General features: G+C 45.9%; 1 protein-coding gene across 1 annotated transcript; it reads right to left on the bottom strand.

The window, feature by feature from the left end:
• Positions 1-22,621: 22,621 nt before the first annotated feature.
• Positions 22,622-35,539, bottom strand: AQP3 (aquaporin 3 (Gill blood group)). The gene is made up of 6 exons (XM_027656101.1): positions 35,344-35,539; positions 26,804-26,930; positions 26,500-26,637; positions 25,874-25,992; positions 24,953-25,170; positions 22,622-24,239 (listed from the first exon to the last, which is right to left on the bottom strand). Exons 1-6 carry the CDS (start codon positions 35,449-35,451, stop codon positions 24,071-24,073), a joined length of 879 nt encoding a protein of 292 aa, XP_027511902.1. The 5' UTR covers positions 35,452-35,539; the 3' UTR covers positions 22,622-24,070.
• Positions 35,540-72,089: the final 36,550 nt, after the last annotated feature.

Genomic DNA, 72,089 nt, shown 5'->3' with positions numbered 1-72,089 from the left:
TGCCAAGGAACAGATATTTCCTGCCATACTGGCCTGTCAGGGCAGAATTGTTCTTGAAGATGGAGCTGGGGAAGCAGAAAGGCAATGTCCTCTCCATATGCACCCAAGGGTCTCCTAGTGCCAGAAAAAGAAGCTGCAGCCATGTGAAGCAAAGCTGTGGTGCAACATAAGTTGACACTGCTGACAGAAATGTATTCCAGGGATTAGCTCTGACCTGGCAGGCTTTGTTCTCGATCAGACCCAGCACAGACTGTACTATGCTGTCTCTAGGTCAAATCAGGTGTCATCTGACTGCACTAAGCCCATATGTTGTCTCACCATGGCAGTTAACCACTTCCTTCTCCCGTATTGTCTTCTCTGTGTGTCCTCCTCCTTTTCCTTCTACTTCCTCCTCCTCCTTCTCCCTTGCACTACCACCAGTGCTCCCTGGAAAGGCAGCTTAGGAAGTGGATCCACCTAACACTCACCCAGCAATGAAGTGGGTGATGTGGTAAGGCCATGTGGCCATGCTAGCAGGAACAGAGAGGACAAGGTGGCAGCAGTCCACATTTGGTTTTGCTGGCACTGGCAGGGAACCCCACACCAACTCCATCTTCAGGATAGTGCATATGCTGGGTCAAGCATGTATAAAAACATATTTGCTGCCTAAAGTCTGTGTTAAGAATCTTGGCCAACTGAGTTTAAATTTATTCAGGACTCAAACCTGTTTTGGTTCAAATCCATGTTGTAACATGAACCAGCAACAGACAGACCTCCATCAGTCATGCAGCCACTGCCTTTTTTTGCTGGGACCCCTTGCAGGATCTCAGGTTCATCCTTCGAGATGTGGACACACCTTCATCACAGACAAAGCAACTCTGTGGACGTTAAAGTTAAAGGGAAGTTAAAAAATTAATTCTTCATCATATGGGACTGAGCTGAAGTCACTCAATACTTGGAAACTCAAACTCTTATGACATCCCCATTCCAGGAATAATCTGGTAATTCCCATTTTCTAGGCATTCCTTTGCCCCAGGCTGTACAGAATTTGGCTTTGTATACATTCAAAGCTAAAAACACGACACTTGAGGTTGTCACCAATAACACCACGTGCCTACAACACGGGATCCCTTCCTGTGCTGGGCTGGCTGGGCTGACATTCACACCAAGAGGAAAAAGGCTCTTCCTTCTCCTTTTGCTCTACTCTATGGACCCATTGTGTCATGGCCAAAGAAAACTGCTTCTTCCTCTTACAGTCTGCAGACAGAGGTTCCACAGGAAGGATAAAGAAAAACTACATAAACCAAAGCCAGGATTAAAACACAGTATTTCTGGACAATAGGCCAGTGCATGCTGATCCAAAATGCCTTTGGCCCCAAAGAAAATGTCTAATTAATACCAGCAGGAGGAAGGTTTGTGCGTGCTTTGTATGTGGTCTCTGCCAAGGTTACAGTTGGCAAGAGCAGACTTTGCCAATAGCAGCCTGCTGGCAAAGCCCCGTGTTTTCCACTGCCTAGAAGCACACATCTTTCCTCATTTCAGAGATATCTTCCACCACCTGTGGGCTGTTCCTGCCAGTTCAAAAGACCCCATCCTGGCACACTAACCCCTTCGGAGTTAGCCCCCCCATCCACTAGAAAAGGGAGCTGAGTCCCTTATGCAATATTTAACAAGTAGTCAAAACCAGAGATGTTTTTGTCCCCTTTCAGCCTAGAGCACAGATGCAAGACACAACTAGCCCAGAACTTTAACAAGACATCACCAAGATGAATCATTACTAGTAAGTTATGTGATTACTTAACATTCTGTATGCATAACTGGATGATGTGAGCTCTCTCCCCTCTTCTCTTTCTCCTTTGTCCAATCTCCACAATTATCTTCATCTACTGAAGCCAAGATCCTTTCAATACCTCCAGCTTGCCAGGAAGAGCTGCCCCAGCTTGCTATTTGAATTATAACACACCCTCTAAAAAAGTTTCTGGCTCATAATTCAGTTATGTGAGAATATCCCTTAAGTGCACAACAAGGAAAGCACAGTTGGATGAGTAACTGATTCAGTTCACATTGAAATGGAAAAATCTAGTCGGTCCCAGTCTTAGTTTTCTCCTCCTGTACTTGCACAGGTCTGTTCCCAGGGCTCAAAGATGAATTGAAGGCTCTGGGCTAACTTCCCTGTCAAGGTTGCCTGCCTCAGAGACACCATCTGGGATTCACAAGCAACTGTTCTCTTATTGCTAACAGAGAGCTGGGAGAGGGAATCCCAGGGCTGCGCAGATGGAAAGGACGTTGGGGGTTAGAACTAGGTAATCTTTGAAGTCCCTTTCAACCTGAAAAATTCTCTGATTCTGTGATGGGAGACAGACTATTTACAAGATCATACAGTGACAGGACAAGGGGAGATGGCTTCAAACTGGAAGAGGGCAGATTTAGATCAGCTATTAAGAGAAAATTCTTTACTGTGAGGGTGGTGATACACTGGCATGGGTTCCCCAGAGAAGTTGTGGATGTCCCATCCCTAGAAGTGTTTAAGGCCAGGTTGGATGGAACTCTGAGGAATCTGATCTAGTAAAAGGTGTCCCTGACCATGGTAGGGGAATTGGACTTTAGTCATCTTTAAGGACCCTTCAATCCAAGCCTCTTCTTTGATTCTATGATTATTCTTCTTGGGGTCTTATCTGAAAGGCTCTTGTGCAGTGGGATGATGCTCAGACACTCAGAACTTGACAGCAAGCTGTAAGATTGGGATTAGCCCCAAGACACAGCCTAAACAGGATTTTTGAAAAGGAGATTCCTGTCAACTGGGGAAATAGGTGACCAACTGTGAGCCAGGTGCCTCCCAGAGGATGAAACTGGAGTATATCAGCACAGCAAGGAAGTTGAGACCTCCAAATTTTTACTCAGGAAAGGAATTGTAGGGGTGTGATTTCTCAAAACAAAGGTAAGTGCGGGTAAGCTGCATCCCTCTGTGCCTCCTTGTAGCACCCAGAGTAGTGAAAAGCAAAATGGATACCCAGTATAAAGCACCTGTCACTGCCCTCTTGTCCTGCCTTGTCCTGTCTGGGGCTGTAGGACCTCTGACAAATCTTTCACTAAGTGCACATACAGCACCTGCCACAAAGGAACCTGGGGCCAGCAAGGCTGTCAGAGTTCTACCGAGTAAACTAATAAACTTCACAGATATAATCTCGAAGAACACAGACCAGAGAAAAAAAGCCTCGGTCAGGGCAGGGACCTTGTCTTCAGCACTTCAAGGGAGATCCTCAGCAAAACCAACCCATTTCACTTTGCTTCATATGTGTGGAGGAAAGACTGTACAAGAACATGCAATAGAGTAACAAGAGTCAGCTTAGCCATGTCTAAGACCAAACAGATCTCCTTGTCCCACTGACATGCCTGTCTCCAGCTATCCTAGCAGTATTTCTGTTTTAACTCTGCAGATAACATGTTTAAATACTGGACACAGATGGACACAAGGTGTAAATGGTGTCAGCTCTGAATGCACAGCATACACCAATAGCCACATTGCAAAAGTCATATGCTCACAGTACTGCTGCCCTCTCACAAGTGGTGGCAAGTAGGATCCCTTCCTTTTTCCACAGGAGGGACAGCAAGGACACAGAAACAAAATCCATGATCCATGTAACACCTACTAACAAGGTCTGGGGAGAACATGAGGTTTATAAAGAGTTTTGCAGAAAAAATTGTGGCATCCCTCATGGCAGCATCCACAATGTAATCCTTCATGACATCACCCTTCTAGAAGAAGCACAACCCAAGGTGTCTTTTCATATGTTCAGGCAGGCATAGTTGAAACTGAGAAATTGGCTCAGGACTTCCTGGGGCAGGGGAAGAGAGCTTTTCCCAAAACATTGATTCTCAATGCATTTCCATCTCTGTTTCTTAAAGTTCTTTCTTTGCACACTTGATTCCCAGCAGTAGTCTACCCTGGGGCACTCATTTGAGTGTTGCCACTCTATTAAATATGAATTGAATTAGGCAGGAGGCAATTATCTGTGTTGGAAATTTCCCAGGGTATCAGAGCTGAGATCCTCAGCAATATCTGATGTGATATTTACAGACCACAAGCAATACAGGTATTATTTAAAATGATGGTGCTTCCCACACTGATCCTTAATATGTTTTTAGGACACTGGGCTTTAGAATAAGTCAGAGGGAGGAGCTAAATCACACTCCTCTTCAGAAAGCAATAGGGTTTTCCTCTGAGATCTGCTTGAGTGCAGGTCTGCTGCTACAGCTTTTGTTATTCACAGGTGGCTGAAGAACAGTCCCTTGGCATAAGCCATGCTTTGTGTGCAAACTGAGCACTGATGTTACCAGGATGCTGAGTGGGGAAGGGTCCATCACCAGTGCAGGTACTGGTGACAGGTATTCCTGCCCTACCCTGACCTGACTATCATACTTTACCATATGGTTAATGCCAGACTGATAATGAACCAATGATGTGCTCCCACAGCAAACTGGGCAAACCACATACTGGGCTACAATAGGACCATTGTGGCAGGCAGACCAAGGGAGTTACTGTCTCCACTGCTGGGTCCACAGTTCAACATGGCTATCAAGAAAAGGAAAGAAAACAGAAAAGAAACTAAAAAATGAAGCAGTGCAGGGCTACCAAGATCAGGAGACAAGAGCACATGTCCTACAAGCAGAGTCTGGGGAACTGGAATTGGTTGGTCTGGTGAAGAGGAGTCTGAAGGGAAGATCTAACAGAAGCCAAAAACTGGTTGAATTACAGCAGCAGAGCTCTTCTCAGCAGGGGTAGGTGATATAACAAGGAACAACAAACTGAAGTTTGAGGGGTCCACAGTGGACATGAGGAAAAGCTTTTTGGCTGGTGTTGCATAAACATAACTAGGGGTCTGACACCAGGTGCACAAATAGTCAAGCCATGTTCAAAAATAGTCCAGTCACATTCAAAAGAGTCAGTTGGATTCACAAATAGCGCAACTGAATGCAACATGTAAGTTTGTTTTGGATTGCCAGTGATAATGCAGTAACTGCAGAGTAGCTACATATAGCACCAAAAATATGATTGCAATCACAAGCTTAACATCCTGGGTCAACACTCAGTGTAGCTGAGGATGCAAGGCTTACCAAAAGGCATCTCTTCTGAGGAGGGTGAAGAGGATAAGCCCATCAACCTCTCCCTGTAATTTTGCATCAAATTCTCACCCCCGGTTAGATGCAAAATTGGGGTACTTTTCATACCTTATTAACCAATATCGTGTAAAGTTCAGTGGGTGGGACTGTGGTCAAATCTCCTGTCCTTTGTGGGCTCGTTGTATGGAATATTTCTTGGTAGGAGGTGTACTTGGTTTGTACAGAACATCTGTGGGTATTGGGCAGAAGAACAAGACCACATGGCCTATGCCTCGCTCCATGTTCCCTCCCTCAGTGCCATGGCAACACAAACCACAAGACATCCGCCCTGTTTCTGTGCTTGCACCCATGGTATATTGAGCTTTGCATTTTCTTCACTGTATCATGCTTACAACATCTGGGATGGAGGACTACCCCTCAGAGCTTTCCAGGACGCAGGTAAATCAAAGCCAAGGCCAGTGTGGCCAAATTTTGGAGATAGTCCAGCTAGTCAGAGTAGGAGATTGAAATGCAGATCTCTGAAGATACCTTCAGACCAAAGCTCCTGGGTATAGTCTTCCCATCAGCTTTGCCAGCTTTTTGTGTGGGCATACAGGGATTCAGTGAATTGCTTTAGTGGAAAAATAAGCCAGAAAATTATGATCTGTTTCAGGCAAATACATTCTAGAAGTTCCCATGCCAGTCTGGGAACAGTGATGAGTGGTCTCTGTAACAGACAGTGTCCAAGTTGCCACCACTATCAACAAAATGTATACAGGACCACTGGTAATCTCAGATAACATCTATTTCAGAGTAGTTTATATTTTGGGATTATCACAGCTCGGTAGCTTCCCAACTGAAACAGTCTCATGTCCATGTTGAATACGAATGAAGGACTCCAGCAACCAAAACCAGTCACTGACAGCCACATCATCCTTGACTTACTGGTTGTCAGTCTCAATCCAGAGCTTGTAATGAGCCACGTGTGCAAGTGCATGTAGGAGAACAAAAGTCCTGCCTCACCTTATGGTAACAACCCAACGCAAGTAATTTCATGGGTAACAGACTGCCTCCTAATCAAGTCAGTAATGAAAGAGCTCGTTTGTGGGGATTGAATCTGAACAGAACTTCGCACTGAGTTTCCGTACAAAAGGAAGGTAAATACTGGAATGTGTATTTGCTCCCAGGAAGGACAATTTAAGGCTGTGGAGTTTGCATATAGAAAGTACGACAGGGCAAATAGAGAAAGGGGTCCTGGACTGTCTGTGTGATGCACAGAGAGAGAGGTCATGCAGGCCAGCCTTAGGATGACTAGTACAAAATGTGGTTTTCTCTTATTTGTCTCTTCTTCCAGCACATTAAGCTCTTCTGCTTGATTTGTTGTCATATACAAACTCTCTGTTTACTTTTGTTTAGTTTGACTGGTATTGCAGTTCTAAATGAATCAATTCCCAATGGGTGTGATAATGCTTTCTCCAGCTCATAATATTCCAATACTCAAGGGAACTAAAGAGTTGTAAACTGTACGTTACTCACCTGCATGGACCATGCTGAGGCAGGTGTTGGAGAGGGCATGTGAAAAATAAGGCTTTTCCAGGAAAGCTCTTTGCTGTGCAGCAGGACAGTGGGAAGAAACTCTGAGTTCCCCCATGAAAGCTGTACTGTGGGTCTTATTAGAGTGTCTGTGACCTGCAGTCATTCTGGTTGCCTCTGTAACATCATTGAGGTACAAAATGTGTATTTCTGGTCTCACACTCTTCCTTAGTTTAAGCCAGTTGCAGCTCTTTTTTCCTCCTTTTGAATAATAGCATTGTCTAACCCAGGAATAGAGGGTCATTTTTAAGTGTTGTGATTTCATGGTTGAAGAGTTGATGATAAATGTCTTTACAGATGGGACAGGCTGAGGACATACAGTCATTGCAGCTCACTATGTCACTAAGCCATAATACCTTGGTTGCTACTGCTCATGTGCCCATAGTCCAGGGTGTACTGAGAGGGAAAGGAGAATCAGGAAACCCAAATCCCCATCATGTCCCACGTCTGGTACCAGACCAGAAGTATAAGCCAGCCTTGACAAGGATCAAGCCAAAGACTGAGCACAAAGCTGGAAGGTTGAGGGGGAGTTGCAGGATTGATAGGGAGCTATATCACTTCCTTCAGTTGGTAAAATCCCATGTGGGATTCCATCAGTGGTTGCCACAAACCTGGGTAGTCATGCCAACTTGGGTAGTCCAGGCATCCTGGTCTTCAAGTATGTGACTCTGTAGTGAGGAAGAAATACATAAATATTATAAGAATAATCTAGGGAAACAGGCTCTGGAAGAAGTAGAGTCAACATCTAACAATACAGCAGTCAGTCTTTTTATTTAAATAGCTTTTCAGCCAAACAATGCTTTTTTAGGAAATGGTAAAATTCTGCAAAAAGCTTAATACTCCCACATCTCTGGAGCTCAGTGCAGAGGGAGCTGGATGATGGTCTCCAGGGACAGTCACTTTAGGGAAACCATAATGTCCTGCTAGCTTGCAGATCAGGACCACATAGTTTTCCACAAAGCTGTGCTGAAAGAAGTGCTGTCTTAGACAGTGACAGGGCTGGAACACACAACATGAGTCACCTCATAGCTGTCTCTAGTCAGGCTCTGTAGGTCACATTCATTTTCTACAAGACACTGGAACTGTAACTGATAGATAAAACATGTTTGAGAGCCAGACACAGACCTATTCCTACAGGAAAACTGCCCAGCCCCAAAGACAAAGAATAAGAGGAGATCAGATAAGGAAAAAAAAAGAAAAAATTGAAGGTGAGGGGGAGGACAGTGTTGAAGAAAACATTTGGTAGGCAGGTTCCTCAGTGTGTGCAGGTTGAGCTCCAGAGACAGAAGTCTGAGCCAAAGTCCCAGGCAAGAGGATGTGAACTGCCAACCCTTTGCACAACAAAGGGCACAGGGTCCTGTAGCCTTAACAGGTGACTGGGCACACAGAGACACAGCAGGAGCCGATGACTCCAGACTTTCCGAATGACTCCAGACATTCTCACCACTAGACTGTAAGGGTATAAAAGTCCGGGGGTTCTTTTACTCTGGGTCCCTCCTTGGAAGCACCAGCTCAACCTGTTATTCTGTTATTGTGCTGTGATTAAAGTACTTTAAGGATCCAGAGATCCGAGACTCTGCTACGGGAAACCTGGGGTCAAGCTGGTAAGAAAACCTTGTCTGACTGTGTGAGTGTGGGGTGTGCAGCTGGGAAGGGGCCTTGGTCCCACTCGGGTGGTGAGAATGTGACTGCCAGAGTGGGTCCTGGACGGTTGGACAGGGAAGTTTCCTTAACAGTAGTTCCCATTTTACATAGAAAACCAGATTAGACTATTTCTGTTGGAAAGGAGCTAGAGCTATCACCAACTTGCTCGTGGTGAATTCACCTCCTGCATCCAGATTGTTGATAAATATATTGAATATAGTTGAATTGACCCCTGAGGAAAACCACTGGTGACAGATTGCCAGACAGATGTGGCTCCACTCATTACAATCCTTTAAGTCTTGCCTTTCAGACAGTTCTTCACCCAGTGCACCTGATTATCCCACAGCTGGACACGTGTGAGGAACATTATCAAAAGCCTTCTTAAAATCCAGAAAAACTACATCCACCACCTTTCTTTCATCTACTAGGTGAGTGAGCTTATCATACAAGGATATTAAATTAGTTAAAAAGGACTTTCCCTTTGTGAACCCATGTGGACTGTGCCTGATGGTATTTTTCTTTAAATAATGCAACAAAACCAGAGCTCTCCATCCTCACTGCCACAACTGTCAGGCAGTAACTAACTTTGGGCATCGTTGCGTTCCCCCTTCTAGACTGTAGATGTGTCTTGCTAAAATGGTCTTTTGCCCAAATTACTCTTTGATCTCTGGGCTGGGGGACACATCTGAGTGTATTGCAAAACCCTTTGGAGCAGGAAACCACAGGTTTCATGCCTTGGGCAGGAAGACTGAACACCCTGGAGCTGCATCCAGTAATGGGAAAAAGAGTGTGGAATAAAAAACCACCCCAAACCCCCAACAAAAGCATTTTTCTGCTGTAAATGTAGCTGAGAAGTAGATGTGGCTTATGCTGCTTGCCAGCTGCAGCACTCTTAACACTGACCATGCATTAGCATAAATACAAGCTAAATTACAGGTTTGCATTACACCAGCTGCACTCACACCTCTGGGACAACAAGCCAAGAAGATCAGCCCATCAACTCCACAGCTCTCAGCCCCTCAGATGAGCATCATGGCAGGCCTTGGATGAGGAAACAGCAGCAAGAAAAGCACCTTTCTTCCAGACTCTGGGGCTTTATGTTCACTTTATCCTCCCCTGAGAGCTGGCCGCTTCCCGGCATGATCACTGCAGTGCCCTGATGATTTGATTGTGTTTGCCTCATATCTGGAGATCATCCATGTGATTCACCCACAGTTCCTCCAGGGCCTTGAAGCTTTGATCCTTGTCCTCATTGCTCATTTTTGTTTTCTCACAAGAGAGAAACACATGATGAGGAGTCTGCTCCATGCTCACCAAATGCCAAGGATGCAGGCTCAGGCATCCAACAGCTGGTGGGCAGGTGGGTGCAATGCTGTGCTGGGATCTTATACCACCTTCTTCCATGAGCCAACTCTACTCCCTGGAACAGCACACATTTTTCTTCAAAACCAGAGAGACCAACATAATTGCCTTCCCAGAAATGAGTTAAAACACAGAATGATAGACACTTTACGAGTTGACTTACAGCAGTGAGTCAAGGTTTAGTGTTTGTGCCTTGTTTGCCCAATGACACCCTGAAACAGCCCAGAGGCTCTAGACCCTTTTTTCCTTTTTTTTTTTTTTAATAGCTGTATTTCCACACATGGGAAAATAATCTAGGACTCTCCAAATTCAGTCACCAGCTGAATTTGGAGAGGACTGTTTCTAACCAGGTAGGAGTTCTATGCAGAACAGCCTGCTTAGCCAAAATAGGCTTTCCTCTCTTAAAAGCATGGTCATCTTATACCAATTCCTTTTAAAGTACAGTCACCTTACACTAATTCCTTTTTAAACTGTAGAAGTTTTCAAAATAAAGATTGTTTTCCAAGTTAAAAAGAAATTAAAAATAATGTTATAGGTATATAAGAATATAGAAATACATTAAAAAAATTATATATATATATTTCAACCCTAGGATACTGTTATCACAGCAGACTGCTTCCCGATACCATACTAGGAGACTTTCATGGTTTAACCTCAGCCAGCAACTAAGTTCCATCCCTGCTCATCCCTGGTAGGATGGGAGGTGAAATTGGAAAAAGAGGTAAAATCCATGGCTTTACATTGCAGTTTAATAATTGAAACAAGTTTAAATATATCAACAATAATAATAACAATAATAGTAAAAATAACAACAATGGAGACAACAAAATGAGAGGAATGAAGCCCAAAAATGGGCTTCATGATAAACAATACAATGATAAACAATACAGTTACTCACCACCCACTGACCAATGCCAAGCCTGTCCCCCAGCAGCAATCAGCCCTCCCAGACAACTCCCCCCAGTTCATGCATTGGGCACGATGCCCTATGGTATGGAATATCCCTTTGGCCAGTCTGGGTCAGCTCTCCTGACCAGGTTGCCACTCAGCTTGTCGTGCACCTGCTCGCTGACAGAGCACCAAAAACTGGAAAGTCCTTGATTTAGGGTGAGCCCTACTGAGCACCAACTAAAACATCAGTGTGTTATCAACGTTATTCTCATACTACATCTAATTCACAGTATTTTACCAGCTACAGTTTAGCTCTATCTAAGCCAAAATCAGGACAGAGAATTGTACAAGCAGGATATGATGACTTGAACTTGCCAGCTCACCATAACTTCAAGAGTTCCACTGTCCCTGACTGAAAATGAGCTTTTCTGTGTAAGGCAGTGATGTCTTTTCTAATGGTTTCTACAAATGTGAAATTTCTGTTATGCGGTAAGGATCATGCTCACTAACATCCCCCTCAATGGGGTCAATAATAGCATCTCAGTTCTATATCCAGCCAGAGACACTCATAAAACCACCAAGAGAGTCCTCCCTGGACCTGTGCCCCAGGGGCTTTGGTGTCCCCAGGGGTGTGCCAGGTAAGGGTTGGTGTCCCTCAGCCCCAGCAGCACCCCCGTGTGCCTTCCACAGACCTGGGCAGACCATTTGGGTGGGTGAATGCCACCGTTGCCTGTGCCCCAGGGGACTATATGTGTCTCTTGGAGCACCCCAGAGATGCTCCTGCCCTTTCCCTGCTACCCCAGGCTCCAGCAAGAGACTTCTGGGGCAACCCAGATGCCTCCCTGTGCCTTTTGGCGCACCCTGGTGCAATGCCGATATTAATATAATAAAAGCTTAATCGGAAGATGTAGACAACACAATATTGACCAGCATCTCTTTTTCCAGCTGATCTCAATGCTCTTCAAATACTGCTGTTACACTCGGGGACTAAATTACTGGTGGTTTTGAACTCATGTGCAAAACCACAAACCCTTCTGTCTCCCTCATATGGACCAGGGAAATAACAGAGAACTTTATTCAACTTGAACACTTTGGAAAGGCTTAACATCTGGGGAAGGGATGGGGGAGGGGAAGATTCCTGGGAACTCTGGGCCTAATAACAAAGGTCTTCAGTAACATCTGTTGTCAGCAATGTCCCAATGCCAAGGGTCAGCACTGCTCATGGATCCCCTGCAATGTCCTGCATGCCCTGAGCCTGCCTGGAGCTGGGCAGCCACGCTCCAGGGGACAAGTGGAGTCTCCTCCTCTTCCAGCTCTCACATCTCTTTCTTCTCTTCTTTGTGGAAAATGACCTCTGCAGAGAGCATTGGTGCAGGCACATCCTCAGGAGGTCGTGGTCAGCCTTCAGCAAATGGATCAACTCCTTGGAGCAGCAGTGTCCCTGCCAGCATGTCCCTGGAGAGGCCAAGGGTGTCTGGCCCTTCTCCTTGAAGGCACAAGACAGGGATGTCAATGAAAGGGGTGAGGGAGCCTCGGGGGGCTGAGACCTCTCTGGCTGGGTTTGGCCTCTCCTGGAGAGTCTCAGGCCTGGCTGGGCTGCCCCAGGCAGAGGTAGCAGGAAATAGGAGCTCACGCCGGCTCTGTCTGTAGGAATTCTTTGCTCGTGCTGTGTCTTCCATGTTTGCTCTTCCATGTTTGCCTTCAATGGCCTGAGTTGTTCAAAGGTGTCAGGGGAGCAGAGAGATACATGTGCCCACTCCCTCACACACCCATACTGGAAGATCACATATTCCTGATCTCCTGGGGAAACCAGACAGTAGCGGATAATCATCTCATTGTGTGTCTCCAAGCGTAAAATTATCCCCTGCAGGAGACAACACTTCTTGTGTGGGTAGATTTCCCTGCCTGCAGTGCACTTATATCTTGAAAACAAGAGATGAAGAGTACCACGTGAGCTCTGGATCCAAGGCAGAGATGAAGCTTGTTGTGCAGCTGAGAGCTCGTTTGCACACAGATCACTCCAGAAGATTTTTCCAGAGTTTCCTTTGAAGAAGCCAAACAAAACCTTATAGGAAAGAGCACTGAGAGTTGTCTGCTTATCTGCCTGGTCTACAGCTGATACTGTAGGGTAGAGGCATGAGCTAATCCGCAACACAAACCTTCCCCCAGAGACACCTCTCTGCATGGGACATCTCTGGTGCCAGAACAGAGAGAGACTGAAGCTACTAGCAAGGGCATACATCATGAAGACACACACACACACACACATTTTTTCAGTCATTTCCTTGTTCATGTTTCCTCCTGGCTTTGAAGTGGAGTTTCTCAGTGATGTGCTTCACGATGCTCCCAAACATGCACAAGGGAAAGAGAGTAAGGAAGGAAAAAGAGATGACACAGGTTAAGGGAGAAGCCTCTGCCCAAGCATTCTCACACTCTTCCTGGAGTTGCACACACACAACCCAAGAATTTAACTGCTGGGACTGGAAATCCTTTGCAGCAGGCCACTCCAGTGAGACATATACAGGCAAAATGTGTTAAAGATAAAAGGAAATATGCCAGTGGTTCCAACCCACACTACCTGAAATGCAGGTATATGATAAACAGCCTGGAGACAAAGCCTTAATTAAAGTATTTTTCTGAAAATCAAAATTAAACCCAAATGGGAGGGGCCATATGCTGTCTTATTATATTCTTACTTTTCTGTTAAGGTTTTAGGAAAATTGGATACACTATTCTCACATCAGACAAGCCAAACCAGCTGATAGTTGACAGATTCTTGAAAACAAAGAATGAGATATTACACTACTTCTGATGTTGTTGACACTGCTGAGTACTCCAGCATGGTTAAGTATAAAATTAAAAAAGGATAGATGATCCAAACTGGTGGAAAGATGATAAATTTGAAAGAGAAAAAAAAATATACTAAAGGTATAAAAGATCCAAGTTCCAAATTCTTGAAGAATCTAAAGAAGAGACACTTGCTCTGTTCATGCTGGAGAAGAGGGGTCTGAGGGGAGACTTCATTGCAGTTACAACTTCCTCATGAGGGGAAGAGGAGGGGCAGGCACTGATCCCTTCTCTGTGGTGACCAGTGACAGCACCTGAGGGAATGGTTGAAGCTGTGACAGGGGAGGTTTAGGTTGGATATTAGGAAAATGTTCTTCACTCGGAGGGTGGTTGGGCACTGAACAGGCTCCCCAGGGCAGTGGTCACAGCACCAAGGCTGACAGAGCTGAAGAAGCGTTTGGACGATACTCTCAGGCACATGGTGTGACTCTTGGGGATGGTCCTGTGCAGGGCTAAGGTTTGGACCTGATGATCCTTGTGGGTTCCTTCCAACTCAGAATATTCTGTGGAATAAGGCATATGATTGTACTGTGACAAAGGTGCTAAAAAAATTTTCATCTTACTGTTCCAATCATACTAGTTGCTGTTTAACACTTAATTTCAGGTATTTTGTGGAAGTTAATGGCAAAGTTGGCAGAATTACAAACCACTGTATCTTGTGAAAGAATTGACTCGATACCAATTGCAGCCCTTCTACCCACCACAATGAATCCAACTTCCACTCTGCTAATTAAGAGAGGAGTTTATCTCACAAATATCTGAAATTGGACTGTATGCTCTTAAACACATAGATACAATAGGTATTATTTAATCCCTCATGGTCACTGAAACATGTAGAACTTACAAGAAAAGTAATTTTCTACAATCAAATTGACCTGCTCTCCATTCCCTTGTGGGAACAAACCTTTGCCCCCTTGAGATGAACAAAAAGAGATGCAGTTGGTATTATACGAATAGGAATGAGCGTTGAAAATGGTATAAATGCTGATATACTTGTAAACAAACTGAATGTATCAACAAGTGACTTAAGGAAATCTGAACATCCACCGGGGTCCTCACTGTTAGCATTAGGGACTAACCAATAGTTTGTGTCTGTTACACAGCGTCAGTGGGAAAAATCAAGGAAAGAGACCACCAGTTGTAGATCAACTGCTCTTGCAATGGCATAGCTCTTGCAACAGTCCAAGGCAGTGTTTCACTGGGCTTTAGCTGCATCAAAGCTCACGTTGTTACTGATAGTCAGTTGCCTTGCACATAAAATTACGTGGAACGATCACACAGTTTGAAAGACTTCACAAGCTTTGTCAAGCATATTAGCAGGAATGCTTAAAAAAAACAAGGGAGGACTATTGTGAGATATTAGTTGTTAACCTTAAATACTTAAGTTTCAAATAGAATGAGTCATGGAGTGTGTGATTTAGTATGTTGTTTGCTTGGCTTTACTTGCTTAGCATGAGTAGCTGGATTTGCTTAATCCTTAGGCTGAGAGCTGTGGACTTTCACCTAGTAAGCCTGTGGCTAAGAGTTCATTTTCTTACGAATTTTCCTAGTAACAGGTACAGTTCTGTGTTTTGTCTCTAGGATAAGAAGAACATTGATAACACCGTGATGTTTTGGTTGTTGCTAAGTAATGTTTATCCTAAGTCCAGGACTTTTTCAGTTTCCAGTGTTCTGCCAGCAAGCAGGTACACTAGAAGCACAAACCAGGGCATCATCTGAAGGAGCTCTAGTCCCAGGCTCACGTGGTGCCCCAGGCAAGACCATGACATGATACATGTATGGAGCAAAGACTGGGACAGGTAGGCATCAGAGGATGGGAACTGACCTGCCCCGGTACCTCCATCTCCACCATGGAAAAGTCCCTGGTGCACCTGTGTCTGATGAAATCCCCACTGAGGTAGGCTTCAACAGGAGAGGAAGAGGATGGAGGAGGGAAGGATTTAGGTAGATTTTCTCAAAGCTCATCTGAAACAGCTGATTGGACTGGCTGCAAGGTGAGGAGACAGTGAGGACCCTCTCGGAGAGGAAGGTTTTGGGCGCAGAAGGAGGGGAAGCCTGGAAAAGGTCAGAGGGAGAGGGAGGGAGAAGGGGAGCAGGTGGAGGAACAGAACTGAAAGGGTCTGTGGGACAGCACACAGACTGTGTACCTGATCCCCTGCTATAGCTCTTTCCTCCAATGACCACCTCTTGTCTCAGGATTTTTGAAGGCTGAGCTTGGTTCCCACATGTTTAGGGCATAGGTGACCACAAAGCTGTGTTACATTGGCTCAGGAAATGGCTCTCATTACCCCTGCTCCCTTTGTATCTTACTTTCCTCCCAGGAGCTGACAGAGCTGCAAATGTTTCCTCCTCAAAAATGAAAGGAAGAAGCTATGAAGAGACCAAGCCCTGAAGGGTAATAATAAACATATCTGTGACAGCATCACCTCTTTGATAAAATGCTGGGAATATTTTATGAAAGCTCTTCAGAGAAATGTGGCTGGCTGCTAGCCTGGAGCAAGAGTGCCCATGCCCCCATGCCCCAAAATTCACAGCTGGCTTTATCAGGGCTGGTTCTTCCCCCTCCCCCATGCCTCCCTCAGTCACAAGTGTAAGTGGGGCTAGAGGGCTCTTCTAGGACTGAGTGGGGAGGAGAGGGAAAAACACTGAAGAGGAGGAAGAGTGCCTTACTGAAAAAGAGGAACAGGACAAAACCTGGAAGACAAATTAGGAGATGCCGAAACGCAGAAGAGGCACATAAAAGGGCTGAGTAGAGAAGAGGTCATGGGAAGGGAAAATACTGAGCCACTTAACCAAAATGATTGAATAGCAAATGTTGGGTACAGGCTGTCTCCATCAGTGCACGACATTACCTTCAGCATACACCTTCTCACCACCTGCCCAGGGGCAGGGTGGTGCTGCTCTCTCTCTCTCTCTACTTTAAAGACACTCAAAGGCTCGTGCCCAGACCAGCAAAGGGTCTCAAGCGTGGGAAAGCTCTGCGTCGCCACTCCTCACTTGCAGACACCTGGCATGCACACTGCAGGAGACACACACGAGTGCCCTATGGCACAAACAGGGAGAACCACTCTTCGCAAAACCAGCTCCCATCTCCTGAGACCAAGTGCAGTCCCTGAGACTTTCCATCCTGTGCTATTATCCCCTCGGTTATACATACAAAACATCTTTTTTCCCTTGGTTCTGCAGTTTAGGACAGACCCAAGAGCCCTGGTTTAAGTTGTTTAATTCTGGCCACTCTCACTGAGAGTGGAATTCAAGGCTTTAAAGTCACTGAACTGAAATTAAGCAGAACTATTGCTGCCATCACCCCTTCAGAGTCAGAGTCTTCCTTGCTTTGCTGCTTTCTGTCCCATGGATTTTCCTTCCAGTAATCCCAGTCTCAAAAGGAGGGAAGGTGAAAGACTACATTATCCAGGCTTTTCACCATAGGCTATAAGGGATCACACAGCCCCTCACAGGACCACTTAGCTTGTGAATCTCAGCAGGGCTGGTACAAAAGCCAGCTTCTTCTGGTCAGGGATCCTGGTTGTGGAGTCTCCCTCACCACAGATATTCCAGAACCATCTGGACACAATCCTGTGCCATGTGCTCTAGGATGACTCTGCTTGAGCTGAGATGCTGGACCAGATGATCAAGCCAATGGTCCCTTCCAACCTTACTCACTCTGTGACTCTGTGATCTTCCAGATGTGCTGGAGCAACATTGCTGCTCCAAGAATTCAGGGAGCAGCTAAACTGGGATTTATTGGATTGTGGCTCTCCTGTGGACCAGGTGCTAGTACTTCTGTCCCACTGAGCCAGGGGGAGTTTATCAGCATGGCTTCTCCTCTCCCATCATCTTCCTTCCTCCTGGAGGGCCAAAAGAGCTGTAAATATTCCCTGAGTGAGCACAAAGTAGATGAGAAAAAAGGACTCAGAACAGTTTATCTGATGATTACCAAAAGCAATGCAGCAAGAAAGGGAAAGCAAAGTTAAAGGGCAACAGAAACTCTGCTGTCCTGTGCTGGGTGGAGTTCAGAGGTTGCAAGAGAGCCCAGAATGTCTAAGTGAAAATGTAATTGTTTCAGGTACTGAGCTGACACCAGCCAAATCACAAAATACAGCTATTACGAGTTGTCCCAATGACTCATACCTGAGAGGTGAGTGTTACCCATGCTCTGGGTTTGAGGTTCCTGTTCAGGAACAGGGTACAGTTTTAATAAGAGCCTGTCATGTGAAATTACATGTTTGTGTGGCTGACACCTGAGTACTCTCAGTTCAGACAGGACAAGGAAATGACCTCTTGGACACAAACTACATCTCTTTCAGGTCACATAGCTCAGGCAGAGCCTTAGCTGCTATGTCTGGCAGGGAACATCCACCTGGGACTATTTAACAATGGCAGCAGCCAGAAACCCCAGCATCTGGTGTGGTTGTTCCCTGCAAGGTTGTTCAGAAAGGTGTTGCTGCACTTTCGAGTACAACTTAAAACAACTGAAGATCTACTGGGGCAAGTTAAGCCTGCCTGGCAGGGAAATTGTCTCCTAGAGACAAAATTAGAGAAAAAGAAGTGTTATTTATGAGACAACATCAGTGTTTCTCCTTGGCACAGTGAATAGATTACCCCTCCCCGTATAAACCAACAAACTCCTATTTCACTGTAGGAATGTAAATGCAGTGTTACTCCAGCTCCTCAAGAGGGCTGGTTTCAATGAAGCCTGTCACAACTCAAACCAAACCAAGAAGAGTATCTGGGAGCTCAAAAGCCACCTCATCCATGTGGTTTTCACTGCTCCCTGTTGCAGCATTCCTAAAGAGGGTAGGGAGGGGTGAGTGGCTGTTGTTGGAGACTGGGTACAGAGGCAGGCAGACCTCTCATTTGTTCCCTGTGCTATTTTTATGCCTCTATGGAAATTCTACCACAAAAGAAATGGAACTATGGAGATTTCTTGAGTTTCTGCCTCTGCCCAGGCCATAGTTTCTGGGGGGGAATTCAACTCCAGTCCGGTCATCTCCAGGGCCTGACCCAGTTGCACACACATAGGACTCTCTTATATGCGGTTTGGAGGTGTGACATAGGGCCTGCAGGAGATCTTAGCCCCTCTGGAGTGGCAGCCAGAGCCATGCAAGATGACCTAGGGCGCCTCAAACAGTTCCAGACCCCTGCACTTAGACATCTGAGTTGAGCCCATAGTCAGCACTGTCAATAATGCAATTCAGTTCTCCTTTGCAGATGGACTCAGTGGAAGTCCATGCTGAATCGTGGGCTTCCCTCAGCTGCCATTTGCCCCTCTTCCACTGTGCTTGTCTCATGTGCTGCACAGCTCAGACAGCTGCTGTACCTGTCCCCTCTGATGGGTTTTCCAACACGCTTGCTCAGTCATTCCTCCACTCTCAAGTCCCTGGAGACAGCACAAAGATCTTCTCAGTGTTCCACCATTCATTTTTGGAGGCTGTGAGGACACCATCATCTTTGTCTTGTGTCTGGACAGACAAGTATCATCCTAGTATCAGGAACATTTATCTCTGTGATGTGTTTTTCAAGCTGAGCCATTCATCTGGGTAGGCACAGGGTTGGGCTGCAGCATCTGACGTCTGCTCAGCACTTGGAGTGTGCGGACTATGAGGCAGCAGACATGGAGAGAGGTTTGGCAACACCTCACTTTGTATTCCTGTTGCTCAGTGATAGAGGAGAGTCTGTTATCTTGTGCTTCCACTAGGGACAGAGTGATGAATTTAAACAGCTGGTGGGGTTCCAGACACTGAGAAGTGGGTAAATGCTGAATGTCCCTAATTAGATGAAGGTAAATCCTGTCCATAGATGCATACCTACTCTGTGCACAGCACTTTTGCTGAAGCAAAAGGGTTTTCTAGGATGACAAGACCTGACCAGAGCCCCAGCTATCTCTCTACCCCACTCTGTTCTTGGACATTGCATTCATTCTATGTACAGTGAGTGTTACAGGACTCAGGGATGTTTGCCCTCCTGGGGGTGGCTAGATGGGACCACACTGGCAGTTCTTGTGTCTAGTGAGCTATACTTGGGTCTAAAGTCTTACATCCGTATTGCAGCTTTCCATCTGCCACCAGAGTAACACAAAAGGGGGATCCACTCACATCACAATATCCAAGTGACTGTTGTGGGAATACATGGAACTGTATGGGAAACTGACTGCTGGGAAAGCATGTCTCAAACCATGACAGCGTCCTTAGCTGTCCTGGATGCAGGAGGAAAGTTCCACCCCAAACTCTAGGCCCCTGGGTCAGGATGGTTACCTGCATGCTGCCAGGTCCTGTGAGCCAATTGATCTGGACCAAACTCACAGACTGAGATGCAGATGAGCTGTGTTAGTGCTTTAATTAAAAGATTTTATGCAAAGAAGAAAAAGAAGTCAAAGACATTTTCATTTGAGACAAAGTGCAGAGGATTGAGGGACATTTCAGAGAAGGTTTCTCAGATCCCAAGAGGTTTAACCTGGTTCCAGGCCAGTGGTGGAAAGCAGTAGAATGCAAGTGATATTCTTGGGAGGAGGGAGAGCAAGAGATTTGGTAGATGGAAACTGAGCAAATTATATAAAAGGAGCTAAGGTAATTGGTGGCCCTGCAACCGATAAAACCACCATCTCAGGCAGCACATTTCTTGTTATATTTTCAGAGGTGTATCCTAGTTAGCAATCTTTATCCTGAGAGCTTGTTCTCCTTGTTTTTCTCCTCCCATTTATTTACTTTCTCTTCTTTACCAAGGTGAAGGTTATGGGGAGAAGAGAAGACAGCAAGCAGATAAAGTGTCAGTGCTTGTCTCTGTTGGGCACATGTGGAAACCTGCCCTAGTGCAGCCCCACCGGACCTGCCTGGAGGTGGTCAGCCAAACACAACCAGCCTCTGCATCCCCAGCACACACCACAGTCAGATGGAAAGCTGGAACTCAATTTGGGATGGAAGAGCTGCACAAAGGGAGAGTATGTTATTCTCCCATCCACACTGCAGTGCACCAAGCACTGACAGCCCCTTGATTCATGATGCCACCTTGCTCCCACAAGGTGAAACAGAGCAGGGTCTGGAGAAGATCAGCAGTGCTGCTCCCATTTTACAGAGGGACAAAGCAAACAGACCTTTGGCATGCATGCCAAAGCACATGCAGCAAGGAGCTTAGACCAGCTGAGAACTAGGAGGAACTGAATACTTGGCCATTTTTGTCTTGCCTTTTAAATTTTGTAGGTTTTAGGGTCAAAAGGGACAAATCCTGTCAATTTGACCTTCTGCAATGGAGAGGTCTGGGAATTTCCTCCAGTGGGACTTGCAGTTTGCAGTTTAACTGTAAGACCTTTTTGCAAGACAGCCAGTCTTAATTTGAAAACCCCACACAATGAAGAATCCACAACACCTTTTAACATTTTGTTCCAACAACAAATTACACTCTCTGTCGAGCCTGAATAGTTTAAATTGTAGATTTATTTCTTCCTACAAAGCATATTTCAATAGCTTGACAGCTGGAGTTCATCAGACCTAAAACCTGGATGACTGTATTTGGCCAGATGAGTCTTACTTCTCCAGTGACTCCAAAAGAAAGGCATTAACTACAGGGTGATTCACTGCCTTTGAAATCTAGGTATGAAGAAAAAAGAAAAGAAAAATCTTCAGATTTGCATGGGCCTGCCAGGCAAATAATGCCCAGAAGGTCTCTCAAGGCTGCTAAATTGAAAACAAGCAGAACCACAACTTGCAGCAATTTAAGGGTGTCTCCTGCCAGGGAAAATACCTTTTCCTCCCCACACTTTAACACTTCTACAGCTCTTGAAATATGGTATATCAAACTGTCCTGTGCACCACCCTCCTTACATGGGTAACAAAGAGCAAAGACACAATCATGTCTCATATGAGCCAGATCCTCACAGAGGCTACATTCTCCATAGCTTCCCATCCCCTGATGGCAGGGAATGGCTGCCCCTTTCTTTCTCTTAATGGATCCATGCAGCAGAGCTTGGTGCTTCTCCAACAGATCCCAGTAAAGCCAAAGCTTTACATAGTTGGGATATGATTAAGACAAAAAAAATTTCACCTGAAACTGGTATGACATTTTATTGCTGCTTTAAGAGGTGTAATAATACATACCATTGAGGCACAGGTAAGGCCAGTATATAGAAGAAGGTAATTAGTACATGCCAGGAAAAACCAGGAGGAATGGGGCAGGTAAAATAACCAAAAAAAAAAAAAAAAGAAAAAAATCCAAACAAGAATCCACTCTGCTCCATGCTGCACCTTGGATCAAAAGTCTTAAGATCTGCAGTAAGAATTTTAATACATTGATCAAGTCAGTTGAAGATACAAAGTCGTAGAAGAGTAGAAAAAGGACTAACAGTCCCGAAGAGAATTGATCTCTGCAGCTATGTTAGTTGATCACAGTAATATACAAGACTGCTACAGATATTTTGAGGGATGAACTTTCATGTTAGAAATGGAATAAAGCAGCATGCTGTCTGCACATAGAGCAAACCAAACAAACCTGGAAACTTTCTTGCCAAAAGCCATTTTATTTCTATTTGGTGAATTGCAGGAAACCACATTCATCCAGACCTCATTGAATTGTTCAGTTTGGCAACATATGGGAAGTTAGGAGTTATTTTAAGGCAGCACAATTAATACAGGAAAAATACAGCAGTACACAAATCAGCCAAAGAGCAACAAGAATTTTATTTACACAGAACACAGGCTGGAAGAAAGCTGCTTGTGTAATTCTGTGAGCACTGGACTCAGATCTGTAGTACTTTTCCTTGCATGGTGTAGCTAATAATGACAAAAAAACGGTGACTCATGCAATGTGCTGGGTGGGGTTGGACAGTACACGGAATGCAGAGTGGGACTGCACACTCAGAAGAACTGTTAAGTGAGAGAATAGCAAGAGAATTTAAATTGTATGAAGGGTGAATGACAAATACTTGCCCAATGGTTCTTTCTGCCTTAAGAATAAGATGCCTGAGAGCAGGGCACTCCCACTCCCCAGCCCATACCTTTGCCATTACATGGAGTGCAGCACCCCCTCGCTTCCCACCTGCCCCAAAAGGGAAAGGAATAAAACACAGATGGAGAATGTAGATGTACTGAAAAGGTTAATTTTCCTTTGTTCAGGCTGAAGAGGAAGAGGGCTTGGGGAAGCTATTCCTATAGATAACTTCCTTTCCGTGGTAAAGTTTGCTGACAGCTGCTAAAAAATACAAGCAACACTAGAATTTTACAGTGTGGGTATCGACATTTTATTTTTTTAAAAAGGCAAAAAAAAAAGAATACAACTTTTCGGTGACTGGAAATGTGTACAAAGTTATGTACTTCAATGAATTCATGCATTAAAGAAACAATCTCTGAATGAGTTTCTCTAATGCTCAGGACTTACAAATTCTTTCACAACCAATAGTGCTTGTTTAAAATACTCTTTAGTAATATGGCATTGGGAGAGCCAGAGATCCCCTGAGATGCCAGTACTGCTAGTACACGAGGTGCCTGACCTCAGTCCCTCAGCCATGAGCACCAGGCATACTCCAGTAATTCTGCAAGGTAGGAAAGGAGGTGCTCCAAACAATGCAATGCCTTAACCTAAGACCACCCCAGGAAAATCCAACAATATCTCAAAGCTGACAGAGAATCAGCAGTTCCCACACATCTCTAAATTAACTCATCCCAACCTTGGTATTTAGTAACAGCTTTAAGGAGTATATTTATATATAAATCTACTAAAAAAAAAAACACAACCCAAAAAACAAAAACAACCAACAACAGTATTGTAAAATTTACATGAACACACGCAACTTTAGCAACACCGTGTTTCCAGTGGATCTTGGCTGTTTAACTGCTTGCAGTTTATATACAAAGCTGATTAATTAGAAAGGCTGCTTCGGGGAGCCAAGCTTTCTTTCTAGGTTAGCCCCTGGCTAGAACAAGGATTTCCTATGTGTGATCCTCTTGGAGCTGGCAACATTAAAATTTGAGATTAGAACACCAGGTTGCACTTGTTTGTAAACATTTTGTCTTCATATTAAATTAAAATCCAGTGCATTCTTACTCTCTGCGCTGGTGTTATGGATCAGTTGATTGATACAATGTTCTAGGAATTCATGGGAGATATAAGAAGTTTCGCCAATAAAAATCTTTTAGACTCTTTAATTCCTGGTGTCAAGTTATTGACTTTAGAGCAACATCAAGCAGAATTTGATCCACAGTAGAATCACAGGCAAATTTTTCCAGGATGTAGGAGTTTCCAATCCACGCTAGCAAAACTATTTAAGTTTTGCATGATCCCCATTCTGCAGATTGGAACACAGGTTTGAAGGGAAGCAGTTTGCCAAGGTCACAGGCAACATCAGTAAAACAGCCCCAAAAGAGCTCCAGATTCCTGAACACCTGACTCATGTTCGTCAGCAATGCCCACTTCTCTCCTGACTCCTACAGCCCTCAATCCCCTTCTATTAGGAAAAGATTACATGATACTGCATTTGGAGGAAGGTTTACAGGGAAATGCCAAAAGCAAATGCATCAGGGACATGAAAAAAAAAAAAAGACTAGAATATCTCAAGACAGGTAAAAAACTCTTCCTGTTGTTCTTGAAGCTCTTCTTAACTTCTCCTCCTCTTTGCCAATTGCAGTCCTGAGTAATGAATACCTGCCAGATCAGGGTGGCAGCTTCCTCAGACCCTTTCCTTGTGCTTCACGTTAGCCAGCTTGACTGTTTCCTGCTCAGAGGCAGGTGGTGAAGGCTCATCGTGACATCCAATCATCAGCTGGTAGACTATCACTCCTGCAATTGCCCCAAGGAAAGGAGCAACAACTGGAACCCACCACCAATGGTTGCAAGCCCTGGCAAATAAAAAGGAAGTGCACAAAGTGAGAACTGCAGCCTAAGCATTGGGATATTTGTGTTTGGATCTGGAGCAATGCAAGAATCTGGTCCAGCCCAACCATCACCACGGACTTGCACAAGACAACAGTACCCACATGTCTGCAGCGTTTCCAAGGCAGATATTGCCCCCCACCCCCCACTGCAAGTCCAGGTGACAAGCAATTCAGAACACCTATTTTCAGGACTTCCAAGACTATCTCTTTACCAAGAACAGAGAGAAGCATTTGCAGTGCCTAAACTAGGCACCATCCATACCCTCCCACAGCTTGCAGGAAATCTGCCCTTGATAACAAGAATCCTCTATTGCTCATGGCTCTCTTGATTTTCTCCAGAAACAACAAAATCCGAGTATAACAAACAACCTCCATTTTCTACTGATAAAAAAAAACAAGATATGCTCACATTAAAGGTACAACTGAAATTCTCATGGATGCTCCTAGATTTCCTCTTTGATAGCAAAGTTATGTCATTTGCTCTCACCACTGGAATCCGCCCAGCTTCTGTGCTTACTTAAGAAGTAAAGCAGAGCAAACACTGCCTTTTAAAAACATTTAGGCAATCCAAAGATGCCTCATGGGTGCCAAGACTCTTTATCATGCCAGAGTGCATCTATTTGGACTCATAATTTATCTTGCCTTGATCCACAAGGTTTTCATTGGCAAGAACTTACCCGAACACCTCCGTGCCCCAGCCAGCGATGGCTGTGAAGAGACGAGGCCCAAAGTCCCTGGCAGGGTTGACAGCATAGCCAGAGTTGAAGCCCATGGAGGTTCCAATAACGAGGACAACAAAGCCAACTGTGAAAGCCTCCAGCCCTGTGGGGACGGGGTTGTTGAAGGGATCAACAATAGCCAAGACACAGACAATGAGGGAGGCGGTGCCAATGAACTGGAGAGGGAAGGGAAAGAAAAAGAAATTATTTAACTCCTCTTGGATATAATTTTCTTAACTGGAAGAGCTGCGCTAAGTCATCCCATGACATTATCAGACCACAGCAGACTGAGTACCCATGGGAACAGGAGAGTGGAACATGCTCCTCCTGACAGCCCATAGTGTCAGCCAAGCTCACACCTTTTTCCCTACCCACAGAAGAACTATGAATAACTGTTTAGGAAGCCAGGAAAGCTGAAAACATCTTCCTAAACCTGCTTCCAACGTGCCATGGCTGGGTGGCAGTTGTCCCTTTCGTGGTAACCTTAAGGAGACAGTCACATTCAAAAACCACCACCATCCCACACCCAGTTGATGTCTGGATTGCACAACAGCCACAGTAGAAGAGTGAGAGTGAGAAAGAGCCAACATTTCTCATGCTATGGCTCTTCAGGGACTGAGAGCAAATTATATTCTTTTTGCTGGTGTCTTGACCAATGTTGTATCACTGGTTAACCCCCCCAACACCTTCTTGCTGTGAGGTCATTTCTGGCCTTGCTCTCTCTTCCTATGGGCTAGTGAGATACCCGTGTCAGCTCCAAAAACCTTTCTGCTATCTTTTCTTAAAATTGCAATTCATTTTCTAACTAAAGGTGAGGCCCAGAACCACCCCAAAATATTCCTCTTCGAATGCACCTTCACACTCCCAGCACCATCTTACCTGGTCAAAGAACCCATTCACAACATTCAGATGCTCTGATGGGTAGGTGGCAAAGATACCAGCAGTGCCATTCTCTCCTATTGCGTACAGCCGGTTAGAGCCAAAAGCCCAGATGGCATCTAGAGGCAGGGATAAGAAAAGAGAAAGGTAAAGAGGTCAGTCATTTTACAACATGCATGGGACAGAGCACCCTGCTTGGAAAGTTACTAAAACACAGGCTCCACAGAGCCATGAAAATTGAGATAGAACTTCCTGGGCACCCCGTTGCTGTATGTTGCAAACCCATTTGCTGTAGACCGAACATTCATTTGGAAATTACTTTTCTGGAAGATCTGTTTCAGTCCAGACAGCAGATAGAGGACAGGCTATTCAGTGGTCCACCAATCATTACTCAGGGGCAAAGAGTGGCACATTAACAATGCTGTTTGGCCTTCAGATTGATTGAGGAGGCTTGAACCCATCACCATGAGAATGAGAAAGCCATCTCAGAAACACAGCAAGGAGGTTTGATGGATCTCTGCTCTGCAAGAAAGTTCTCCTCTCTGATCTGATAACCTCCCTCCCTGTAGTGAGTCACAAAGAGCAGTAGTCTCACTCTAAAAAGCACACAAGGTTTCCACACTTACCGTAGTACAGTCCAAAGACTATGCCAGCTCCAAGGAAAGCCCCCAGGGTTTGTGCAAGGGCATAAATTGGCAGCTTGATCCAGGGCTCCCGGGCCAAGAAGCACATGGCAAAAGTGACAGCTGGGTTCAGGTGTCCACCTGCAGAGAGGTTGGTGGTTAATGTGCTTTTACAGGTAGAATTTTGGCCCCAGAGTTGTGCCAAGGGTCACTAGTTTCCATGACAGTGCCTCATAGGAAAAGTACAGCCATCTAGGCCTACACAATTGACACAGGTGAAATCCAGCCTACATGAAGGCCCACATACCTGATATCTGTCCTGCAATCAGAATGCCAAGTGTCACAGCAAAGCCGAAGGCCAGGTTGACAGTCAGGAAACTTCCATGAGACCCTCTGCTGAGCACGATCTGTGCAACAGAGCCACAGCCGAAGAGCTATGAGGAGAAGAGATTGAAATTACCACCTGTTTCACATCAGGGCCAGTTTCTGACCCACATCTGCAACTGCTCCACTTAACACCTGCTTGCACCATCACTGCCTACTCATGACTCAGATCCTTTCAAAGCTTCAGTCTTTGGTCAAAGTAGCCAGGTGTCACCTCTAGGACAGGAGGGAAGGGAAAGGGGCACAGACAAACTTACCTCCTGGCAGAGGGAACTGAAACGAGGGCCAAAATCAAAAGCAAGATAGATCTACAGGAGGCTGGAGTTCTTTATCCAAATATCTAATTTTGAGGTGGTAGGTGAGACAGATAAGCCAGACAGCATCCTAGTCTGAGGTATTCACAGTGCAAGTATTCTGATAAGGGATATGGGTACCTTTTTGTTAAAGGTTAATAATTGTTTAACACAGTAGCACAAAGATTGGTATGAAACAACTTTTTAATGCCTTGAAATACAGTCATGACTGAAGAAGGCCACATTCAGCCTGACATTCATGGAGTTCTCTTTCAAGCTCCATCAATTTCTTTGGAATATGGACTTTTCAGTCCATATTCCAGAGAGCTTGCCATCAGCACAGCGAGAGTCTTGGACTCCTGTCCAGGATTAGGGGTGCACCAAGCACTTTGATGGACAAAACCTGTTTATTTTGAGTGATAAAAGTGTTTCTTAATAGCTAAGGAAAGCATGTGTTCTTGCTTAGAGATGTTTGTTCCAATCATGATCCTTCTCTTCCCAACTGCATGCAAAAGCCATCATTCCTATGCTAACCCTTAACAACTCAAACCAGTTTTTCCTGAGAACTCTGTTCAGCAGTCATCCAGTTGGAGGATTTCTGTCTTGTCAAGTCTTTCCACTACTCACCATATAATTTAAAGAGCCCTAATTGTGATCATCTGTATGTTTGTGTCTTCCACTGACTCCACCTGAACTGATCCTTGGTGTATAAGAGGGAATATCACATCAGCAGGTACTGAAAGCATCCTTAAACTAGAGCAGAGATTACAGCTTGCTCATGAGACGCTCAAATCTAGGGATCAAGGCTTGACTTATTTCTTCTGACCACATTCCCATAACTACATCCCCACCAAGACTTTCTGCTTCCATGAACTCCATTATCCCAGAACTACTCACTCAATTGCCACAGAGGTGCTATCCCCTCCTAGAGGATAAGCCACCAGATAGGCACCAAGGCAGCAGGGTTAGCTGTCTTCACCTCTCCAGCCAGTACTGGACATGCCCATTGAACAACACACAACCTAAATCAGGGGCAAAGCCAAAACACAGGTAACTCATCCTCTCCCATCACCTTGACAAGTGATGAATTCCTAGCAAAGCAAACACTGCACTCAGCCTGCTGTGAAAGAAGCAGCCAGGTAGGCTGCAGGCTGACTCATGAGGTGGACACTCTGTACACAGGTGCCTCTTGACAAGGAGCCAGGTGCCCAACACAAGGACCTTGTGCAGAAAGAACAAAGGAACCTGTTGAACTTGTTGCTTAAGGAGGGATAGCCAGCACTGCTCTCTACTGGGTGCAGTCAGAATAGCCCCTACAATGTCCTCACCAAGCTGGGAAACCATGGCAGAGGAAACTCCAAGACAAAGGCAGAAAAGATGACTCTTGTTTATTGGCAGCAAACAGAACCAGCTGTGCCCAAACCACCAAGGCAAGCATAGCTCCTATGGAGCAAATAAATACTGGCTGATGACCAGTATTCTGTTCCTTTCCTTACCCCTGACAAGCCCCAGCATGCTTTGGAGAGAGTACTTGGCCACGGTGTTTGCCTCTCTAAGGCCACACAGCACATCAAGCTGACCAGAGAGGGGACAAGCCCACAAAAAGCTGAGTTCGGTAGGATTGACCCCAGGTGATTCCTAGTGATGAAGGTATTTGTGTTATTCACTCTGTAAGAACTGGCAGTTCTGCAAGTGCTTGGTGGTTGACTTGTTATACACATACCTTTTGGTTGCAAAAAACCACAGAGTAAAGTTTTCCCACCTCCACCTCCCTGTACACCTGCAAAAGTCTTCCCTTAACCTGGGGGAAAGCCAGGTCTGCCATTTCTCAAGGGGTTATCTCAAGAGGTTATCCTCCTCTCCTCTATCCTACACCTGGCAATAGCTCTTCAGCTTTTCCTCAGAAGAGAGTCTATGGGCCGTGCAAAAACACCCTGGAGCCACTCCACAAGGGCATTACAACTGTTTATCAGATGAGCCCTGAGCATTATTTGGCTTAATTCACCATAGAAAACTCAACCCTCAGCAGTTAAGAGTACAGTGATATCATCCTGCCCCCGTGGAGTCCACTAAACACGAAAGTATATCGTCATGCATGACATCCCTCCATGGCATTCGACTTTTAGGAACCAGTTCTAGTCATGCTTACACATGCTTTTGTGAAAAGTAGCTTAACAGTACATAGTTTTGTTGTGGTAGTAGCTATTAAAATTTTTAATCACACCAATTCCACTTCTGCTATCTGCTAGCTTTCCTTCAAATTCCTTTTCCCAGGTAATATGAGACAGGATACGTTTTTTAAGTCCTCCTTGTCCGCTGCTCACAGAGAAGTGTTTAGGACCAGCTACCTTGAGTTGAAAGTTAAGGAAGGTCCAATAAAAGCAACTCAACATTTTTCCTAAGTCTTTTAAGTCCACGCAAAAGATGTAAGAGTTCTTAGGCAATATTGTACCACTATGGTCAGGGACAGTGATGAACACGTAAGGGAGAGATGATATCTAATTCTTTTGATTTTAATAACCTGACTCCAATAGCATTTGGTTGTCTGTGGGTTTTGTTGATTTTGGTTTTTGCTTTTTTTAAAAAAAAACCACTACTGTAAGAACATCCAGCCAACAGAAACCCAGCTTAGCATCTCACAGGGCATTGGGTGCAGCAGTCAACTGTTATACCCCATGATTCACTAGACGAGTTCAAAAGCGGTTTTAATGTGGTAATAAAATGATTGCAACAAAGCATCACTCTGATCTGTTAAAGCTATTCTCCAAGGAACTGAGGTCAATGCACCCATTAACCAGGTTAATGGAAGCCTGCTCCCTAATTTCATCTTACTGACTCCAGCAAATCTAATGGCTTTCCCTGCCAACAGAGTGGCTTCTCACTCCTCGTGAACTGATTCAACTCCTTGCACTAAGTAACCATATCCATGTTCTGCAGGAACCGGCCCAAAGGTGGAGGAGCTGACAAACTCCATAGGGTAGGAGAACCCCCCTGTACTAGGGACACAACAGGCAGAAGCAAAACCAGGACAAGGTAGCACACTGCCGGGGGAAACTTCACTCTCATGAAACCCTAATCTCCCCATGTCCAGGGTGTGTTTCAAGACTGAGCAGTTGGCTTTTTCACTCAAGATAAAAACACCCTGTCTCAATGTCTGAACACACCAAACCCCTGGAGTCATTAAGGGCTGGTAGGAAAGGACCATGGAGGACAAAAAGAAAAGTTGCAATAGCTAATAAAGAAGCAAGGCCACCTTAGTTTTTAGGCAGACCACATGAAAAATGGCTTCATATGTGAGCTCAGGAGGAAGGTAGTGCTCAGCACTCCCCTGCACAAGAGACATGTTTCTTCCCTTTCTTTTCTCCTTTATTTACCAGTGCTCTTTTACGCCTTCAGGTGCAATACAAAAGGCCTGGATATATTTGCTCTTGGACTTCAGACAGACTGATCTCTAAATGAAGATGGGAAAGTTTTGCTGGCATAGACCAGGAGGAGTGCAATTACCTGAATTACAACTTTTCTCCACAGCCAGCAAATAAACCAGGGATTAGGCAAGGAGCCTGCTGTAAATCTACCCTAATCACCTGGGTGGATGGGAAAGACTGGTCAGCCCTTGCTGGTAGTGGGGAAGATGCCAGAAGGGCAGTCAAATCATGAGTCTGCTCTGAAGGGAGAGACTCTGAGATATTGATGGACGATTTTAAGCTTTGGACACACAAAGGGCACCACTCTTCATATCAGAGTAAAATTTAGGACTATTCCTTCAAGGGAGAAGGCAGAGAGGGACAGAGTGCACCACGCAGAGATCTTCCTCAACTCCATGGCCTGTGTGGTCAGGAATACTGTCCTTTCTGCTTTTCCTCAAAGCATCTCTCAAACAACCAGACTGGTCACCATTTTCAATTCCAAAGCAAGGAAAAACCTTAGACCCCAGAGTCCAGCTTTTTGTCCAGCACAGCTGGAGGCAGCCTGGGCAGAAGCAGTCCTGCAGGGAAGGGCAGCAGCAGATGGTCTGTTACGTTACAGCTCTTCACACATCACACGCTGTCCTAGAGCCAAGGCAGGGCTGCAGGACCCAAGAGATAAGAGTCTAAGGAAAACTGTGCCCCACAGACATCACATGCTAACCAACAGTGAACAAAGCTGGAGAAAAGAGCAGCTTTCGGTCAAGAAACCTGAGCAACTTTCAGCACAGGAGTTGGGCATTAGAGAGGAAATTCACTGTTTTAGCTTGTTCACAAGCACACACGGAAGCAAAAACACTTATTCTGATAAACCTGGTATTGTGCAGACTAAGAGGCTTTAACTGTTAGAGAGACCAGTCTGGTGGGGTTTTCATCACAAGGTTGGGCACTCCTGAAGGAAAGCTGCCTTCCCACCAAGGGAAAGTCTCGATGTGTGAACTGTCCTGTTTGTAGGAAGAAGAAACCTCCTGCTCCTGCACAGAGACAGCAAAAAGGGACAGTTTTGGACAGTTAATGAAGAGCTTCAACCTCTTCTGTTGGAAGAGGTGAGGGAGAGAAGCAGCAGTGCTGCCAGTCCCCACTCCTCAGCACCCAGTGGCCCAGACCCCTTGTAGGGAAGAATCAGCAGCACTTAACACGCACAAATATTTCCACCTGCTTTACCAGCCTAGCAAAGCGTTAGCAAATCAAAGAAATTTTAAAAATTATATGTATGTATATATAAAATAAAATCACACTGCCAACAGTTAACTGAGATTCCCCTTGCCTTGGTCATCCCCTTAAGTGAGGCTCCCTTTGCTCCAGTTATCCAAACCACTTTGCTGTTTTGGTTCCTGTGGTCTGCAGCACACTCACACTTCAGAAAGCTCCCACCTAGACACAAAGTCAAGGCAGCACTGATTGAAAAACAACTAGGAATTGTTTTGTTCTTTCTTTGTGCCTGTACAACAGTGAATCACAGTGAGTCCCACTTGGAAATCAGTCATAATCCACACATTACTTTTCCTGCAAATTCAAAAGCCAAAGAGAGCCAGCTTTGGTATTTGCAGCCAGCAGAGCAAGGCAAACAGACCTTTAAGAGAGGCACGACACCAGCCACTGGAAATCTGGCGTTAGTGAGTTGCTACATAATAACACAAACAGCAAGCGACTGGGAAAACGCCTTCAGCATTGGTGTTGCTTAACTTACTGCCAGCAAGCGGTGCTTCCAACACAGGTATAAAGTTCAAGCCCAAAGTGCCACTCAGAAAGCACATTTCAAAGAGGGAAAATATCAATTTAAGTATCAAAGGAAACTTATGTAAAATCCACATTACTATTTTTGCAACAGTAGGTACACTACCCACAGACTAAATAAACATCATACAAGGTGCTGTACACAGCAAGAGTGGCTTGCAAATAGACAGCAACTCACTTTCATCCTCTTCAGGGCTGCCTTGGTTGGATTATTTTCCTTATCTTTAAAAAAAAAAAAAAAAAAGGCTCTATTCTGCTTTAATGTTAACACCCCTAAAATGACTGCCCTCATGACAGCAGGGTTGGAACCAGATGATTTTTAAGGTCCACTCCAACCCCAAAACCATTCTCTGACTCTACCTTCACAATAAGAAAAATAAAATCAAGCACTAGGTTAATTCTTTCAGGCAATAAGACTATGCAGGGGTCTGCAATAGCTTTTGTCTTCAAGAGTTTGAGAAAGCTGCAGTCATTATGCAAGTGAAGGGGAGGAGGGAAGAAGCTGAAGCAGTGCCAATATCCACAGTGGGACGAGTTTTACATTACACAGTGAATTTAAAATAAGCTACAAACTTTAAAAGTCTCCCTCCATTGGGGCTCAAGAAGTTGATTTTAACGTGAACAATATAAAACCTTAAACCCATCCCTGATACTGTTCTGTTCTAGACATAGTTGTCTTCAGTAAACTCCATTTCCCATGAAGAAAATTTCATGGATCCCAGGTTGGATATTTTACTGCCTGAAGCTCATGGTATTTACTGGAGTCCAATGCATCTAGATGCACCACACACAGAGGCTTGCAAGGGGGGTAACATGGGCTTCTGCAAGCTATAGAATGACATTTTCTCTCCCGAGACTATCCAATTCAAACTACTGTTCAGGCCATCTGAAAGGGGAAGAGAGTTGCCTTCAAGTTCCCTTTCTGTTTCACGTAGATGATACAATAAAAAGATGCAAAGGAATCCAGGTGGTAGGAAGCAAAATAAATCACTTCTCTTTAGTAAAAGTAAAAACTGTCAGTGTCCCTTTATTAAGAATAGACCGGGAGAACACTAAGTCAGAAAGGTCTTGACTGTCTTGGACAGCAGCTCAGGAACTCCTGCACACCGTGAGGGCTCTGCTTGTCCCCTTAGACACACACATATGCACATTTTAACACCACAGGTTTGGCACTCCAGAGGACAAGACATGTTACTCACTTCTGCCAGTGCAGCCTCCAGCATGGCCAGTGGGTGCCCATTACCACCCTCATTTTGGAGGCTGCTTATGAGTTTGAACCAAACCCTTCCTAAGGCTCTTAGCAGATCCCAGCTCCTCTCTGTCTGGAGAGGCAAGGCTTTAGGGAAAAGTAGTCTCTGTTGTGCCAACTGATACAGTTAGAAGAAGAAATAATGTTTTTTGAATCATAAGCCCTTCCGGAATCCATGTGGCTAAAGGCTTGCCTTGTTTCTCAGCAATACTAACTTGGCTATCAGGAGACATTATTCCACCTTACAAGAATTTCCTTGTTTCAATCCTGAGACCAACTGCAGCAACATCAGTGATTCATAGACAGCAACTTTCTAGCTGTTAATCACTTTCCTATCAACTTCTACGCACCTTAATTCCAAATAACCTTTCCTTAAAAAAATCAACAGGACTTGTTTGCAAACCACCAAAGCTGGGTCGCTCTGATAATACAGACATTGCAATGTGCAAAGCTGCTTTCTTTAAAGAGCGATAACACTTTACAGGGTCTTAGCAGAGTCCCCTAAGCTCACATACAAGACTCACTCATCCTCCTTTCATCATCAAAAAATAATCTTATTTATGAAAGCATAAAATTGCATTGCTCTTTTTGTGTTGTTCCCCAAGTGCACATACAGCTCCATCAAACCTTCCTCCACTTTCAACTCCTCCAACCATTAGATTTCTCTCCAAACAGTCCAGCCATCAATTACAAGGAGGTGTAAACCCATAGTCACTCCACTGAAACATCTAGGGTTGTGCTGGATTTACACCATCTCAGAGGAGCTTGTACCTGCACACATTCACTGGGTGAACACCAACTCATTTCTGCTGCGATATCAATGCACCAGACCCGGGGCACATTGGGCAGTCCTGCTTTCTTGGACGCAGATGCCCAAAGCCAGATATCCCTGTCACAGTTTTTCTACATCAGTGTTTAGTCCCCACAGCTCATACACAACTACCCCAGCTGTTCTCAACTTTCTTTAACTTCAGAGCAAGTTGGGGCTGCTTAAAACATTTGCAACCTAAGGCACTTACACATTTATCCTGCTTTATCCCTCATATCCCATGCTTTTGGAAACTGAGCACTAAAACAGGCAGAAGAGTTTTTTCACCATTTACCACTTAAAAACATGCGGACTGACAGCTCAGTGCTGTCACACACACACTGAACACAAGATCCCCATCGGCACAAGCTGCCATGGTGCTGTGCAGCCCTGATGAAAAGACCCTGGGGAACCAGCAGCTGACAGCAAAGGGGCACTGCAACAGTTTAAATTCTGGCTACTTCTTTCTCACAGGATGCATGAGCAGAACGAAGTGAGGTGAGGGGGGAAAAAAAGCTTTCACTTCCTCGGGTGACAGCCCTTGCAGTATTTCGGTGCCAAGATAATATCCCAGGGCTGACAGAAAGGAAGCTTTGCGTGATCTCTAGCAAAATGCTGCTTACACAGAGGCATTTTGCTCCCTGCACTTCACAGATACACAAAAACTCCCAAACACCCAACAAGCTCTGTGGACCCCACCCTTTGCCACACACCCCAAAGTTCACCCTAAAGCAACTTGCATGAAATTTTTCCTGTGCACAGGGACTGTCCTCTAGTCCCTTTGCAGCAGGTTGCACCAGAGCTGAGCTCGTTCCTGATGCAAACCGTGGCAGCAATGCAGCCCCTTCACCAGGATCATTTCCCCCACACCCAGGGGCTAGAGAGCATCCCGACACCACAGCCCCCACTCACCACCAGGATCAGCGTCCCCAGGCACTCAGCCAGTGCTTGCCGCACTAATTTGTTTCTGATCCTCAGGTGCTCCTCAATGGTAGCAAGAACGTCCTTTTGCCGCCCCATCACAGTAGAGGTGCTGGTCAAGTGATGTCAGGCAAGAAGCAGCTGCTGACAAAGCCTCAGCAAAGTTTCTTCCCCAGCAGAGCTGCCCTTGCTTATAAATAAGTTCATCAATGCCTGACACACCTCCTGGGTAACCACACCCCTTCCACCCGCTCTTCAAACCCAACTTTTTTTTTTTTTTTCCTCCTTTTCAGCGTGAGACAGCGTGGGTGGTTTTCTTCATTTGCTTTATTGCTTTCACAGGTGAGCAAAAGCTTCAGGAGCTTCAGAAGAAGGAGAAATTAACCATGGCAAAGGTGTCCTGCTCAAGCCACTCTTGTTCTCATCACCACCTAAAACATGGGGCCCTATCTACCCTTCTCAAGCTTCAGCTAAATGCATAAACTGAGCAGAGCCTTACCCATTTGTGTGAGCATGGCACCCTGCTTTTAGCTTTATTTCCTTCTCTAGCTCCTGCAGTATGGCAAAGTGGTGTGTGCTGATGGCCTGCAGAGGCTGCAGGTGCTTTGGCAGCAAAATCAGGGGGCAGGAGAGTTTGAACCCCCACAGCTGAGGCCAAGGCACCTCCCAACTCCAGCAATTACCCAGCCAAAGCTGGTATCACGGAGCAAGACCAGACCTCTCTCCATGAAAATCTGCGTCTGGCTCCAAATCCTTGTGTGTCATTAAAGTTTGTCTCATGCTCCCAGAACTTTGGGAAAGCATTTGCAGCCCAGTCCCCATGAAAGCTGTGAAAAAAAGACATGAGGTCCCCAGTGCAGAGCCAATCCCCATCCTAGGATCTTGATGAAATGCCCACAGAATCACTGAGCCACAGTGAACCAACCCTTGCTGGGTTTTATCCTCAGTAATGACCTGTATCACTCTGGGACAGTTCTATGGAATAGCCTGGATGAAAGCAGTTCCAGACCATACCATCTGAGGTGAGGACTGCTAAGAGAACATGTGCAATTGATGGCATCTGGTTTTTGTTAAGTGAGTAGTAAAAATTCCCTGGGCCCCTTGACTCACCAGGGCTTGACGCAGAGCAACAGGGCCGAATTTGCAGGACTGAATGGGACCCTTTTCCTGGATTTGTTCCCCCGCCTCCTCCGCAAAGCCACAGATGCCCAGCTTTTCCTCTTCCCCTTATTTAACCATCAATTTTCCTGTGGAAAAACCAGAGCTTTTTAGTGCAGTGCTGAATGGGCCTTTATTTTGTACAGAAACTGCAGCCAACCCAAGGAGCAGTCAGGAATGTGGTTAAGAAAGCAATAATGTGTGAGGAATCAAATACAGGGAAACACTCAGGTCCAAACATAATTACAGGGACAGGAAACTTTCCTCGTTATTTTGTGCTCAAGTCCAGTCTGGGATTGCCAGCATCAGTGGGGTCCTCTGAACTACAGCAAGTGCTCCATCAGCCCCATGCAACAAAAGCATTTTTAGCCTTATCTCTACATCCCTTCCCTCACCATCTTGCAGTGCATCACCAGAGCCATGGAGGCCCCTCACTTGCTCCTTCACTCCACTCTCCTTTATATTCTGCTCTGTCCTTTCACCCTGACATTGTATCAAAGCCATCACAGCCAGAAATGAAGCTGTGTATTAGGGTTTTTTCCATTTTGACAGTTCTCAAACCTAAGGCCTGGTTTGCCATTTGTTGAACCACCACTGTGCAGATGCTGCATTCTGTGGTGCAGGTTTATTGTGATTTATGTAGGCTGGCTCCCATTCCTTCCCTGGTGGTGAGGACAGGACCATCAGACCAGAAAGGAGCAAAAAGCATAGGGAGGTGTGATGTTCTCCAAGGAAGTAGCTACATTTCTCCTGTCTGCAGCATCTGAGCCCCTCTGGCTACAAGTTGAGGATACTGGCATTTCCTCACGACTGGTGAAGGGAGAGAAGATGTCCAGGCTCCAAGGTTGATGATATGTCTTGTTTTCAGCCAGAATTGTTAATTTTCTTCTTAGTGGTGTTTTGGATTTAGTATGACAATTATGTTGATTACACACTGATGCTCAGTTGTTCCCCAGCAGTGCTTACCCTAAATCAAAGACTCTCCAGTGTCTTGCTCTGCCAGTGAGCAGGAGCACAAGAACCGCGGAGGGAGCATGGCCAGGAGAGATGATCCAAACTATCCAAAGGGATATTCCATACCACAGAACATCATGCCCAGGTACATAAACTGGGGGGATGTGGCCAGGAGCTGGCCAGGCTGAGGATCAGTCAGTGTCAATTTTGTTGTTTTTCACTTGTCTTTCTTGGGTTTTATTCCTCTATCTTTCTCTTTTTCTTTGTCATTAGTAGTAGTAGTAGTAGTAGTAGTAGTATATTTTATTTAATTGAATTATTAAACTATTCTTATCTGAACACGAAAGTTTTACTATATTTTACTATTCTCTTTCCCAGTGGGGTGAGCAGGGGCAGTGAGTGGTACTTAGTTGCTGGTTGGGGTTAATCCGTGACATGGTAAAAGGTGGTGATAAGACCAGCACCAAAGATGGTGCTTGGAAATGTCTAGACAGAGGCAAGCTGAGGAGCTGGAGTGGGGTGGGTGCTCCAACACCAGCTCTGTGACTGACTCATTGCCTGACCCCAAGCAAATCCTTCACCTTTCCACACCCCAGCTTCTCCATCAGTAAATTGGAGAGTGACATCAGATTCCCTTCTTGGGGCGTTGTGAGGGTGAATCACTGCAGCCCAAGATACAATGACTTAAAATGAGCAATAGGGACTTATGCAACTGCTTTCCCAACAGGCAGCCACGTTATTATCTAGGAAGGAGCTTGGGGAAGGGACAGTGATGCAATGCTAGAAAAAGCAGAGCATCTTTTCAGAAGCAATAACTAATCAAAGTGTGGGTAAAGGCTGAAAGGCCCCAATGCTGGAACTTTTCTATGCCAAGACAGAAATTTCCTTGCTGCACCAATCAGATGGACTCCAGGGACACATGATCTAAGCACAAAACAATTAGATGTGCAGCAGCAGCAATAGGTTTCCAAGCAAGCCCATCTCTTGCAGTGACTGGTGCACTTTTACCCGTACGAGGGTACTCGTACCTGTCCTGGTGGTTAGAAGAAACCCACGGATCAGTAGAAGTAAACAAGGAAGGATGTAGTAGTAAGAACAACAAGATAATTCCTCAGAGCTGCTGGGCTCTCCTAGTTTTGGGTGGACATAGAAAGATGCCCATGCCTTTAGTGTTGCCTTTCATGGACATCCAAAGAGCTCTTTCACAGCAGAAAGGTTTGAAGAAAGGAAAATTTCAAAACTTTGTCACAAAAATTTGTGCTTGACCTACTGGTGATTGTCCCAGAGATACTGAAGTGCAAGCAAGGGATTTCTCTGATCAATCATGGCATGATTCAAACACCAGGTGCTAAAGTACCTAGAATGAACTACTCCTATCAATCTGTACAGTGTCAAGGCAATGCAATACTTCAGTTTAGGGAACCTGTTGATTGCCCAGAAGAAACTCAAAGAGAAAAGGAAGCTCGACTCAGCAGGAAACTCAGAGACAACATTGTTACGTTGTGCTCTTTCCATGAATCTCAATCTTTTCTTGCAGTATCTTCTGGGACCAATAAATACAGCAGTACCTAGGAATAAACGAGGATTTGAACCCATACCCTCTGACCCTGGTCCAATAGAGCACTTCTCTGTAATGTTTGTCACTTTCTCACTCCCTTCCTTTCTCTCCTGCAGAACCATGAAATGTGCCACAAGAAACTCACTGTGTGCTCAGGCTGTTATTTCTAGACAAGATCCAAAACTAACATCCAGGTTCCAAGTTTGCTGTTTGTGTTTCAGCCTTGACACTTGGCTCCACCCCTCATCACTCCATGCCAGGGGAAAGATACAGGTGAAATTATAAAGGAAGATCCAATCCTTGGCTGCTCCCATTCAGCTGTTTTGCTACTGGCTATAGTGACACAAAATAAATTCAGGCTCATACATTTCCTTGGCTTCTGCAGAGTCCTGAATCAGCCCCCAGCAATGTAATTTTTCCTATTAAAATCCAAGTTTAGCAAGTTATCAAGATTTTTTCTTAAGTGGGTGAATGGATAAACCTAGACTGATGGGGTTCCACTGCTTGTCCAAGCCAAATTTATTCACTCATCCCAGGACGGATGGTGCAACCCAATAGGGAGAAAAGTGTGAATCACTCAAATCTGTAATGAGTCACTCATTGCGCTTATGGTGGGGTCACCTGGTGCAAAAGCCATTATGCCAAGAGAGGTCACTGTGTCAAAGCGTGACAGGATTCATCCTTGTGAAATCTGCCTTCAGAAGATACCTCTGACCACCTCCTTCCCATGATCTACCTGACAGAGGAATATGGTGACATGTTCATTAAATTTCATTAAAAATAAAAATTATAGCTTGCCTAGCAAGGCAGGGTAGGAAGTGAGTGGGTAGGAAGTTTATAAGCTTTCTAAACCATTCTAGCTGGAGGCTTAAGTGCAGTGATTTCAACATTCTGCCTTGAATCTCCAGATTGGCAGAGCCAGGTGTTCATTTCATGCCTGGGTCTGCTTAGTCCTCCAACCTGAGTTAGAAAAATGGAGACATTCCTCCAGGGAACACCGGTCATCTACACAGCTGAAGGTTGTTGATGGAGTCTGTTTTTGGAGAAGCTTAAGGTGAAACTGCCATCCTAATTTAGGTTCCTTGGACACCTAAGACTGGCCTGGAAACTGCAAACTGGGTTTGAACTTGAATTACAATATAGTAATGGGAATAATATTTAAAATCCCTGAAAATAGCTCTTCATGAAGTCCACTGCTTGGAACCGAGTGAAGGAAAGGGTGCCCTGAGCTGACTCTATACCTAATATAATTCAAAAGTGTCTCACAGGGTTGAATCCCCCAGAGCTCTATTGGAGTATGGACCCAAAACTTGTCCCACTGTTGATGAGGCTCCTTGTCATGTCTGATTTCCTCCTCATCCCAAAACTGGGCCCAGTTCACAGGAATAAACATTGTGCATCACATGCCACTCCTGTAGAGAAGCCATTTTCAGTATAAGCAATTGCATACCAAAGTAACTACTGCACATTAGAAAAGCATCATTTTCTCCAGAAGAAAGCTTTTTAATAACACATCTAAAGGGAAAGCTCTTGCAAACAGCTCTCCTGAAATAGGGTTTTGGCAGGAGCTTCTCCCATAAAATGCTCCATGTAGACAGTCGTTCCTCAGAGAGCTGCAGAGCCAGTCCTGACTTGGAGACACTGCTGCTGTTGTGCACCACAGCAGGAGAGTTCAAAGACCCTGAAGGCAGAAGATGCAGAAATGATGTGAAACTCCACCAGCCCAAAGTGTGAGTCAGGAGCAATGACAGGAACTTTCCCTACCAGGTGAGGACACATCCCGGAATGGAGAGTGTACCTGCCCTCCAACCTAACCACAGCTAGTCCCAGCACAGGGGTCTCTCAGAAAAGAAACAACCACTTTAAGAGCAAAAACACATCCAGATGTCATTTTAATTGTCTATTTCATGAGATCACTTTAGAAATGTCTCTTGTGAGCTACAAAGGAAGCCTAAAACAACTAGCCCAGGTGGAGACATCTACACATAGTTGGTGTAACCCACCCCCAGTCTCTAAGGGGGTGCAGATCTGAAAAATGCAAAGATATTTATGCCATAGGTGGAGTGAGATTTGCAATAGGAGCAGGGACATCTTAATATTGTTTCACAATTCACATCAGGGGCTCTCTCTGTAAGAACACATGAATTACAGATCACCCGTCCTTGAGAAAAGTGAACTGAAAGTGGAAGAGGTGCAAACAAGTGTCAGAAGGACAAAAGGGTGACTGGAGTCCCACCATTCCAGTGTGGACTAAAATGCTCAAATAAGGGAACACAGTGAAACCAAGGCCAAGCTGGGACATAACTGCTGTCGATAGGTACCTCAGGAAGCAAAAGGACTGTTTGTGTTGGCACAAGTGCAGCTAGGGATGAACAAGATATTGATAATTTTAGTCTGGAGACTAGAAACCAAAAGAGCATGGGTATTGTGTAGATATTGTCCAATTCAGGTAAGATGTTCTCCTTTCCCTGGAGAAGCAAAGGCAGAAAGTATTAGAGGGTTAAAGCTGAAAGGAGGTGTGGCGTTCCCTGCAGTAATTCTTCCCTGATTTCTGTACCCCAACCTAATTCTGTACCCCCAGGTCTTGCTTGGGTCTCTTATATGGTCTTTGCAGGGGAATTCCTACTACTGTACCTTCAGAGAACTGGGCTGCTGAACTGTAAAAGCACCTCTGAATCAAACTACACTCTCTGCCCCTTACGTCTTCAGGCCTGTTGAAGGGCTCTAACTACCAGTTCACCTGGATGCCCCCGAAATCCACCTCTGCAAAAGCAAAGTGAGCTTGTTTACATTTGCTTCAACTGAGAACAGAGTCTACTGTCCTCTTTGGGACAGTCATTCCTTCAGCTGATTTTAAATCAGCCTGAATCCTGGGGGAATTTCCATACTGGCCTATTTTTTTTTTTTTCCCTGGGTAGTTTAAGTATTAAACATCATCCCTTAGCAAACAGGCATTAAGGAACTGCATTGTAATGGGCATTTCTGAGATTCCATAATGAAACAGGGATTTGGCATGGACAAGCCACCTGAGACGAGTGCCTGCGGCTGTGGAGATAACAGGGCTGTAAACAGAAGGGCTGGGCTGTGCAGTGGGTGCAACACTCAAAGTTTGAAGAGACATAAGCAAACACCCACCTCCTGATTCACCAGAGGAGTCCCTCTCCCAAAGAAAGGGATAATGGCCTTTAACTGACAGCTCCTTCGCAGACTTCAGCAGGCATGGGACATGAACTGATTTGGGGCAACAGCTTTTAAACTGGTTCTGGAGTCTTCCAGGAAGTCTTCATCTCGTGGGTGGAGAAAAGCAGAGAACTTGAAAGCTGGTGTGGTGAGAGCCACTGTCTTTCCCTCACTCCCCTGAGGTGAAGTTAGAATGGTTGACAGACACTATGGCTGACCTGGAACACCCCAAAGGTAAAGAGCCAACATTTCCTTATGAAAATGTCTTGGCCTCTTTTTTTGGCCTGCCCAGAAGGAACAAGAGTGGGTATTTATTCACTGGAAGCTCTAACAGTCAGCAAAAGCAGAAGTCAAATGAGGATGCAGGAGATATTCAGGATTTCAGTCCTAAAGTAGGAGCATTGAAACAGAGTTGATCTTAGGAATACATCATTTAGTTCCTCTGTGTAGACACAAGAAGTCCGAGCCCCAGTTTGCTTCAGGACCCAAGGGTGGATGGTTTTTATCTCGAGAAGCCCACTGTCAAATCAGACTGATGTGTGTAAGCAGAGGGGAATACATGGCAAGGGTAATCCCTCCCCAGACAGGCAGCCCAAGACCACCCTGGTCTCCCTGTACCCCTTACATCTGAGGGCAGAAGCCACAGGAAACCACAGGATCCATCTGCTCTGGCACCGGATGGGGGGCTAGGGATAAAAATCCAGCAGATGGGAACAGATGCTTTCTTATGAGCCACCAGTGCATTGGAAGCAGCTCCCAATCCCAGTCACCTCCTCCTGGGGTCAGACCCATTTTTCCCTCAGGCAAGGAGACCCCCAGACCTGTTGGCTGCCAGCACCCAGTGAGAGTCAGGATGAGACCTGAAAGAAGCACGAGGTGGAAGCAAACACAGAGGGTACCAAATGGACAAGCAGGGGGTCCTCTCCCTCCACCCACAGTGAGCCATTGTGTCTCTATCTGCTGGGATGCAGAGGTGACGGATACCGTTTTCCTTGCAGCCCATATCTCCCAACTCCAGCCCTCCCAGCAAATCTCAGGGGTGGAGTCCGATCCATCCCACAGCTCTTGTTCGCTTCCAGGCCAGAGAAGAATGAGTAATGGGAAGGTGGCAAGTGCACCAGTCAGCCTGGAAGCTCAAAAAACATAGAGAGGAGATTACTCCTCCCCATATTGGGAGCAGCTCTTAGTCTCCCCATCACAGGCAGTTTGTTGCACCAAGTTTTGTGAGGTGGTAGGAGCAGGGCAATGCTGCCAAGGCACCAAAATGCCCATGCTGTAACAAGGTATCTTGCCACACACCCCACTTGGAAAATTCATTTCCCAGAAAAAGGTGTCAACAAAAGTCTGTTGTGTGTGACTGGGGCTTCCCTGACAGGAGCTCTAGATGCCCTGGTGACAGGCAGCATCTCTGTTGCTTTGCCTGTTAACCTACACACCAATGTACCCTTTCTTCAGCTCCAGACTGGGGGTATCAAGCCTTCCAGCCCACTGTGGGAGGTGCAGCTGATTGATCTTTGATGTCCACCCCTGTTTCCCGAGCCTGCCACTCAGACATTGCACCCACCACATCCTGCAGGAAGCCCAAAGAGACCTGAATCAGACATGAGTTGAGCAACTGGAGTCAGCAAATTGGATACCTATTACTGAAAAGCAAGATAAGATCACTTACACTCATCCTCCTTGTGGCTTGGGGAGGATCTGTAGCAGGCACCCACCTGGGGCATCCACTCAGCCTTGCAAAACCCTTATGAAGAGGCACCAACTCTGGCTCCACACATGCTCTCCCACCCTTCCCACAGAGAATACACTCAGCTGGCAGAAATGACGCTGTGCAGACCGAGGGAGTGGGGCTTGGCATGGCTGTCATGCTGCTCATTCATCTTCCTCCTGGCACATCAAGGAAGCAATGACAAGGGAAGGGTGAAAGGGCAAGTGAAAACCTGGAAGGAGTCCCCAGTGTGGACCACTGAGAAAGAGTAAGACGTGCCAGTCATTTGTGGGAGGTTTCCATAAGGGATATGCCAGGAAGACCTGGTCCCAGTGTCTGTCAAAGAAATCACAGGAAATCTGAACTCAAGGCTTTTATTAACCTATGTAGAAAACTTGCCTTGCTTCTTATCTAAGAGAGCAAAGGTGTGTGTGAGGGGAAGGAGAGACAGCAGCCTTCCTCAGATGGTGTTTGACATTCTATCACTTCCGAGATCCCTGAGAGGCAGGAGCTTGGCCACCCACATTCCCACTGCTGGTACAGGTGCCTTCACAGCATGAAGCAGAGCACCCTGCATTTCTTCCAGGGCGCATCCCTGATGACCTGTGGAAACAGCACCAAGGTGCAAGGGTGGTTCTGAGCTCAGCAGGCCTCCAAGCCTAAGCTGTCCAGAGTCACCTCATGTGGAGGGCCAGCAATCACTGAGGGGTTTTTAGTCAAGGGCCTTGGGCTCTGAGCAGCCCACAAGGATACAGATCCAGGGCATGCAAAAGAGCAAAGCTGTAGCAGAGGGAATTGCCCTGGTGGTGGTGACACCTGCTTCTGGGACCACAGCCCTTTGCTGCAGTGTCTCATATTGTTCCCAGGAGCAGCCGCAGCAGCTAATCCTGGCTCCCTCAGAAACCAAACTAACTCTTTGTTAGTTTCAGTGAAGGGACAAGAGGTCTGCTGCAGTGTGTGCCCATGTACAACCCATGCTGCCATGGTGGAGAGGCAAGGTACCCCTCAGATCGGGTGTGTCTTTCAGAAAGATATGAAGTGGGTGACAAAGACACCTGTCCCATCCTTTGCACCAACCCTTTGCGGTGCACCAGCAGTGTCCCAGGAGGAAGGCGCATACTCTTGGGCTAAACAGGCTGGTGGGTTACTTCAAGCTGGACCACAGCAAGACCTGCTTGAGAGTAGCCCAGGAACTGGGGCAAATTGCTGGTAATTCTTCCCAAGGTCCAATATTGAGAAAGGAATTAATTTTTTTTCCCACTGAAATGGAGTCCTGTCGGAGTCTGGTGAGGAACGCTCTCCCTTGACATCAGCCCTGATTGTTTTCTGTTTGTTACCACTTACTGTAAGGCACTTCAGAGAGGCTTCGGGAATGTACAGTGCCCTTAGGGTGACTCTGGGCCATGAAACTCTAAACCAGCTTATGGACTTCCGTGGTAAATGATCACATCTGTCATTATTACCTCCAGCTGCTGGAGCTGTTGAAATCAGGTCGCTGCTCTGTCTTTCAGCACTGTTGTTTTTGCCACTTCATAAACAGGCAACTTTCCATCCTGTTTCTGGGACAATGCATCATTCAATGGATGAGCTCCAAACTAACACCTTAGGGTTATTGTTAATTTATATAACAGTAAACACTGGGCTAAATCCTCTATGTATGTAAACTAGAGTATCTTCGGCTTTCAGCAGTGGAGAAGTTGGACCCTGAAACTTGGTGCTCTGCACCACTGGTCTTGTAAGCAACACTGCTTTTGGTTGTAGACATGTTTGGGCTCTGCCCTGGCATGCATAAGAGCCTCGGTCACTGCCTGGGATTATACTTTAGTTATTGCCTCCTTTGACAGCAAAGAAGATGGAGGAACGCAGAGACAACACGTGCGTATGAAAAATTAGTTTTGCTGGCTACAAACTTCAGCTACAATAAAGTTCAAAGACCTCTACTCAGGAGCCTGCATGAACAGAAGATGCATTTCTTGGTGCTTCGGTTTCCAACAATAATGATATTCTGGCTCTGCCTTCCCACCCCCTACTAGGACTGCCAAATCCATCCAGTGTCTAATTGGAAGAGCTGGACAGCCCTGCTGTGGCCACATGAACAAGTTTTTGAAAGGCCGTGGCAATGAGAAAATTGTCACTGAAATGTCTCACCAACCTGTTGACACTGCTTAGGTAGTAGATATCCACTGGTGAGGAGGGGAGGGGAAGGGAACCTCGCATGACAGCAGATCAACAAGACAGGATTATCTGCACCCAGCCCTGACGAGTGCAGGGCTGTGGGGTTTCAGGCAGTTTTGCACTTTTGAAAGATGTTTAAAAGTTAAAGACGGTGAAGACAGCACCAGGAAATTCACCTGAGGGCTAAAGCAAATTACACTTTGTGAGAAGCTGAGAGTTCAGCATGTTCAGCCTTTCAGGGAGAAGATGGAGAGGCAGCTTGATTACAGGGTACAATACCAATGTGGGGAGAAAAATACAAGGTCTTTAATTTGCAGGAGAAAGGCATGTCAAGACAAATGGTTTTTAGCCTTGAGCCAGACAAACACAAATGAGAAGCCCAGGCATGGGGATTCACTCCTACCCAGCACAGTGCTGGATCTCCTGGAGCAAGAGGGCTGGTGGGCTCAGCATGGGGGTGTCTCTTGGGGGAGAGGGAAGACAGGAGTGCAAAGAGCTGGAATATTTTTCTGGCTGCCCTCTGACCACAAGTGCTGCTGCTCCAGAGCATACTCCACCAAATTCCCCTTCGAAAGAGCATACACTTCAGTGGAAAGAGAGAGAGACGCAAGCAGAAGTGATTTATTAGCCTGAGGCTCAGCTGGGCTGATCCTATACTGCACTAGTCATGTTGTGTGGCATCCCTGAGCTCCAGGGATTCAGAGCCAAGCCAGAATAATTAATTGTGCAACACCTTTATGACTGGGAAACCTGCCTCCTGTCCCTTATATAATGACAGTGCCCAGGGGCGAGTCATCTCTTGCTGATTGCAGAGCTGCACGGAGCAGGGTTCTGGGACAGGTGACAGTCACTGCTCCAATATGGGGCATGGACACTTCCCAGTCCCCCTGCAGGAAGTACAGGATGCATTTGCAGAGCCATGCACTGAGATGGGAGACACTTCTCTGATCCCACAAGAGGATGAGAAATGTGATTTAACACCTTGTTCAATCCCAAAACAAGAATTTCAACTAACCTAGCAGGTCTAGCTGATTTTTCTCTTTATCTTCTCTATTGCAGACTCCTACAGTCATCTCCTACTCATCCTCCCTTCCCCTTGCACACCATGCGTGTGTCATGGGACAAAGCCAGACTGCCCACGTCAGGAGGATGCAGGCGCACAAACAGGATCCCACACACTCCCCCAGGCACAGCCGCTGCCCATCGCCAGCACGGACACACCCAGCACACACGTCGCTGTGCCAGGCACTGCCCTCCTCCTCCCGTGCCTGGGCACACACGTTGCAGGGCTACCCTGAGTGGGCAGGGGTAGGGCAGGAGCAGAGCCCAGGGCAGGGCAGGGAGAAATGGGTGGTCCTGCCCACAGAGGTGAGAGATGAGCTGTGCCTGCACCAGAAGGGTGGGGGTGGGATGCACTGGCTTCTCCTGTGCTGTGGGGGTTCTCCTGACTGGCATGGACAGCAAAGCAAGCACATTTGAGCAAAGGGACCAGGGATGTTTTTGCCCATGAAGTCCAAACATCCGCCTGCACAAGTTCTTCTGCTGTGCCTTATCAGCATGGCTGCCAGCACAGCCTGTTGCTCTGCTCCCAAGCTTGCCCATAGCACTGACACACTGGGGGTTGGATGTTTTCTCTCTTGTTGTTTAACCCAAGTGCATACATATATATATATACATAATACTTTTACGCATCTTAAAAATCATAATTTAAAAAACCCTGATGACCTGCCTTGGATCTAGGACTGGAGATACAGTTGGGAGGCAGAGACCCAAGTAGGCAAGTGCTTTTGCCCACAGGTGGGCAAAATTCACCCCAATATGGTCCAAGTGCAGCTCAGGTGGCCTCAGCAAAGACTGGGTAAATTTTTGCTGACAAAACATTTTCAGAAATTTTAGAAGTCATTCATCTCTTATCTGAAAATTTCTGCAGCTCCTAGAGAGGACAAGATCACTCACAACACCATCTCCACAGAGGAAATGGACCTGTTCCCTCATGTTCACAGAATCCCAGAATGGGTATGGCTGGAAGGGACCACAGTGGGTCATGTGGTCCAACCTCCCTGCTCGAGCAGGATCACCCCATACTTCTGATGGCCCCATGGCAAAAGGTGGGCACTGGGCACCAGCAATGAAAAACAGGGACTGACAATATCCCCTGAGCATGGTCTTCTCTGTGAAATGGTGTCTGGGAGGAAGAAGGTTTTATCTGAGAGGTAACAAACCCAAATTGGAGTGGAAGGGGCAAGTGCAACATTAAATGAACACTAGTCACAGCAGGACTGGGAATGTGGAGGGAAGCTCTGGCACTTAGAGAGAGAGACAAAGCATAGAGATGGAAAGAAAAGGAATTGGGATAGGCTTTGGGGTGTGATGTCAAGGAAAGCCATTCCTGGAGAGACCACTTCATGGTTCCCCAGAGAGAAACACAGACAGACAGGAAGAAGAACCATGAAGTGGCTGGACCAGGTGACAGGGACTGCCAGCCTGTGGAGGACATGGGAAGGGACAGGGGGCAAATGGGAGGGCCGCAGAGAAACCTGATATCAGGGACAGAGCACCTGCAACAGGGAACGGGGAGGAGGCTTGTGTGCGGCTGATAAGAGACTCAGGAGAAGCAGCAGATGGATGGGGGACAATGAGGTGTGTAGAGAGGCATTTTGAACCAAGAGCCTAAACTGGGAACTGAGATTCAGCAGATAGGTGTTAAGAGAGGCAGAGGGGGAGTGTCTCTGCAGAAAGGCAAACAAGAAGGGAATAGGCACTAATTTGGGGCTCAAGGGGTTGTGAGCCTTGAAACAGGCAGAAGGACATCGAGGAGGGCAAGGAGACTAGGATGAACAGGAGGAAAAGCTCCAAAAAGGAGTAAATCAACCACAACAGGTTCTTCTGTGAGCCCTAGAAGAGCCATGAGTCCCACTCTGTCCTCTACTGTCAGCAAATACTCATATAAGACCTGCAGGCAAAACGTGTTTCAGCCACACTTCATAAAGAGATCAGGGCCTCCCACCAACTGGTCCTGGACTCCCTCTGTCCCATTGGTGGACAGGGAGGGGACGTAATGAATAATGAGTGCTGAGTAAGACCCAGATTTTGATCAGTTGAGTGGCTTTTTTTAACCACAGAGAACTGCTCCAGACATGTGCATTTAAAGAATTTTGTTAAGCCTTTCAAGTCCAGCCCCTCCACTAAGATAAGCCAGCCCTGTTTAAAAAAAAAAAAATTAACAAAAACTTCAGTTTACACGTGAGGATATAATCCCCACTATGTTTGTCTCCGTTGTGGTGTACAACAGGCAGCACTCAGCTGATGAGCAGATCTTGCAGCTTTGATTTCCCTCTTGCTCTCCTCACCTGTCTTCAAGCATCTCAATTCCACTCCAAAGGACAATATCATGAATTCGACTTTCCCAAGTCTGCCACAGCCCTCCAGCTGAGAACTTCATTCAGGTCCCTTCAGTCCTTGAGATGGGAGCATGACAGGGAGGTATTACCCCCTTTTCAGCACAGAATAGAATTTTGTAGGACCCCCATTTGATCTCCCCAGGCTCATTGTATCAGAGAACCCAGTGCTGTACATTCAAGCCCAGCTCACCTCGACACCCAGCACTGACCACTGACAGCACGAAACAGTAACGTAAAGAGCTGATAATTTAACCCTCTTGGAGGAGGTCAGTCACATAATTCACTGGTGAGCAAGGTTAACACCTTGAGGAAGAAGACAGAGCCTGACCATAGCAGAGAGGTTCCCTGGCATGTGCCTCTGTCTGGCTGAGATCACCAACATGATGGAGTAGAGGGCAGATCTACTCAGTTCTTGTCTGCTCCCAGCTACAAAGTGTGGGGACACTCAGCTGTCCCTGATCTTCTCACGTCATTGCTATACAGAGTTCCTTTAACTGGGAAAGACACAGACACAAACAATTAATAAAATCCAGTCAGCTGGAATTAAAGGAAACCAGGGCCATGACTGACGATCTTGGGGGATTGCTGTCTGACTTAGTTTTAAATCCTGCTGATGATACTGAATTCAACAAAGTCAGCACTGGAGTAGGAAGTCTATTACAGGGGAGATCCTATCTCCAGTGAGCTTTAGGTATCATAACAAGGGGTCTGAGAGCTCCGAGAGGAACAGTAGGTCCTGCAGTGACCCTGTTCCTGCTCCGCAGGTGTGGCATCTCCAGGTAGATAGAGATCTTTTCCAAAGTTCCTAAATGACTTGGGGACATAACACAGGAACTGGATGCAACAGAGTACTTAGATTCTTTACCCAGAGAACTTTAAAAAATTTTTCAGAGGGTGCTCAGATCACCCTCTTCAGTGTCTGAGATAGGGCTACATCTCTAGAAAAATAGATTTGGATGTTGTGAAACACATGCTGGGCATACACAGCCAACATGGCCAACATGTCCATAAAGCTGGACATTTGCTGCATAAGTCAGTTATCCAAAACAAGGTGTCTCTGAGGTGTCCCGTGGTTCCAAAGCCAGTTGGCAGATCTGACATGGGACTTTCAGGAGACCCTTGTCCTTCCAAAAGACATGCAGAGGTCAGAAGGAACATCCAGGTCATCTCAAAGAGACCTTGACATCTACATTTAGGCAACTGAATCAAGCCTCCACTGTGAGACACCAGTGTGAGTTTGGAAATCCCATACAGTGTCTAGACACATCCCCCTTTACCCAAACACTTTGATCTATGTCTGGCCCTCCAGCTGGCCAAAAGCACTTTTGCAAGAACTTTGTATGCTAAGTAGTTTGGATGATTTGGCAAATGTTATCTCTGAACAACTGAAAAAATATCTCTAAGATATCAGGTCAGGTCCAGACAAGGTCTAGATCCACTCCACTGTTTTGGGTCTGTTAGATGCCCATCTAACCTCTTCCACTGAAGTCTTGCTGATTAGCAAAGTATCAAACAACAGCAAAAGGAGGAAGAGCCAAAGCAGTGGACAGGCACAACCTGCAAGAAATCGAGGTCTGGATTAGTCCTACGGGATTATGTCCTGAACATTGTGGGGCAGGACTTTTCCCTCTGGTTTTTAGCCCCAGCTTTGCCTTTGGTGTCTTCAAAATGAGGCTGTAGCAGGTTTTGAGAAGTGCCAAGGCACTGCAAACCCATCTGACAGACATTCAACTCGCCTGATCCTGGTATGTATTTCTGCTCAGTTTCCCCTTATGCACAATAAAACCTTATCTACCTCATGTGGGCTATTTAGTGATGACTAATTAATGTTAATTAAGTGCTTTCAGATGGTCCAATTCAAGGAGATACATAATTGCAAAATATTAATTACTGTTTACTTATTATCCTGAAGCCAACAGCAAAACCAGCTGCTTATCTGCCTCAGCCATGACTCAGAAGGAGGATGATGGCTCATCATGATAGAGGTGTCGAGTCCAGTTAATCCTGCACAGTGACACACATGTATGTCTGTGTGTCTGTGTGTGCATGTGCAAAGGCACCTGACACAGCAGGGACAAGGCCAAATTAGACTGTACTCATGTCAAAGCCATGCAAACTGAAAGTCCACGGAGATGAGCAAGAACTCACCTTGTCAAAGATCCAGATGTGACAACGGATATCTAGGACTGACTCACGTGTTTGAAAATCATGTACATGTGAGAGACTATGTCTCACAGGGAATTAGAAGAGTCAAAGCTGTAATGAATTACCATGAATGACTGAAATGTTGTTGTAAGAGTAGGCTGTACCCACAATGTGCTGGAAAACCTCGTTGTCGAAGATCTCAAACCCTACTCGAGGGGCAGAAGAGAAAGAGGTAGGGAGAACAACACCCAGGAATGGAGAGCTTGGCAGACAAATTGAGAGGAAACTGAGCCCAATATTTTGCCATACTGTGTCAAATTCCTTCAGGATGATAAAAATTAGTTTTGGGTTGAACTTCGAACGACCTGGTGGTCAAAGGGTTGGAGCAGGGTGGGTATTCCACAAACAAGGACCATATAGGTGTTATCCTTTGATTTACAGATGTATAGGAGTGATCATGTTGATGGGAAAAAAGAGGTTGACTGTACTAGAAAAGTGACAATTCCAGGTAAACTCCAGCAGACAGATTTAGGAAGGGTCCTGAAGAAGGATGGGGGGCACTGAGCTTGATGCAGCTTGCCGAGGTCTCGGGGTCAGGGTGAGTGGCTCACACTACTGGATATAGTGGAGTTATGATTTGCAAGGAGCACTGGGGAAGGGAGGAGAAGACATGGAGGAACACAGAAGTTTTGATAAAAGTGTGGGCTACATCCTAGAGATGCTTGAGGAAGAGAAAGGTTGATATTCAGAAACTCATGACAATGGGCAATTAAGAATTTTACATTACACAGGTTTTCAGGCATTTACAGGTGTCTTCAAGTTACCATCTGACCTCAGAGGACCTACCAAATCCCTTAGGCATTCTAGTATCCTAAAACACCTCAAATTGCAGCCTAGCATTTACATTGACATTCAAAATTGTCTTCCTTATGACGGCTTGAAGGAGCAACCTGAGAGCTTTGGCTCCTGCTTGGCCACTTCCAGAACTCCAGGTGCCTCTGAACCGTGGTGACTTTCCCTGCATGTCAGTTCAGAGAGAGGTGTACATACTGTTGGCAACCTGAACAGCTCTCCTGCTCACACATCCAGGGAAATACACACAGGGAAGCTGGATAAACTTCCCTAAACAGGTCCTCAGGAGAACAAGAATGGTTATGACCTACAAAAGCAGAATCCGTGAGTCCCAGCTGATTTGCTCTCAGGGGTCTTTATTTAATATAAGCGACATACTAGTCCGAGGGAGGTATGCACATTGATGCTACTCAGTAAGGTGAAAGATGGGGCAGCTGATGTGCCATGGGACCAGATGCAGATCGGGAATGTGTACCAATCAATGGCAGTAGCCAGTAGTTCCCTTCACATGGAGAAGTATCAGTAGGACCCAAGTTAGTCTATGGTCAGGAGCCCATGAGGCCCTCAAGCTGTTCCCTCTCTTCCATAGAGAGCTCAAAACTGAACAGGTCTAATCTAAAATGTGCAGTGATGCAATGTCCTCTACACACTCTATAGCAAAGCCAGAGCCCATGTTTTGGGGCCTGGAGATGGTGATGCAGTTCTCAGTGCATGTAGTGGTTTGAACCTTGTTTTCCCCCAGAGGCTGAAAAGTGGTAACCCCAAGGGGTGGAAACCCCTGGAAGTTTTGAAGTTCTGTCCAATGAGCGCTCCTGCAGAAATGTAAACATATCACAAGCACCAGAAGAGAAGAGTTGTAGTTGGGTTGGTAGAAGAAAGTAGCCATGTTGTAGGAGACCATGAGGAAGGGGGCTCGGAGCCCCTTGGGGCCTCCGGGCACCCCCCTCAGCCCCAGTTGGGGATTGCAGAGACTTGGAACAGTGTTAGACTGGGCTAAGTGTCTGTAGTTAAGCTGGGAGATGCTTTTCCACTGTGAGCAGCAACCAGAGATACTGAAAGCCACGGCAGCCAGCACTGACCAGAGGAAAAGCGGCGGCGCAGAGCCAAAAGATAAGAGAGCAGCAAAACAACCATGCAGCAAAGCAGGCAGAACTTCTGCAAACCTGAGAGAGAAAGAACGGTAGCAGAGAACAGAACTAAGTTTCTACAGAAAGCTTGGGGGTAAGAACTGCAAAACTCCCCTAAACCTCCTTGGAGATCCCTCCAAATGGAGGGGGTGGACTTTTACTGATTAGAAGTCCTAGATGGAGTAAAGGAGCTAAGAAGCTCAGTCGTCCTGAGAGCTCAACCGGGATGGTGTGTGGAGGTTGACCTTGAGGCCCTCCCTTGCTGCAAGCTACAAAGAAGCTCGCAGCCTGAGGCAGGGCACAGAGGCCCTGCAAGGAGCTTGAATCTCCTGGAGATACCAGACTGTCACGAAGACCCCCTGTGTCTCGTGATATGACCGTGGTGGAGCGACCTTTGTCTGGGGTCAACACAGCCCACGGAAGACCCCTCGGTTGATTGACGACGGGACCGAGGGGGGGCTTGGATACCTCCCTCGTGAGTGCTGGCAGAGATCCAGCTATCAGCTGCTGCATGCATGAGATGAGAAGACCTGCTGCCTTGGAAGAGATAGACTGCTTCTGCTGCTCTGAAGAAGCTGCTGCCCTGAGAGACTGGAAGGGATCTGTCCTTCTTTCCCTCCTGGACTTTTATTTGGAGGGGAGAAGAGATCTGATCCATTGTAAATACTATATGTCATGGTAGAGATAGTTGTGATTGTGTGTATAATGTGTTATAGTATTTATTTGTACAGTCATTGTAATATATTCCCTTTCCCCATTCTGAGTCTGGTTGTGTTTTGTCTGGAAAAACCCATCTCACATTAGGTTGAGATGTGGGAGGGGGGATGGAGCTAGAGAATTGGATTTTGGGGCTATCTCAAACCATGACAGTGCAGCAGTCCTGTATTACATCTACAATTCACTATGGTAGAGAACCAGCACCCAAGCAACCATCAATCACTTTTGCTGATGATTTGTGACTTCTGGCTAACTCCCCAAGAGAGATGTGTAGCAAACAAACAGCTCCCATCAGAAAATCACTGCTGTTCGCTGACACACAGTGACATAATGACAGCTCCTCTCCAGTCCTTGCATTGTGATCTAGCTCCTGATTCAATCTCCGTCTGGGATGTAGTGGTATAGCCTAAGAAAATACACTTGAGCTTCAGAGTGTCTCTAAGATATGATCAGTCTGGAAGGCCACAGTCTGATGGGGAAGTCTCCTTCTTATATTGCAGATGAAAGTTCAGAGCAGTCAGAGTATTTGCCCAAAGCTATTCAGAGAGTCAGGAGCTCAAATGCCTTTCATCTGACACCTGAGCCGCCACACTGAAACCTTTTGAGTCTGTTATGCCTGTTCTTCTCTTCATAGATTGCTTCCCAATGACTTCTGGCTATGGTGGAGTCAGCTTGTGCAGCTTGAACATCACCACCTGTTTTGCTGCTGGCTGTGGTGCTCTCAGGAACACTCTCGGCTCTTGGTGACAAAAATATGAGGAGCAATATTCTTCCTTATTGCTTTCAGTCATCCCCTTGAGGTTCTGCTGAGGTTCTTGCACTGTCAGAATTCCATTGTGCATTTGAGATGAGGTCAACCATTCAGAGAAAACAAACAACTTGAATATAGACTCATTTTTCAGGGTTATTATTTTACAGTGCTTTCTGTTCCCATCCCTCAAGCTCCAGCAATCATGTATTTCCAAAAGACCTCAAAGAATCAACTTTTCAAGCCTTGCAAATCATGTCTGGACCCAGATCTACAAAAGTGACCCACATTTATTGGGTTGCCTTCTTACAAAAAACAACTGCTTAACTTCATTGATAAGTGCATTTAACAGCTTTGACTAAAAATCTAATCTTAACAAGCAGAATTTATTATTGCTTCCTCTTGTCAGTTCTATTTCATAGCCATGAATAAATGGAGGTCATGTCTACACTATAAGTCTGGTTGAATTGTTACACCTAAGCCAACAGATTTACTGGTTTCAGAATAAATCAGACTAAACTGATAGACAGAAGTAAATGGATTAAAAGGTAGATGTGATGTCCCACTCTAGGCCTGGAGTCTGATTTTATTCTATCTCTTCTGTCTGGAGGTTCTAAGAGGAGACATACCAGTGACCATAAACAATACTGACTCCAGGGTGTGGAACTTGAGGTTATGGCAGGGATCTTTAAAGAGTTTCCTGATGAAGGGAGAGTCAAAAACTATTGCAGACACCCAATCTGTCTCTTACTGCCCAAAAAGAAGCAAAAATAAATGAATGATCAGCCACAGCATCTTTCTGTTTATGCTTCTTCAGATAAGAGGAGGTAGACATCCGTCTGAGCAACTCCACCCCGTCTGCATCTATTGTCTTATTTGTCCAGGCTCCCACACTCACTGCTTTTACACTCCGTCACACTTTCTGCAGCATTGTATCTCCTTCCTCGTCTCTATGTTTGTGGAACAACTGACCTCTCTTCACTGCAGAGAAGCTAAGGGCTCTAACTACCCTTGCAAGGTCAACCTACCAGAAACAAGGTCTCACCAGTGCTACAGATTCAGTCCTAAGAGGGGACTTATTTTTAGTGTTTCTGTGTTCCCCAACACAGATGCCCTTGTGAGGGCAGACCAGATCTAGCCATGTTTTATCAAATGACATCTGCAAATTGTTCTGGACCTCTAAACAAGCTGGGATCATGCAAAAATCAGAACCACTCATGACATGGGTCCCTGCTTTAGATGGATTTGTGCCATGCTGAAAGTTGTGAGGATCAAGATGAGGAAAGGAGAAAGGAAATGCAAGTGACCTCTTGAAGATGAGGCCACTTACTCCTCACCTTCCACCATCGATCAGATCCCACAGCTTCTTCCTCTGTGAGATTCCTACTGTTTCTGGCCAACAACTTCACACTGGAAGATGCCTTTGTGTTAGAAGGGGCAGGACTAACAGCTGCCCTCAGGGTGTCGGGTAGAAACTCTCCCTTGTGTTCTGCAGGTTGGAGGAGGCCACAGCAGAAAAGACAATGTGCACTTTGTTCTTCCCAGTTCAGACTGAACTGTCCTCCAACAGCCTTCCTGCCACACTTGTACTATTGGATCCTCCATGGCAGTAGTGGAATAAGGGCAGTGGGCTCCAAAGAGGAGATTTCAAACATGGATAATGGGTTTCAGTAAAAGTAATAATCAGCAAACATGGAGAACTGACTTTAGGGGGGAAAAAATCTAAATGAGTAGTGCAAGTGCCAGGGAGCCTGTGTGCTGCCAGAGGAGGTTACGGATGTGTTTACTCATCATGAGAGACCAATTAGTTCATCGGAAGGCATTACTGCAAACTAACCAGTGTAATAATTAACTATATGCAAAAGACTAATTCATTTCAAGCGCGATAAAAAGGGTTTGCTTAACCCAGCCATGAAGGTATTTAAACTCACCCATTTAATTTCACAACCAGGACAGGCTCAAGCAGAAGGAGAGAAACACAGTAAGTTACTGTGTTTCATCTGACAGGTAATAATTTCTTGTGTTGTGTTGACTTAATTCTCTTGCAATCACATGAACATGCCCTTAATTAAGCACACAAAGGAATCCATCCTGATGAGCAGGGGAGAGAGGAAGTACAGTGAGAGATGACAGTGGCAGCATCAGACACCAGCTGGTGACCTGGGAATCAAAAAGGTATTTTATAACAAATGGAAATACTCTCCTGTGATTAATGACTGGCATGACAGTAAGGCCCAGGGAGGCAAGGATAAACTCAGATAGACTGAAGAACATGCAAGGATTAGAAACTAGTGGGATATATAAGGGGCTCAGTAGAAGAGGTTCTTGAATTATGTTGGAAATAAGGGGAAGATGAAGAAATGCAGCCCTGCTCTTTATAGGAAAAGAGAAGATATAGCAAGTCATCCTGGGGTGGTCAGTAGGTTGAGGCAGATGATCCATGGTGGGGCCACATCTGGAGTGCTGTGTCCAGTTCTGGTCCCAGTTCAAGAAAGTCATGGAACTACTGGAGCGGTCCAGTGGAGGGCTGCCAAGATGATGAGGGGACTGGAGCTTCTCTCTTGTGAGGAAAGGCTGAGGGAGCTGGGCCTGTTTAGCCTGGAGAAGAGATGACTGCCTCTCAGTGTTTACAAATATCTTAAGGAAAGGTGTCAAGAGGATGGGCCCACACTCCTTTCAATGGTGCCCAGTTACAGGATAAGGGGCAACAGGCACAAACTGAAACACATGAAGTTCTGGCTTCCCAGACTGTGGAATCTCCTTCTCTGGAAATATTCAAAACCCACTTGTATGCAATCCTGTGCAACCTGCTGTAGGTGACCCTGCTCTATGAGGAGGGTTGGAGTAGGTGATCTCTCAAGGTCCCTTCTAACCCCAGCCATTCTGTAATTCTGTGGTATGTGTATCACTGAGAGAAAGCTACTGCATCCCGTACCGTGCTTCAGATGTAGGAAAAAGTAAGCTGATACAAGCCACCAACAACAGAAAGTGTTAAAAATGGCTAGGAGAAGAGTCCAGAATAGGAAAAGCATGGGTTGAAGCCCAGTGGGCTGAGTTTGATAAACCAGGGGTACTTAAGGAAGCAGTCGGAGGTACTTCGGACCCATTAGTAATTATCTTTGAGATCTCCTGGCATTCCCACGGGACTGATGAAGGGTAAACCCAACATCTATGTTTAAAAATCAGTCCCAGGAAGCCCAGTTTGGTAAGCCACCGTCTGTACCCAGAAAGACCCCTGCCTGCCCTATTGACTGATCTGCTTATAAGTGCCGGGAACAAAATGAGGTGCAGCTAGGATAGGTTTGTTGAGAAGAAAACACATCAAATCAAACCTGTTTCCTGGCAGATTACCTCATGATCTGGGAGGAACTGGGAGATGAGATACTACTCTTGGCACTCTTCTGCATGAAATCCTAGTACAAAATCAACAGAGTACAGCTGCAGTTCTGGTTAAAAAAAGATCTGTTTTCAGAAACTTTCTTCTGCAAAGCCTGCTCTCAAATATGGGAACGTCTCAAAAGCATGCACAGAGGGACCAGACCTGGACATCCTTTTGGTCTGTACTTCTGCTGATTCTCAGGCAGAAAAAAAAGGAGCTTTACAGCGAGTCTGGAAGGGCTCTGGAGAACAGGCTCAGGTAGAATATAAATGACTTGAATAAAGAAAACTAAAAGGCTGTAGTACCCGGAGGGAAAAGGGTGGCTATTGTGTGTTAAGGACAGGAGAGCAAGAACTGGGTCATGGGAAGTAATTATTTTGCTTTTTCCAGCACTGATGGAGCTGTATCTGGAGTCCAGTGTCTATTTGCCTCTGAAACACTATAGACAAGCCAGAGGGAGTAAGGACAGAAGGGTTGGAGGTTTCCAGTGGAGAAGTTTAGTGTGAGTTACAACCTTCCTGGAGCACAGCTCCCAGCTGGTAGAAGCCCAGTGTGAAGATCACAAGCATTGCACACAGCAGGGACATGTGGGCAGGGTTGGGAGATCCATGTGAGCTGGAGAGAATGATGGTCTTGCAGGCATCACTTGGTGCTGGTGTCAGTATCTGTGTTCTCTCAGCTCCAGCATGTGCTGGTATGACTGACCTCCTTTCACAAGACCACCCCAAGGTTTCATACCATAATAACTGCATTCTCTGGGGGCTTTGCAAGTTTTTGCTTTGTTTAGGGTAAAACAGTACTGTCCATGCGAGGGCTTTGTGTGGGTTTTCTCCACACAGACTTGGACTTCATGTTTTCCCCCAGTCACTACCCGTCTATAGCATGGGCCTTTCTCTCCGTGCTTGGCCAAAATAAACCCAAGGGTGTGAGGCACTGGTTGGGAACCAGAAAGATGCACGTTTTACAGCAGGCATCTGGCAGAGGCTAATGGAAAGCCCACAGGAGCAAGATAAGTAAAGGTAAACCCTGTCAGTCCAGTTCCCTGACTAATGCCTTGAGTGACACAATGTGGGTGATTCAGTGAGGAGAGATAGAAGCATCACCCCTCTGCTTGAGCTCCCACAGGGTCTCTGGCCCCTTTGCCACCACTAGTTCTGCTTCCATACCAGCTGGGAAGAGACACCAGGCACCCAGAGCCAGCCTGCTGCCATGTATTTATTCCCTCCCCAGCACAGTCTCACCTTGTCCTCAGTCCATCCATGCCTAAGGGATCCTGCCAACTCATGACACAAAAGCATTATTCATCAGCTGGGAGAAAGGGAAGTTGGGAGTTTACTTTCACAAGAATTTTTTTTTTATGCCATTCCATGAGTAGGATAATCCAGGACCATCATGAAGGATTTACATCTTCCTAGGTCTAAAGGATGATTTCCCAGGTTGGTGATGCTCACCAGTTACGTTGGGCTGCTGCTACAATTGTTTGAAGGGGTCCAGGAAGGAGACCTGCCCAAAAAGGTGGGCATGCAGGCAAGGAATAGATTCATACCAATATTTAGGGCCAAGCCTAATGTCATCTGTCCCCAGCTTGAGCCATGTAAACCACCCACCACTTCTCCATTTGTTTTAACTAGCCTGCACCTGAAGTGCTCCCCCATTCCCCTGATTTTGGAAATGGGTCCACCTTTCGGCAAAACTCCCTCAGCCACAACAAGCCACTTGGCACAAAGCTGTATGGTTTGGTCTGCCCCTGCTTGTGAGATGGAAGCAGTTAGTAGCTCTTCACAATTACTCTCCATTCTTCCGCCAGTTTGCAGGCAGAGCATGTGGCATATCAGCCCCACAGCTCCCTGTGCCTGAATTTGGAGCTTTCTTCCTCGTGTTGCCTAAAAGTAGATGGTTTTTGTTGTTAACTTGGAAGAGAAAAATCATCCCTACCCACCCAGATAACATGGTTGCTGGAATTTCTCTCAAGTATTGAGCTAATCAGGCCCGCCTCCAACCTTTTTCCTGTTCTCCTTGCTCAGCCCAACATCTGTTTGCACATCCTGCACAGGGGCAGGCCTTAGGGCTGCCAGCCCCAAAGTCCCAAGCAAGCTGCTTGATGGCACTCACACACTTCACCCCCCCCCTTCCCCCACCCCCATCTCAATTCCTCCTGCAGAGAGACTCCTCCACTGCTCACACTTCCCAGGGAAGCAATGTCACCTTGCCTCCAGCTCAGTCCAACACTGAGTGGCTCAGTGATGTTCCCTGAGACCTCCCATCTCCACAGCACTGGGTCCACCAGGACGTGGCATTCCCTGGATCTCTGGTGCTAAGACCTGCCCTTGCTAAGCCTTTTGAGACCAGACTGTGCCCAGCTCTGGGCAAACTGGGGCACTGCTGGGAGAGGGTTAAAATCCCAGTCCTCACTTACTGATGGGGAATTTTGGAAACCACAAGGAATTCAAGCTACTTTGTACCAGGGTGGACAAGGAAACCCAGACAACCACAGGCAGTTTGCTGTGTAGTTTAGGAAGCTCTCAGCTAATTGCCACCTCCTATCTGAGATGGTGCTGGACTGTGTAGTAATTTAGATGCAAAACAGCAGATCAAGACATTCCTCTGAACTTGATCACAAGCCAGAAAATAGAATTTACATGCAACTTATAAACATGCTCTACAGAGGAGGTTGTAAAACCAAGGACCCTTTGGTCAAGAAGGCAAGGAAACAATTAATGTCTTATGGGAAAGCAACTCCTACACATACAAGACATCAGATTTAGTGTAGACCCAACATCTACATGAGGAAAGCAAGCTTTGCAATATATTTATGTTATTCAATGAGATGTTATTGTGCAAGAAATACTATATGGCTTGTTGGCTGGGAGCAAAGATGTAGGAGGGTGTTATTAGAGCCATGACAGACATTAGCTCTGTCAGAAAAACACAGGCCTACATTCTGCTGGAGAAAGATGCTGATTTGAGAAATACGCTACTTTAAAAAAGGCAGCAGTTTAAGTACGGGCAAAAGCCACTGCAGATTTAGTATGAAAAGTATGTTCTTCTAGAGGCACTTTCTATCCCCTAAATATCTCAATCTAATAGGAGTCTGGAAAAGTTTCTATGGATGTTGGTTATCTTTCTGATTCAAGACTCTAACCACCCTTGGTTATTCCTTAACTGATTGTGATGACAGAACTGTTTGAAGAAGTGTTTGTGGATTTTTTTTCACCTTATACAAACCTTTGTGTAATTACCCCTTCTTTGCCTTTCCATGTAAATCTGGGAGGGTTTATGCTGCATATGGCAAACTCCCACATTGTTAGCATTACAAGTCCCAAAATACAGAGTATTCATTAAGAATTGGAAAATATTTGTTTGGCAACACACAGAAAAGTTCCTTAGAAAATTCAGAAAGACCTGAAGAATATTAGGAAGAAAAGACAGATTTTAAACAAGAAAATAAGTGTCAATACTTTCTTCAAGAATTAATATCATTAAAAAGACACTTTGCAGGCTAGAGGACTTTTGCACACACAGCAAAGTTTGGCAAGTTTATCTGGAACAATATCTTCATCCTGCAAGACCCTGAATAACCTGGAATGGCATCTTACCACACTGAAATTCATTCAGATAATGACTCTACTTAAGAAACAAAGAGAAACAAAAATAGTTTTTCTAAGAACAGAAGACTCCACAAAGCCACAAGCTGAAAATTTCAACAAGTAAACCCCACAGGGACACTGACTCATTGCAAGGACACAGAAGCAACACAACAGCCTGCTTCAAATCCAGACAAGCATAAAATAATTACATTTTTCTTTTAATTTGGGTCTTTGAAAAGAAGTGATCTCAAAAAAACCTCTGAACTGAACATGTAAATATGTTCTCTATCCTCATCCCTCACCACTCTTCACACCCTCTCTGTAAACAACCTCAGCAAGACAAACAACAGAAATAAAAGAGTTTATCACATAGCACAATTGTCAGACTCAGCAAAATTTCAGCAAAATGACATATCAGAGTCTTCTGCTCTCTGGGTGGGGCAAAGCACTTAAACCACTGCCCACAAATCTGACTGTCACCTTCATAATGTTAATGGATTTTTGAAACATTGATGTTAATTCAGCATATCCCTGCTACATTGATGTTAATTCAGCATATCCCTGCTAATCTCATGATTGGGACATTTTCATGAAGATGAAACACAAACAAAATTTCAATGGGGAAGAAAACCAGTAGGATTTGATTGTGCTTTGGCTAGTTACCGAGATCTCAAGACAAGTCTGTAAAAGACTTCTTCTGAATAATAGGCTTAGAGGACTTCTTTGATTTCATAGGACTTATTAATAGCACCCATTTTTATCCATTCGGCCTATGAGTTTATCCTGGACATGCCCATAGGGATGTTCCAACAAGGAAATGGTATTGCTGCCTGTGACGCCTCTTAGCTACTGCTGATCCTTGAAGCAGCTCTTCCACTAATTTGGGCAAAAGAGTGAGCCTGCTTAGAGCTGTAATCCCTGCAAGGCCTTTCTGCAAAGGGGTCACAGCTAGCGTGAAACACACTTCATTCTCTGCTCACTTTAACATCCTATAAAGTACCTTTGCTTTCGACTGTGTTGCCCTGTAAGTCCTGGACAAAGACATACAGGAAACCCTCTGGAGTGGAAAGCCCCTGTTCATAAACCACAATTCATAGACAGTATGTTACAAAAAATAAGGTAGCGCATGTCAGTGCCCCCAGTGGTGCCCACACTGAGGTGAAATACATTTTCTTCAGTGCTGTGAAGCTAAAGTGGGTCAACGAGTTTTTGCGTACCTGAGACAATGACTGCCCCACTTCTAAACTGTGCCTTGAATTAACAAGGTCTTTTGACGCATCAGTCCAGGATTTCAGAGACAATAAGTTTTTAAAATTGCAAATGAACTGCAGTTAATGGAACTGGAATAGGACCAAAATAGCAAAGCAAAGCCCCTGGCCTTGCACTGCAATTACAGAGAACCTGAACCTGCCCATGTGGAGTGCAAATGTCTCACCTCACCTGGATCATCCTCATTAAGTAACCTGTCCTCAAACCACTTTCCAGCTCCATCAGCTCTTCCACTCTTTCTCCTAATTTTTAGTGAGACCCTTTGCAAGAAGTGTTGCCTCTCTAAAGAAGTTACATATACAGCAAGACTTTGTCCACTTCTCAAACATTTCTCCTTGCGAGCAAATAGAGGTATTGTGGTGAGTAACTGCATCTTTTGCTTTCTTCAAGCCACAGCAAGTATTTTTAGAGGAATCAGATCCTTGTCAAACAACAGCAGTAGCATCACAGCCAAGCTTCCTGGAATTACCTTTTTTTTACCTGCTACCAGGTAAAATTCAAGACAGTGAGGATTAGCAAAGAAGTGGATGACACTGGGGAGAGGTTTGTTTGTCAGCACTGTGAAAAGTTACGATCAAATCTGAGGCCACTGTATTTACCTTCCAGAATCAACATGCCAGTCTTGTGATGCAGAATCGTAGAAAAAAGACTTGGGAATGTCTGCCTAGCAATTCATAGATACCTGGGGCTGGATTAGTGGATTAGTATTGCTCAATATACTTTTACTAATCCAGAAAAGGAAGTGAGCAGTTGGGTGACAACCAGTTCATTGCTCACTCCCTTCTCAACTGTGTTTATGAATATATTAAATAACAATAACCATAAATTAACACTAGTTAGTTACACAATCATAGAGAACTGGGATGCAAAGTGACCTTGAGAGAGCCAAGAAGGGGTCAGCCCTATCCTTGTGATTACAGACAGATGTTTATCTAGCCTATTCTTTGAGATTCCCCTGCCGGGAATTTCAAGCCTGCCCAGATCACACATTCCAGCACCTAGAGATCTCGCTATCCGTAAGATTTCACATCTTCCATTGTCACTGCTGCAAGACACTCTCCTAATTTGCTGCCCCTCCAACTGAGAAAAGGTTCTTCCATTTTATGCCTTTAAAAATTGGCACTGGACCCCTTTCAGTCTTCTCAGTGCAACAGCAGTGGTTCACTTCTTTCACCAGTGTTGGACCCTAAGCAAGTTCTTCTGCAAGGGCAGACCTTTTTAGAGGTATTATATCTGTAGACAACTCTAAAGCATATGGAAACATGTTTTTCTTACTCACCTCTTCCAGATATGTACAAATAGACCAGAAGACAATAGATCACAGTCTGAAAAATCAGTGCTCTAGACCAAACAACCTGGTTCCATTAGTCCAGAGTTGTGTTTCCTCACCCTCCAGTCACTTCTGTTGTGTTCCTCTGAACTCTCTCCCACTGGTACCTAGCTCTCCTGAAGGGCAATGCCTGGAGTTGGCATATTACACATAGGCATGTTCCACCCTAGCAGATTATTATAACTATTTCATGTGTCCTACAAACAATGCTGCTGTTTATACAACCAAGGGATGTTTAAATTTTCCTTTCTTTTTTGCAACACCATGACTCTGTTGACTTATGGTCAGCTGATTACTGTAACAACCACCTGCAAAGCCCTTCCTGTACAGATGCCATCTACCCAAATGTCTGCCTCTCTACCTCTCCCCTGTTGGGAGAGCTCTATTTCTGCATCCACACTGAAAGCTGTGCCATCCTCCTTGAAAAAATACACTCCTTCTCTCTGGTCAGAGCTAACAAATACAGTGAGCAAAGAGCTGATAGGGCTGGGCAGAGTGACTACATGTGGTCTGTAATACTGGAGAAATGGAACTCCATAATGCCAGCTGCGAGAAGAAAACATTTGATTTATTCAGAACATTGCTTAGTGCAGGCTCTCTGCAGAGAGATCTGACCGCCACAGTAGTCAACCCACTGACAACCTCTGTTCCATTCGTGATCAGCCACACTGTTCATTTTTTAACTAAAAATTTCTGCTTCTGAGTGGGAACTTCTCCCCGGCGCCTCCTGGTTCCTTGCAGATGGTCTGCAAGATGCAGCCCAAACAGAGCGTGTCTCGCAACAATCCGGGCAAACGAGGGCGTGGGATTGCAACCTTAACACCGCACAGCTCTGGCTATTGTGGGGGAATGAGGAAGTTCAGGCAGGGATTCCCAGAAGCAAAAGTGAAAAGCTTGGCTTTCCTAGGGCCAGAGCTGTACCCAGCGCTACCTGCCTTGCTGCAAGAGTCTCGTCTTGACACAAGACACGGTTTCGCATCACATTTCACCAGTGGGGAGCAGTGAACCTGTGAGCTCCCAGCAAGGTGGAGCTTTGACATCTAGGTGGGGCTTTACGCCTCAGCTCCTTGGCAGGTGAGGTGGATAAAACCAATAATGGCATCTCTCAAGAACAGTGACCAGGAAACCCATCAGAGTCATCCTGGCCTTTCATACACACTTCAGCCAGAGCTGAAATTCAATGCAAAATAGCAGCAAGGAACAGGAGGAGGGATGAAAGGGAAGTATCATGAAATTTCTGTATTTTTTTTTCCTTTTTTATCAAGAGAATTCAATCTGGAGAGTTTTTACTGAACACCTTTACTCTGAAATGCTCTGTAGACCAGAGTTGTGTGGGTTGTTTCATGTAGGGTGTCCTTACAGACCGTGCTCCCCAGTGAGACTGGGGCACTCCACCTCCTGCACAGGTGGTAAGGACAAGCCAAGCAGATCCATGAGGATCTGGTAATGCCCATCTCATTAAATTGTCCTCTTTTATTTCTCTTCACACTGAAGAATGTTTCAACTGGTATTAAGTTTCTCAGCTAGTTCAGGTCACAGACTAAGATAGAGCAAGGATCCATCAGATTTTCAGTGTATCTTCTTTGCTTTGTATCAGGATCTCCTAATCACTACAGTCTCCCTTACTAATTAAACCTCAACTGACAGGCTGAGACAGTTGGGGCTGTTCAGCCTGGAGAAGGCTCCAGGTAGACCTTATATCACCTTCCAGTATTAATAGGTCTACAAGAGAGCTGGAAAGGGATTTTTTACAAGGGCATGGAGAGATAGGACAAGGGGGAATGGGTTTAAACTGAAGGGTGGCAGGTTAAGATTAGATACAAGGAAAAAATTCTTTACTGTGAGAGTGGAGAGGCGCTGGCACTGATCTAGTGGAGGGTGTCCCTGCCCATGGCAGAGGGTTGGAACTCAATGATCTTTAAAGTCCCTTCCATCCCAAACCATGCTATGATTCTATGACTTAGGAGTGAGTGCTTTGGCATCCCAAAGTCCTAGAGCCTTCCCTGCTGTCATTTATCATGCAGGACACACTCCTGACAGTCCATTCAGCCTCCCAGCTCACACACAGCCAGATACCAGGTTCTCTTGCCAATTGTGAAATACTTGTAGTTTAAAGATATACAAAAGAATGTGAAATCCTGAGTCTTCCCACGTGCACAGCTTCTGTAGAATGAAGGAGCATTGCAAGGGCCCTGGGGCTCAGTGAGATGGATGGAGCAGTTCCTCACCAGGCTGTGCAAACCATGCCATGCCACAGCCACGCCTGCAGCACATCCCCAGCAATCTCAGCTAGAAGAACCCGACTTCTCTGGTAACAGGAGGGGAGGAAGGCTGGAGAGGACTGATGAGAGTACCTGAGAGACTCTGGGATGCTTTATCACCCCATTTGATCACTCCTTGTGACAACTCACAAAATCAGCCAGCAGTGCTGCTGAGCCAGAGCAAGAGGGCCCCATAGCTATTTTTCTTTCGCTTGGCATCTGCAGTGGCTTTTTCCAGCCCATCAGCTGCTCTGTCACAGCCTGGGTGTGGATGCTTCCACTTCTGGGGCACAGATGAGGTCCCATTGATGGATTAACCACCTCAATGGGCAACCTGAATGGCAGACACGATTTGTGACCTCAGGCTGCAGCTGCCAGGAGGGATTGCATTTTAATCTCATGCCGCATGGGTCATATCCTCAGCTCACAGCCTGAATCACATCCTCACCTCACATTCCTGACCTACCTTCTAGCACGATGCAGCCCCCTTGGCAAGGAAATGGTGAGGGCTAATTCCAACACACCAGAGGCAGCAAAGGGGGACCCATGCCTGACAGTACCACTCTAACTGGTGGAATGTGAGGGCAGCTGAGCCCCCTTCAGACCTGGCTTGCAGAAGGACATACTTAAGCCCTGCCTTCTTTTTTTTTAAGGAGGTTGGAGAGATCTCTTTGGAGATGGACATTAACCAAGGGCCATCAAACCACAGATGCATGGATTTTCTTTCCTGGCCCTTTAACAGTACACTTCCCAGAAACAGCAAATCCCTCTGTTCCCCTCCACTCAGCTTTCTCCCATATAACAGGAACCAGGTTTGGTCCTTGATTCAGTGAGTACCCTGCAAATAAATTACATAAGAAACCTCTGATTACATAAAGTGCATTGCACAATGCATTATATAAAACTCAGGTCACGGCCTAATCAACCAGCACTCAGCTCTTTCACATCAAGAAAAATTAATCTGAGGAGCAGCAAGGAAGGGGAAGGAAGAGGAGGATGCTCTCCCTCTCTTAAGGAGGCGTGTGGCACGCACGTGGCACACATGCCCACTGAGTGCATCTCCAGCCCCAAGCCAGCCCAGGAGGAGCAGTTTCCAGCCAAACTCTACCTTTTTGCTCAAAGCCCACCTGCAAAATACCTTGACATGGGGGAGAGTAATGCATCCTGTAGAAAACAGAGCTATAATCACTACCACCTCACTGTTAACCTTGTCTGGCTCTAATGGAGTTGCCCAGAGGCATGGGTGTCCATCCACCACTGTAACACACCTTGAAGGGGAGAAATGAGAAAATTCTCATGAATGCAGTGCTCAAAAAGGCCTGGATTTTTTTTCTTACACTTTATGATTTCAAATCAGCACGAAATAGCCAAATGTTTAAATGCTGACAGTGACAAAGTTTCACAACAGAATATGGAAACCAAAACGAAGCGGAAATTCTATGCTAGATCTAGTGCCAGAAGTATCCCCAAGATACATACAGAAGCCAAAGGCCCCACTTCTGTGCCCTAATATTCAGAGTTTTCTAGAGAAAGGATTTGAGTTTCACAGATTTTAAAGTCCAAGAACCCTACTAAATTAGACCCAGAATTTCCCACACAGGGATGGCAGGGGGGACCTGCTCCTCTTCTTGGAAAACCTTGCTCTTGGAGATGCTTGAGGCTACCTGTGGTTTTAGTACAACTCACTCAATCAGCTTCAACAGGTCTTGGGCAGGATTTTGAGCTTGCAAGCACTTCAGGGCAGGAAACCTCTGCAAAAGTTTCAACCATGCCTAGGAGAATCAGATTGAATCAGCAGGGGTGTCAGTGAAATTAATTTGTTACTACTGCTAGTTTCAGTGATAATAGTGTACATTACATAGGAAAAGCAATAAATCTATAGGGGATAAACACTGAAAATAAACAGTGAGGTTTCAGCTGTGCTTTGAAGTACCATGGAATGGCCCAGAGGCAAAGAAATGCTGGGAACTGTTTGGTCCGTTGTGCCAGATCTGCAGAGAAGTTTCTTGTACCAGCAGGGAGATGGAAAGTTGCAAGGGGAGGAGAAAAGCTCTCTGTGCGAGTTTATTTTGCAGCTGGGTTGTTAAATGAAAGGCAAGTTTCTGAAAAGAGAGATGGGGATGTAGGAAACAGCAAGGGTAGTGCAGAGAGGTTGTTATGGGATATTCCTGAGCCTTGGAGGGAGATGCTTTCTAACAGTTCTTCCCATGAGAATGGCCATAAAAGAATGCAAGAGGAGATGGGATTTTGTGTTCTGCAATGTTTCCCTTTGGTCACAGAAGTACTAGCCGTTACTATGGGAATACAAGATATGGACCACATGGATGACTTCCAGATGGAGGGGTGTTACACCTCTCTGGCACTTCCCAACACAGCTGGCGGCAGATTTTGGGGGGAAGGGGGAAACAAAACAGCAAATCACTTGTCCTGTGCAATAAAATCAAGGGGGAAACTGCAATTAGTGAGAAGGGAGCCAGAGCACTATTCCCTGTGACCAGCCATACCCAGAGAGGGAGTTCCCACCATGTCTTCTGCAGAAAGGAATGAGTCAAGGAGAAGTTACCACAGGCACGACAGGACATGCAGGTGTGCACAGGGAGACCAGGGAGACAGCTTTCCTCCTTGGGTGATGGGAATGGGGAGGATAATTCAGGGGACCTTTCTTGTAGCCAACATTTCCATGGGTCAGGTCAAACAGGTCCTCAGGAGTGAAGGTTCTGCAGATAGATTGATGTGCTGAAGCCTGGAGGTGGCACCAGGAGAAATTCATATACTTGGAGCCTCCCTGCACCAAGTGGCCATGGCAAGAGCAATGGGTTTGGGTTGGGAGGCAGAGGAGAGAGGGTTGCTCCTTGCTACTTCTTCTACCCATCCTCCTTTTCTTCCAAAAATGGTGTTATCTAGGGGTTATTCAGTACACAAAGGCTTTTCCATGCCAAGGTTAGTTGGCTGAGTGACTAGATGAAAAACAAATGCCACCGGGGAGATAATGCCTGTAACACCAAAAGGAGAGGGCCCTTGCACAAGGCATTGGGTTCCACACGATCACTGGCCCCGTGCCTGGCCTAAAAAACCTGGGGGCTTTAGCACTCAACGTAAAATTCCCTGGGCAGACAAAAGATGCCAAACTGTGGGATGCTCAGGCTGGTTTCACCTCCTGTTTGTCCAGTCAGGAAACTGGTTCTGCAGCATGACCAGGGAAACCCGGCCCTGACGGTGCCTGCACCAAATCCTGAAGCACTGAACGGGTACTTCCACTCAGGCTTTCTCCAAAGAGACTGATGTGCCTCCCACACCTCTGTCTCACACAAACAGTATATTCAGGAGATCCCAAATAATCCCCAGCACAAACAGACTTCGCACTGTGCAAGGGGAGATAATCACAGGGTCATATTATTCTTAGCTAAGGCATGGGAGAGACGCCAGCAAGGTGCTGAGGGCAGGGGGAGGCAGGTTGTCAGGCAGCTCAGGAAGAGGGTCTTGTCCTTGTCATTTTTTCAAACTTTTACCTTTTTAAAACTATTGCTCATCTTCTGGCAGAGATTTGGGACACCATTTGCTGCCCAGCCTCCTCCTTATCTTGCTCTCTACAGCCTCTTTGGTCCAGGCTAATGAAGTGATGCAAGACAAGAGAAATTGATATATTCTTGGAGGCATGGACAGAGTACAGACGATGGATGTAACATGGGAGCACTCACCTTCCTGTCCTTGGGTCACCCAGGCACTCCTTGCACTTTGTTGCTGTGTACTCTCTTCTCTCTGCTTGTGGGATTTGGCTTCATCTCACATTGAGATCAATGATAAAAGCAGGGAATAAATAAATACAGTAAATTGAGAAAGATCAGCTCATCAGGCCAAGTGCAAACACTACCGAGTCATCCAGAAAAGCGTCTCGTAACGTGCAAACAGGAACTGACAGAGATCCTCTTCCAAGGGCTGAGCTTACTCATAACTGATGGATTCCCTTGGCCAAAACTGCCTCCTGCATATCTGGGTGTGAGCACTGCTATCTGCTTCTGCATTGTGCACAGCCCAGATCTCTCCAGGGCCAAGGGCAAATCTCAAACTGGAGAGAATGGAAACATCGATCTCTTGTCCTCATCAGCCCATCGTGTCAGGGAGCATTTCAGGATGAAAGTGGGGGAAGAAACATGCAGTTTTATCTTGCCACATTCTTGCATATGGAAGGGAATAGCTGAATCCCTGTGACAAGCTCTGCCTAGCTGAGCAAGCCCAGCTTCAGGACCAGCCTTTGGATCTCACACCACAGCCCACATAAACATCGTCTTGGGAACAACTCTTGGGATTCACAACACAAAATGGCTCAGTGCCTGGCAACAGTGACTACAACAGTGGAAAAAAAGCCTCACTAAGGAGTCTGGGCTCTCAAGGCACTGTAACACAATTAGTCTCACCAACTCTTTTCCTTACCCTGGGGAACCTGCACCACGGGAAGCCACCTGAATCCCTCCATGGGAAGGGCTGTGATGGCGAGGGCACTTAGCAAAGCAGGTGGTGTCACAGCTCACTCGCACTGCACGGGGCATTGCTGAAAGAAGGGACGTCTCAGGATCACTCAAGAGCAAGTAGTGAGGCAAGACAGCAGCAGGGTGAAGCAACAACATGGGCGGCAAAAGAGCTGGAAAACCTGCTCTTGGGTCAGATTCCTTAGTCCAGGCCAGGATACACCACTGTATCCCATTCCTGGCATTACTGCTGCTGACCTTTGCAGAGCAAACTCTGACATCCAGAGATCTGCAAGGCAGATGCACCGTGACCACCAAAGCTGACTCCTGGCATCACCCAGGCCAAAGAGCTCCACACCCTGTGTAGTGGGTTTGCGAGGCCAGGTTTTGGCAGTGGGGGTGGGGCTACAGGGGTGGCTGCTGTGAGAAGCTGCTAGAAGCTTCTTCCGTGTTCGGCAGAGCCAATTCCAGCCACTCCAGGATGGACCTACCGCTGGCTAAGGCTGAGCCAGTCAGGAATGACAGTGACACCTCTGCGCTAACATATTTAAGAAGGAAAAACAAGTTATTGTGCAGATGAAATTGCAGCCAGAGAAGAGAGGAATGAGAAAATGTGAGAGGAACAACTCTGCAGACACCAAGGTCAGTGGAGTCCTCCTCCACTGGGGAGAAGGTGCTCCAGGTCTGGTATGGTTGATCTTGGTTGAAAGGCTATGCCAGTG

This window comes from Corapipo altera, unplaced genomic scaffold (assembly GCF_003945725.1).
Source record: "Corapipo altera isolate COAL_440 unplaced genomic scaffold, ASM394572v1 61553, whole genome shotgun sequence".
In the NCBI taxonomy this organism is placed as follows: domain Eukaryota; kingdom Metazoa; phylum Chordata; class Aves; order Passeriformes; family Pipridae; genus Corapipo; species Corapipo altera.
The sequence above is the reverse complement of the archived record's forward strand: the minus strand, read 5'-3'. Positions and strand labels throughout refer to the sequence as shown.

Bases quoted from the DNA above. Each gene is read 5' to 3' on its own strand.
- AQP3 (XM_027656101.1), bottom strand. From the start codon at position 35,451: ATGGGGCGGCAAAAGGACGTTCTTGCTACCATTGAGGAGCACCTGAGG. The intron at 26,638-26,803 runs GTATGTGGGCCT...ACCTCTCTGCAG, and splicing joins GATTGCAGGACAGATATCAG to GTGGACACCTGAACCCAGCT. The intron at 25,993-26,499 runs GTAAGTGTGGAA...CCCTGCCTCTAG, and splicing joins AGTCTTTGGACTGTACTACG to ATGCCATCTGGGCTTTTGGC.